This window comes from Setaria italica, chromosome III (genome assembly GCF_000263155.2).
Source record: "Setaria italica strain Yugu1 chromosome III, Setaria_italica_v2.0, whole genome shotgun sequence".
Classification (NCBI taxonomy): Eukaryota; Viridiplantae; Streptophyta; class Magnoliopsida; order Poales; family Poaceae; genus Setaria; species Setaria italica.
Window position 1 is genome coordinate 15,312,624 of NC_028452.1, and position 64,234 is coordinate 15,376,857.

A 64,234-nucleotide genomic window follows, 5' to 3' on the forward strand; every position below is an offset into this window, starting at 1 on the left:
AAGCTTTTCTTTAGCAACCGAACAAGGAGTGGGGTTGATCCTACACAAAGGATCCAAGTTTTTATCGCTATCGGACTCCCCGTCCGCCATAGCGCACGGCACGACTACCGGACCCTTCCAAAATTCAACCCACGCACACACACACACACACACACACACCATTCATGCCCAAGTGCTAGTTATGTGACCAAGCCGTAACTCGTCCAATGCCGTGGACACGGCTACCCGGATAGGTTTTAACTCTGCAGAGGTTGCACACTTTTCCCACAAGCAGGGTACCGCAGCACGATCACCTTAGTGCCGGTGCGGATCCTAACAAAGCCATTACCCACCCTAGCTAAAACTGGTTAGCCCTCACGGAAGCACCCAAGGGGTTCACAGCTCATTCACGAGGCCGTAACCAGGACCTAAGTCACCAAGATCTTATTCCTTTTCCATGGGCTCCCATTGCTCGCCAGCACCCCTAATGGCTAACAGTTCAGCTAGTGGGATTTATGCTAAGCCGTTGCCCATACAACGGTCGAGTGGTTGCACGATGGTAGAATTAGGCAAGATGACACATCAACTCGGTCCTTAACCACGACAAGATGGATATCTCCCGACATTGCTCAACCACCAAGGTACGAGCACAACACCCTGGCATCCCACACAAGGAATACCCATTCATCCTGTCTACACATCCTTTTCCCTTGAACCCAGAAAGTCATCTTCCTTATTTGCACGCACGCACACGTTTATTTCCCGAAAACATCATTGTAGTGGTGATTGTATTTGAGTAGTAATTTCCTAAGCATTCTAGCGGTGGCTATCGACCAAATAGAGCGAATCATATTTAGAGACAACCATAGGATAACAAGGAATGTTCATAACAATCAAGGGGTGGCTATCCAACCATGTCTTGCAGTGAAATAATATGCATTTTGTAAAACAGGCCAATAGGTTGTGTTTGAAAAACTAGGTATTAAATATGCATCAAAAGGGTGAGATTGGACTTGCCGTCTTCAAAGCCTTCCGGGAGTTCTGGCTCGTGCTGCTGGTCCTCGGGCTCGGGCTCGCGGTCAAACTCCTCCTCGGGATCCTCCTCGGGCAATCCGCGATCTACGGCACACACAAACGGACACACAAATAAATAAAAGAAAGATCGGTTTTTAACCGTGAGCTCCGAACAGAAAACGCGAACGGAAAATAGGTAGAAAGATTATTTCTGGGAAATTTGGATATGGATCGGCGAAAGTATTCCAGAGGATGACGTGGTGAAATTTGGGACTAATTGGAGGAAGTTTGGCACATGAAATGACGGGTTAAACATGAATTAGGGGCTTAAATGGAGGTTTAGGATTGATTTATAATAAACCAGGGACCTATTTGTGAATACTTTTGGAGGTGGAGGGGCTTATCCGCGAATAGCTTTATGAGAGTGGTGGGAGGACCTGTTCGTAATTTGGGAAAAAGTAGGGGTCAGATCGGAACTTTGGGGAATTTTCCCCTTCTCCTTCACTAGGCCGGCCAGGAGGTTTGGGAAGGTGGGGGGGCGGGGCGACGGCGGCCGGTCGGCGGCCTCATCGGCAGCGACCGTGGGGCGGAGGAGGTGGGGAAAGGGGAGAGGATCCCGTTTTGCCCCTTACCTCGGGCACTTGGGGTAGGAGAGAGGCGGTCGGCGGTGGTCTAGGCGGCGGCGGTGCTTGGGCGGCGCTCGGGTGGTGGCGGCGGCTTGGCTAGGGCGGCGGCGGCGCCGGAGGTGTTGGCGAGTGGAGGAGGTCGGGGTGTGGCGTGGTGTGGGGAGAGGGGCGGCCGGGCGGCCTCCTTTTATAGCCGGCGAGGAGAGCGCCGGCGGTAGGGGACCGGCAAGGTCCGGCGGCGGCCGGTGGCACGGCACCGGTGGCGTGCCGTGGCGGGAAGGTAGGGGCCGGCGGGTGGGCGGCGCAGGGACGTGCCAGCGGCGCCGGGAGGGCCGAGCGCGGGCGCCTGCGGGGTGGCGCGCGGCCCGATGGAGCCGGCGTGGCCGGCGGGGCCAAGGCGGGCGGCGCGGGCCCGGGCGTGGAAGGGGTCGGCGACGGAGGAGTATGGCGCCAGGAGGGTGGGGCGCCGGAGTAATGGCGTTGGGACCGGCCAGGAGTAGTGGTGCCAGGGGGAGGTGGCGCCGGGTGCCAGGAAGAAGAAAGAGGAGGAGAGAGAAGAGGGAAGGAGGAAGAAAAAGAAAGAGGAAGAAGGAAGGAAGAAGGAAAAAAAAGAAAAGGGGAGGGAAAAAGAGATAGAAAAAGAGAGGGACCGGCGACGATTGCGGCACGCGGTCGGAGCACGCGCGTGGCGTCTAGCGACGGCACGCGGCGGAAGGTACGGGCACGGATAAAAGAAAAAGGTACGGGTCGGCATGGGTGCCGGGACGGCGAAATCGCGGGGGAGATTTTCGATTTCCGGGAGCTCAGCGGTAAAAAGATTTTAATGACGATTTTTAACGGGTGATTTTAGTTGGTGATTTCCGCGGATGTTACAGCCGGATGTCACATACACCCCCCTCAAAGAACTTGGCGTTCTCGTCAGTCCAACTCACCCACACTTGGGCAAATGTCTAGGAACATTCCCTCTTAGCACATGACCGTACGTCTAGTGCCTGTGCCATATGCCATGCCGTGTGTCCCATCCAGAACCCCACACAATAGTCCATATACATACTAGCATCTACCACAAAGTCCGCAATAGTACCCTCACCGCCTCCTAGTCTTATCCTTACCTTTGTGACCAAGAGCATCGGTGCCTGGAGTGTAAGGAGAACGTGGGCAACGTAGTCTAGTACCTACAACCTGTGTAGGCTGAGTCAAGGGAGCGTCATGGAGCTGAGATGGGTCAAGCTCCTTGGGCCTCTAGTCGTCGTCGTCATCGTCATCGTCCTCATCCTCGGACGCAATTGCTCTGGACCCTGATAGGCCTTGCCTAGACAAACCAACGCCTCCTTCATGTTGGGATGGAACGTGCACGTCTAGCGTCGTGGCTGTCCTGCAACCACAACGAGCAGCCGCACGGCGAAGCTGACTTGACAGTCGTTGTTGTGAAAAAACAAGTTAAATGAAAGAATGTAACGTATTAACAAAATATTTGAAAGAATAATTTGATTCTTACGTCTAGAAAACTTCACGTCTCGTGGTCCGTAACTCTAGGACGGAAATACTCAATATCTCTAACCGAGCTTTGGAGGGTACGACCTTGCAACAAATTTTCAAAATAATTAAACCACAAAGTCACTACGTCAGTAAATAACTAAATGATCAAGTCACTTACTCACTAAGTCACTAAACCATTACATGATAAAGTCACTAAGTCATTAAACCACTAAATGATTAAGTCACTAAGTTACTAACTCACTAAGTCACTAAACCACTAAATGATTATGTCATTAACTTACTTACCCACTAAGTCACTAAACCACTAAATGATTAAGTCAGTAAGTCACTAAGCCACTTTAGATGTTACATCAATAAATGAAGAATGTCACTAAGTCATTAACTAACTAACTCACTAAATCACTAAGTAACTTAATATAGAAAAGTAAGGCAATTGTCTTACCATCCTATTTAGGATTGATCCTGTCTCCATCTGCCTTCCTGCACGAGTACTTTGATCATACACCGTGTCTTCATCTTCAGATGACTGGATGTCGGCGTAGTCATCTTGCGTCCATTGTACCCTCAGCCTGTTACGCGTCGCACGTTGGTACCAAGTCTGGTATCGCCTGTACTCACTGTTTGTGTGTGGGTCGTCGTTCTTGTCCACGTTGTCGTGGAACTGATCCCATTGCTCAATGTAAGCCTGGTGGAACGCGTGCCACTCAGAGACCTTCCGCTTCTTCTTACGATCCACTCTACACGTCACGTTAGATGTTATTAGTTGGCAAACTTTACTTAATGGTAATGGACCATCATGAGATAATTGAAATAGCAAAACACCTACTTGTGTAACTCCACTCTAGTCGAGATCGCATGTGTTGGCCAAATCTGCCTTATCCCAAACTGACGTGCTACTTGATCAGGCATGTGGAACTCGACAGCATAGAAACATACCAGAGGGCACTTCATCCTGTATAAATCATCATCGCTCGCACACATGACGCTCACAGCAAAAGGAAGTACCCCCTCTCCTTCGTACTGCTGCCAATCTACTTGCAACATGTCAAAATAAGATGTTAGTTGTTATACTAAAGCAATAGAAAGCAGTATTAGAAAAAACAATTACTTACACTATAAGCCATGAGCGCGTCTAGCTCGTTGATTTAATCTAGGTACACCCGCTCCAACCTCGTGCGGCCAACCTTAACCTGGTCCCAAAGGTACGCCCACGTCGGCTGCCGTCTCGGTGGCTGACCTGGGAACCACGGTCGACGACCCATAACCTTGGGATGACCAACTGGTAGATGGGGCCACATCCATATCTGCAATAGGTACATGCACCCACCAACTGACACCGAGGCCGAAGTCCGACGGCACGCCTCGCACAGCTGCTGGTAAAGGAAACACAGCACAGCTGAGCCCCAACTGTACTGACCCGCCTGCTGCCAGTCAGTGAGGCAGTGGATCCACATCCAAGACGCAGTATCACCCGTGGCGTCTGGGAAAAGAACGCAGGCAAACAGTGCAGGATCCATGCCCTGCAGTAGTGCCCAACTGTCTCTGCATCCACGTCCTGGGGGCAGTGTCCAAAGTGTTCCCGCAGCCAAGAGATTAGCACTCCAGATGTGCGAGCTCCTTGATCCTCAACCTCACGACCAAGGAAGGCCGCAACTCATGCTCTCCAACCCTCTGACACGCACGGCCCAGTCACTGCGTTGCCGCGAATCGATAGACCCAGCATCTTCTGACAGTCCTGTAGGGTCACTGTCATTTCTCCAAACGGCAGGTGAAAGCTGTGAGTCTCGGGCCGCCACCTACATTTTACACAAATATTACTTGTCAAATAGGTAAGGACACAAAAAATTGAACATGAACGGAGGCACTAGACGCAAGATAATACCTGTCAACCAACGCAGTTATGGCCGCTGAGTTGAACTTGGGCAACCCAAGATGAACCTGAAACGAGATGATATCTAGGCCCGCCATCTCTAGGAAAGGAGTGTAGCGGTCGTCGTACTGCAACACCAAGAACCCATCATGGGCTTCAGAGCGTAGGAATGGAAGGACTTGCATGCAAACAAATAGAGTCTGACGTTACTTAAGGAACAAGACCTGTACGCTTACAAAAATTAGATCAACAAGTGTAGATTATTACCCCCCCCCCACTACGAGACGTCCTCGGTGGGTCTGGTCGTACGCCTGGTCAAGTAGGTGGAATTCCGCCATCCTACAAAAAGTCAATGACAAATAAAATCAATACACAATGAAACATAAAGTTAGAGATGTACAAGCAAATGATACTATTACAATCATAAATTAAGACACATAATTAATTGAATGAAGAAGACACATATGAAGTAACGAAAAGAACCATTAGTCGCACCTCACTAATCTGCCAATGGCAAGTGCGTGAATTATGACCGAATCTACCACACTTGCCGCACTCGTGCTGTTCGGGGTCAGGAAGAAATGGTGTTGCTCTACCACGCCTCGTTCTTCCGGATACCTGATCCATAGTCATGTTGTGCCTCGTCCTCTTCCTTGATCCACGCTTGTTCCAATGGTAAACTGGATCCACAATGTATTTTGGCCCATCATATGGAGGCCACTCTCTAGAATCCCGAAAAGGCACGAAGCAGGGGCTCCATGTGTGCACAAGCGTGTCTACACTGAACTCATGAGGTATCATGCTCTCGATATCAAAGTTGCGATGCCTAGCTGCTATCACCAAATGAGAACATACGAAGTGGTACTGCCTTGGCTTACCACAGGTGCACTTGAAATCTCGGAGGACTACCACATGTATCCTCGACTCTCGGATCTCGCCGTCGGACGTTATCCTGCCCCTATGCTCCACCTGATAAGTCCCTGTGGCGAGGTCAAAATATTGAATCTCATATGTGGCAGCCCTTTCATTTGCAATGCTTAGGTGTCTCTTTGGTTTTCATCCCATCTCTCCCCAGCACTCTGCAACACTTCTGCTTTGGCCTGTCTTTCATTGAACCACGCAACAAGCCTGTAGAAGATGAATTGAACAATTGCGTTCACTAGCATACCACGTATCCCCAATAGCAACTTATTGAATGACTCCACCATGTTGTAGCACTGAAACTCATACCACCATCCACCGGCATCGTGAGATCTAGTCCACTTATCCAAATCTCTCATCAAACCAGCGAGCCATTGACTACCTTCTGCATTTGTTCGGACCTAACCTGCTCCAACTTGCGCTGAAAGTAATAGTCCTCAAGATGACAAGCAGCAACCTGAAATAGATCAAAATTATCCTTCACACCATCCTTCCGAAGTAGGTTCTCGGAGGTGCCAAGTACACCAACGATGATGCAAAGGTGGATACCCCTCTATCTGCTCTTGCATGGCATGAAGTATGCCCTGGTGCATATCACATATGACGCCAACCTCCCTGCCAGGCCCAACCACATGTATCCGGACTAGTCTCAAGAACCATCCCCAACTGTCATTGTTCTCCCTCTCAACCAATGCAAATGCTAAAGTAACCAACATGTTGTTCGCATCATAAGATATGACTATAAGAAGTGTGCCCCTATATTTGCCAATCAAAAACGTACCATCAATAGAGAAGACGGGATGATAGTGCCTAAAGGCCTCCATACACTGAGGGAAGCACCAGAACTCACGCCCGAATATCTGCCTCCCATCCTTCCAAGCATTTGGTTTGGGGATGTACTTATAATGCATATCTGGATTCACCGCTTTGATTGCATTGAAAAGCACTGGCAGCTGCTCATACCCAGACTCCCAGTCCCCATATATCATCTTCCACGCTCGTTGCTTAGCCCTCCAAGCTTTACCATAAGTTATCACATAACCTCCATAAATCTCCGCAACGGTTCTGATAATTGTCCTAACTTTCATGTTGGGTTGTTCCTTCAATATTCCCATCATCCATTTGGCAATTAGGGTAGATGTCAACTGCCGATGTCTCACTGTAAGCTCCTGGCCAGCACAATTGTGTGGACCGACAACTTTTGTGATCTTCCACTTCCCGATGATATTTTGCTTTCTTGCACAAACCCTCCATGGGCACCGTTCCTTGTCACACACAACTGTGTAACGACACTGCGCATATGAATGCAAGACCTTGTAAGGTCGCTTCCGTATCACCGCAAATGCCTGCAACCACCTCTTCAATGCGGGAAGGTACTTGAATACCCTACCCTCCTCAATCATCATACTAGGACCGACCTCCGGAGCTTCTAGGAGCTCATCATCACGTCCTTCTGCAAATGCCTGATCAGAATGAGTAAGATCGCTGAACTTGTGAACTCTCGGATCACGGTGTTCGGGGAAGATTCAACTAAACATCTCAACATCACTCTCTATCATCTCTGCAATAGGGTGATCATCATCAGAATCAAGATCCACTCCCATCTCATATGCATCTTCATCATTCATAATTTCAACACTATTGGAGCCATGCAATCCATCTCCACATTGCACTTGCGCAGCAACTGGAGGCACATCCACATTTTCAGGAATGTCTCGTGCAACGTAAGTACAAATATGAGTAAAGAACAAATTGATGGAACGAAGGGGGTTAGCTCCGAACAAGAGAAACTGATAAGACACTTACTCGGATCATTCTGTGTCAAAAGGAACTCATGAGGAGAATCTGCCACATCATCAACAGTCCGACAAATATCTCCAACTACTTCATTGGGGGCAGATTCAGCATCGGGAACCGTAGGTGCAACCTCCACGTCCATAACAGGTTCTGGGACGAGAGGGTTGAAGTGTGCCCGTTGACCCATTGGTCGGGAAAACCGACGAGGAATTGGATCAACTAACACTCGATGAACAACCACTTCCACACTTGGGGAATGACTGTTCATAACCATTCTCACATATTTCTCCCACTGGTCTGCACACTGAATCGGGACCATCTTCCTTTGAATGTTGAGAGGGGAACCTAAGTGAAGTACGCCTCGATTGCGATGCCATCATCTCCATGACAATGTAGCTCCTCCCGAGCCCTTGCAACCAACTCACTAAACGAGGGTTTCTCATCGAATATCACAACCTCGCACTGCATGGCAACAAACTTAACACATCCATAGTTATCCCTTTCCACGGTGCCTCCATGATATATGCTCATTACATTGTCCATCTAGTAGATAAACATAACGACGCACAATTCATTCAGTCCATAATAAATGAAGTAATCTAAGTACAAGGTCTCTAGTATGAAATGAGATACTATCAATTCACTACTAACTACTAAATACTACTAACTAACTATATCACCTAATATGTACCTATGCACCTAAGTATACAACTACTTAACTAAATATCATAATAACTATATTACTATGTAACTAACTATATATCTAGCTACGTAAGCAAAATTACATACGAAGAAAATTCTATCTAACTATCTATTTCTCTATCTAACAATTCTATCTTCTTATCTATTTATCTATCTATAAGCACATCCACCTAGTTAAATAGTATCATAAGTATTCTCTATTCCTTCTATCCTTGCAATTCATACACAAAACCTACCAAATTAAATTAGTTTTCATATATACAATTCTATCTAACTATCAATTTATCTAACCATTTTATCTACAATTCTACCTACCTATCTAAATTCTACCTAACTATTCTATCTTCTTATCTATCTATCTATCTAACTAATCAATCTACATAACTATTCTACTAACTACCTAACTCATCTTACCTACTCACACCGGCGGCCAGGGGCAGGGGCGGGACTCCAGGGGCTGGGGCGGGGGCGGCCAGCCACTGGCGGGGGGCGGGCGGCACCGGAGGCGGCGGGCACCCGGGCGGGGCCGGGTGGCACCGGCGGTGGCAGGCACCCAGGCGGGACGGGGGCGGGCGCCCAGGTAGGGGCGGGCGGCCACCGGCGGGCTGGCGGGGGCGGGCGGCACCGGTGCGGGCGAGCAGCATCGGCGGGGGCAGGCACCCAGGGCCGGTTTTGGGCGCTGCGCTCCGAGGGCGGCGGCGGCGCTGGAGATAAGCAACAAAAGTTTGAACGAAGAAAGAAAAGAAAGGGACGCCCCGTTGCTATGGTAATAGGCTTGACGCCAGGCATCCTGGTGCCAAGCCTCAACGCCACGTAGACGTAGGGCTACACCTTGGTGCCATGGAGGCTGACGCCAAGACGTGTTACCTTGGCTCCAAGCTAAGGGTTCATTTTTGTAATTAGTTCAGACAGGGGTGTATTTGTGAAATTTTTCGCAAAAATGGCTAAAATAAAAAAAAAATTCAGCGTGGCCCGACCTCTAGCGTGGGCACGGCTCCCTGGTTGGTAGTACCAACCGGGACTAAAGAAGGTCTTTCGTCCCGGGTAAAATACCCGAAACTAAAGAGGGGGGCCTCTAGTCTTGAAAGATTAATCCTGGTTGGATTTTTATGATCTATGCATCTCTCCAACTGGGACTGATGCTTACTTTTCCACGGTTGACTTGCCGTGGATTTTGGAACCTCGCAGTAGTGGCAAGTGCGCCTCACTGGGTAGCTCCGGAACTTGTGACTGGTTTCCTAATAGCTTGGCAAAGTGCCGTCCAGAGATAAAATAAAGGAACAATATGATTAGAAATGGTGTTTTGCATTTTTTGAAAATAATGAAGGTCACTAGATTAGAGAATTTTATACGGAAGGGTAGAACATGACCTTCGAGGCTTCGATAATATTTATTGCTTAATGCATAAGTCAAGTAAAAGGTGCATGCATGGTGATGATGAAAACGTGTATCAAAAAGAGATCGAGGGTGCCTTGTGGCCAGTTCCTGGTAATCTAGGTGGGTATTGGACCCTCGATTGGCTGTCAAGACTCCAAGCAATCAAACTCTCAACTTTAATTATTGGTTCTCAGCTTTGAATATTTGGTTCCAAGCAATCAGATTCTCAACTTTGAATATTTTGCATAGATAGTATACCCTCTATGATGTTTTGGCAAGCTGGGAAGCCTCGATTGGATCAGTAGCTTAATCTCATAATAAAATATTGGGCACTAAGCTTCACTTTTGTTTTCTCCTTGGGTGGTAATCGTGGGTTTTTACTACGTGCGAAAACCTGATGGGCGTCACTGTTGGGATTAGGAATCCCAAACAGATAATAGATAAAGAAAGAAGGGAGAAAGCAAGCCAAGTGAATAAGTGAACCAAATGAACAAGAGTGAATTCCCTCAATGCCATTGAAAATTATACCGCTTCCCTCATTGCCATCGAAATTCTTTAAATTCCTCCACTGCCACTACTTTAATTTTACAATTCCCTCACTGCCATTACTGTCCAATGGCTGTTAAGTTGCTGTTAACTTCAGTGGAAAAGACGGTTATACCCCTGCCAATAGAATGGAGTGAAATTTTCTTCAATTCCTTACATACCATTGCACATCTCAATCGCTACATGTATAAGTTGAGTAAGAAAAATGAGCAGTGTACCAACATGCCACTGTGAGCAAAATAAAATACCATGATAAAATAATATATATGATTTCAGCACACAAATCCAACGTACGAGCTCAACAAATAGATCCATTCAAGCACTCAGACATGCATAATATCTCCAAAGTTCTAAATAAGGATGGTCACAACATAGGTTCTTGTCGTTGTCAAGATTAGCGGATCAAGACTTAGACTAGTAAATTTCTTTTATGCGCGTAAGGCTTCGGATGGTGGCGTGGGAGACACGGGGTTTAGACTGGTTCGGGCAAGGAAGAGCCCTACGTCCAGTATCCGGAGCTACTCGTGTTGCCCACGTGGGGTCTGTAGTAGGGGTTACAGGAGGACGAGAGAAGGAGCTGGTCCCAAGTCTCTTGGGTGTGCACCGATGCTCTAAAGGGAAGTGTGAGAGTTCTAATGGCTTGAGAGAGTCTCCCCTGTCTCAGGGCCCCCGGTTCTCCTTTTATAGCGCAAGGAGGCCACCGGGGTTACAGGTGAGACCGGATGTAAGGAGAGGTAAAAGAGATAAGCTAGGTAAAGTAAAATACAACACAAGAGGAGGGACCAAGTCCCTGGGTCGCCGGCCTCCTCTCCCGCCTTCGGCTCCTGTCAGCGTGACCGTCGGAAGAGGGCGACTGCCTTCGAATCCTGTCGACGAACTCCCCGGTGGCCGTTGCCGCCAGGCATGATGATGGTGTTCGGCCGTGGCATCTGTGCCTGTCGAGGAAGGCGGCTGATCCTACCATCTTGCTGATGGCCTGCGGAACGCGGACGTCATGTCCCTGTCGCCAGATGCTGGGGGGGCGGGAACGGGCGGGGCTTCCTCCTATTCCGGGCGGCGCAGGCTATGAGTGCCCTGTAGCGAATCGGGGAGAGCGGCGATTACTGTTGCATGTGCTGTGCGGTCGTGCATGGGTACTTGTGGCGGGTCGCGTCAGGGGTGCGGGCGCCTTTCTGCGCGTCAGAGCCGCGGCACATTTATGGCGAGATTGACAGGGGGCCCCACGAGATCCCCGCCTGAGGCGGATACTTGTCTGGTGGGCTCGGGTGAGTCCGACCCCCCGCGCCCTGGGCAAGGCGGAGTCTTGCGATGAGGGGTCGGGCGCTCCCGACCCTAGGTTCGTTGGTCGGGCGAGGCGGAGTCCGGCCATCAAGGGGTCGGGAGTGTCCGACCCCTGGGCACTGGGTCGGGCGAGGCGGAGCGGGGCTCTCCCCTCCCATGTTGGGCCGACGGCAATCTTCATTACCTTGGGTGGGCCTGGGCCTTTATGATTGTTGCTTTAATGGGCTTTAGGGGGTCGTTAATATTTCCCCCCAACAGCTCTCAAAGAGCATACAGATCCATCACATGACATGCACAACTTGTCAATTACATGCCAGCAAAGTTAAATAGCAAAAGGACCATTACAGATGTGTTCTCCCAACCAAAATGAGTTGAGTTTCAGTTTCTCAGCACATAGACAGCAGCTTGGAGACACATCTTCTAGCATCCAAATCATGCAACTTTCATCTCACAAAATTAGCAAAATAGGCCAAGATAGCAGCGCATCCATTCGAGGATTTCCTTTTGCTTCTAGTGCCTATTGTTGGGCTGTCAGGAGTAGGAGTCTTGCTTTTGGTGCACATAGCAGGACTTTGAGGTGGCACCAATTTTTGCTTCTTTGACTCCATTGCAGCCTTTTGCTTCTTAGCATTCCCTTGTCCCTTCCTCTTCTTCTTTGTAGCTTTAGAGGTGTGGCGGATCCACTTTGGATTAGGTAGATTAAACATGGTTAAGTCGCCTAACATGCGACACCCATGCCTTAGCCAAGTTAACACAAAGTGCCGTCGGATTTCATCCAATTTAACCACTTGAACAGGACCGAGTTAGCAAACTCACACGAAGGTGAGTGGTTCCAGAGAATACAACAAGTCCACTGAGTTAAACAACTTAACCATTTAGTTCGGCCATAAAACCAACATCAGAGTTTTACAAGGTTCAAAAGAAAACCACAAAAGGTAAAATAGCAAGCGGAAGCTACTGCGTCGGGGTCGGACATCCCTGGTGAGACCAGCCAGAACATCAGTGATCCCTCTCCTCGCCGTCCGAGGAGGGATCCCACTCAACCGTCCAACCCGGAGGGAGTTGGGGCGGCCAAGTGCCAACAGAAGAAGACTCGGGAGCAGCAACTTCACCTGAAAAAGAAAAAGCCACAACAAGGCTGAGCTACTAAGCTCAACAAGACTTAACCGCTAGGGAGTACGCTACTCCACCACTTCTAGACATGCATGGCTTTTTTTTGGCTGAGGGGTTTGTTTGCTAAGAAGCACTAAGTAGATCCTTATTTTCGAAGTTTTAGCTCAGGTTCTAAGTTCATTATCCGGTCTAGGTTAGCAACTTACTCTAATCAACCATAGAACCAAACAGAGGGTATATAACATCATCGAGACCAAGTTATCATCAGATTCCAACATTACTCAGGGTAGCATAGCGATCAAGCAGTCTCAAACTGTGAGAGGCAGACGAATCGATTCGAGTTCTTTAACCATGCATGGTGAACCGAACCTCATGACATCCACGCACCACCGAGGGTCGCTTCCTGTGTCGGCCTTCCCCATCAATTCCCTAACCCGTGTCGGGCCCATTTCCTTTGGTGCAAGGTTCCACAGACCCGGCCTCTGCCGTTCTGTGACCACACTTGCCACCACGTGCGGCCGCAGGGGAAACTCCGTTCCAAGGACAATGGGGCGACCGCTCACGTCTAGGTTCAATCCGGTACTAGGTTTCCTCATCCCATAATAAGTATGAGGTTAGTACTTTCAAACACTTGACCACGAACACCACCACTGTCGGGCCTTAGCAAGTTTCATAGACAGACGGGGCGATCAGCCAACCACCAAAGAGTTACCCAAAACCCTGCCCCGTCCATCGTCCTTATAGTTGTAACAGAAGAGAACTCAACCAACTCCTATAAACTCGCGAGTGACAGGAAATCACTCGGCTTTTACCGCTTCCTATTTAAGCAAAGCATCTACTCGGTCCAACAGCTAGTGTTCAGATCAAGGGATCTAAGTTATATATCTAGGGTTGCAAACAACTCCTATACGTAAATGCACAAACAAGATGCAGAAGGCATGCGCAAGTTTGGAAAACATAGGGGTTTCATGCATCCGGGGCTTGCCTTCGAGCAAAGAGGAAGGAAACTGCTCGACTTCTGGGGTAGCTTCGGCTTCTGGGGGCAGGAGCTCAGCTACACCGTCGTCTTCTGGCGCCGGGTGCAGCTCGTAGTAGCCGTCGGCGAGACGCAGCTCTACACGAATGCAATGCATGGGTTAGCATAGATGGTTAATTCAACAGCAACACTTGCAAGTCTGAGCCCAGAAATTTGCGACAAGTTACAGGAGGGTGGGGAGGTTCAATGGAGTTGATGGAGATCAAGAGGTAAGGGTCGGAGGGAAGGAACTTATGAGCTGACCCTTAAACTAGAGGGTTTGATGTACTAGGGGTCCTCAGACTCAACGCTGAAAGGTCCCCAAGTTTTACACATACACCCTCGGTTTAAAGAAAAAGATACAGCCGAGCCCTCGGGCGAGGCGGAGAAGGGTCGGCGGAACAGACAGGGTCGGGCGAGACGGAACCGGGGTCGGCAGAACAGACAGGGTCGGGCGAGACAGAACCGGGGTCGGGCGGAGCGAACAAGGGTCGGCAGCCTACCTTCGTCTTACAGAGGAGGCTTGGGCGGAAGAACTAAGGGCTTGGGACGGCGGCGAGAATGTTCGGCGGTGACGGTGCTTCTTGTGGATCACAAGTAAGCTCTTGGGCAGTACTGAAAGCAGTGGCTGGTGGATTGGAGAAAGCGGTGGTGCTTGAGCAGAGAGGAGAGTTCCTCAGACTTAGGTGGTGGTACTGTGAGCTCGAACAGGGAGCAAGAGAGATGGCAGCTAGGGCAAGGGAAACTCCGGCGGGGCTTGCGCATCCCGTTTTATAGCTGCGCGGAAGAGGGAAGGGGGAGCGGCGCAAAGGCCGGGGAAGAAACAATGGAGTGCTCTGCCCGGGCGGCGATTGAGCGACGAGGGCAGTGGAGCAGGACTTCGGGGATGACGCCGGCGGTCATTGGGCACTGGCGTCAAGGCGGCGCCGGCGCAGGTTTGCCGGTGGTTGAGATTTGGCGGAGGCGGGCGTCGTCGTGCGGTGGAGCTGATGGAAGTGACCGGGAAAACGGCGCAAAAAACGAGGGTGCACGGGTGAGAAGACAGGCGGCTGCGGGCGCGCGGGCGAGCGCGGAGCAACAGATTGTCAGGGCGGCTTCTGACAGGACGGGAAAAGGAGCTGTCACTGCCGCGGTCTGGGTTGGCGGAGGAGGAATCGTCGTATGGCGAAGACCGGGGCGGCGCGACTGTGGCGAGGTGACGGAAAAGACGGGCGACATCGGGCTCTGTGGCCGGGATCTGGCGATGTGATGATGGGCGCGGGCGGCGAGGCGTTGTAGAAAGGGTTGCAGAGGGGCTTCCGCTGCGATTGGGGAAGAGGGCGCGGGATTCCATCCGGTTGCGGGCTGAAGACAAGGCGGAGCGGCGGACGTCGGAGGAGTTGAGCCACGCGGCGGGGGAAAACTGAAGCGGGCATGCAACTTGAGTGCGCCTGTCGCGGGAGATCTGGGGGAAAAGATCTCGTGGGCCCACCGGTCAGATTGAAGGGAGGTGTTGGGGGAAGACTTAGAAGGATCCGACGGGTGAGTTGGGGTCGGCGGGGTCGGAACTGGAGGCCAGTGGAGAGGGGTCGGGTCTCAGGGGTCGGGACCGGACTGGAGGTTGAGTACTTAAACTCGGTAAAGCTGAGACGTGATTAGGGACTTAGATTAAGATTAACTCGAGAGATTCGGGGTCGGTCGTCACAAGAGGTAGCAGGCGTTGGTGTACTAGCTTCACAAGGGTACTGAATGGACAACAACTCAGGTTGGCTCGAGTCACATCCGGACATGCACATTCATTTTTTTAATTTCAAAGCCTGGACAATGATCATGTGGAGAAACTATATGATACATCAAAACTGAACTTACTTCAGATTTGAGCTCATAGTATTTGAGCACCCTTGGCTGCATTACAGATTGAAATATAGGTTGTAGGTTCAATTGACTGGCTGGTTGTAGGTCCAGTGAGCAGGCAGGTTGTAGGCTGAGTGGATTGAGTTTCTACACACTTCTTTGATATAGCAGAACACTCAGGAATTTCTATGGGCAGGGTAAATGCAATATAAATGTTCATTACTTTAGTACCCACATGTCTAGCAAACATTGCAAGCATATCTTGGTCTGATTTGACTTCTAAGTAGTTTTCACTGGTATCATCATAATAGGTAACAGTCACAAAGTTCCTTGTAACCCAGAGGATACTTCTACAATTTCATCAATGAAATCCTTGAAATTGCACATGTCTGAGTCAACAACCATGGTGATAACAAAGCAACCAATATCCTTTCTACTTCTAGCATTGCCAACAAGTCTTATTTCCAACAAATAACTTGATTTAGGGTCCATCCTGTGCATTAAGATGCAATCAAAGCTACAAAAATTACTAGTGCTGCTCCTTATACTATACTCCACTAAGCAATCAACATGGTTATCAGACAAATGACAATAACAATACATACCCTGGAAGGGGTCAAGTAGGTTGTCTTGGACTCAAAGGAGCCATGACTACTGCCGTCCTCCTCCCCTAGCGCTCTGGCCTGCTGCTGACTCTCTGCTCCGCGCCTAGGCCGCGCCCGCCAGCGTGCGTGCCTATTGCTCTCCGCAAGGTGCCAGGGCCGTGCCCCCTCCCCCCCGCGCGAGCGCCCAGGCCGCGCCTGCCCGCACGTGAGAGCCACTGTCCAGCGTCGTCCCGGTCCCCCTCCACCCGTCTGCAAAGCCATGCCACTCGCCCAGTTTTCGACCCTCTCTGCCCGCCGCACCACTCGCTAAGGTTTGGGGCCGACGGCTGTGGCTGCTTGGCCTCGAGTCCCTTTGTCGGGTGGATGAGGGGAATGGATGGGAGGAATCAACAACAGGAGATAGACCACTCCAGAAGATAAGGCTCCTTACATGTGGGCCCATGCTATCATTGGAAGAGGGATAATGTAAGGAGTGAAAATAATGGTAAATAACCCTTCAGATTGTGGGCCCATCCAGTCAGTGAAAGGGTACTTAACGGTCATTGATGGTAATGGCAGTGAGGAAATTGTAAAATTGAAGTAGTAGTAGTGGATGAACTTGCAGAATTTGGATGGCAATGAGGGAAGCGGTATAATTTTCAATAGCATTGAGGGAATTCACTCAATGAACAAATGGCTAAAAGTCTTCTCCTCTAAGCCCTAGGACTCTATTTATAGGGAGGAGAAGGTGGCTGTTTATATTACTTCCATTGGTGGGGTCGAATATTATAGATAGGTCCCTAGATATTACAAAGAGATCCTTGGATATTACAACTAAGTTCCTAAGCCTCACAAACCAGCCCTTAGATCCCTATTTTAAGCCTCTTTTATACAAAGGGGGTCCCTAACCTTAGGCATGGCCGCACCCCCAACAGAATCAATCCTGAAGGTGTTAGTGTCCTAGTAGTGGAACGAGATCCAAGTTTACATCAACAAATTTGGGATTATCCTCCTGATGAACAAGACCAAGTTTTCAAAGCGTACATGAAGCATGGTCCATGCCAAATTCTTAAGGATGAGTACCCTTCTTCCGGTTCAAAGAAACACCCACGCAGATTTTAGGCTCATTGCTTCAAATCTTTCCCTTGGTTAGAGTACTCACCTACAAAAGATGCAGCCTTTTGATTTCCATGTTTGCTATTTTCTAAAAAGCCGATTGGAAAAGTAGGACTGGATGCTTTCAAAATGAAAGGGTTTAGAAACTGGAAAAAAGTTTGTAACGGAAAAGAATGTGCCTTCTTGACTCACATGGGAAAGTACTATGGTTCAACTCATAAATACAATGTCCAGTGTTACGAGAATTTGAAGAATCAGCCATGTCATATTAAGCATGCCGTTGAGAAGCAAACCAATGAAGAGATCAAGAATAATAGACTCTGTCTTAGAGCATCAATTCATGTAATCCAATGGTTATCTTTCCAGGCTTGTCCCTTCAGAGGACATGACGAATCTGCTGACTCAAAGAACCAAGGTAACTTTCTTGAAATGGTAAAACTTCTAGCTTCATATGATGATGAGGTCAAGGCAGTGGTTCTTGGGTAATGCTCCACAGAATGTTAAATACACTTCAGCACAAATTCAGAAAGAAATATTGGATCTTATGGCTTGTAGTGTGCAAAAATCAATTCGTAATGAAATAGGAGATGCTAAGTTTTGCTTGGTTGTTGATGAATCAATAGATGAGTCAAGAAAGAACAAATGGTAGTTGTTGTTCATTTTGTAGATAAAGAAGGCTTTATTTGAGAACAGTTTATTGACCTTATTCATGTTCATGATACATGCTTTGCAACTCTTAAACAAGAATTGTGCTCTATTTTAACTTACCATAAATTGGATGTTCAAAATATTCATGGACAAGGATATGATGGTGCTAGTAACATGCGAGGAGAGTGGAATGGACTCCAAGTAAATTTATGGAAGAGTGTCCTTACGCATATTATGTTCATTGTTTTTCTTAACAATTACAGTTTGCTCTTGTTGGTGCATCCAAAGAAGTAACTAAGATTTTTTTTTGAACATCTAGCTTTTATTATCAATATTGTTTTGTCTTCCAACAAGAGAAACGATGACCCAAATGACAATCAAGTTGCAGAAATGGAGCATCTAATTGAGCTTAACGGGCTTGAAATCGAAAGTGGTGCTAACCAAATTGGAACCTTGCATCATCGTGGTGATACTAGGTGGAGCTCACACTGTGATTCAGTTTGAGCAAAGGTTGTTGGTGCTGTTACAGTAATGGTGTCATTTGACTTTGTTTTTATTTTGCATGTTGTGAAAGAATCATATTGTCAATGCTATGGATGATGTTGCCACTACCAAAAAGTTGCTCTAGAATTTAAGAGATAATGATTTGAGTGGCCTTCTTAGTGATGTGAATACAAGTTTTAGATATGGATGCCTTTTATGCAGACTATATTCGATCTCGTGCAGCATAATAGTTATGACATTTTCATGGTTGTTGTTGATAAACTAATACATGAGTTGAATTCCAGGTTTAGTGAAAGAGCTACAGAGCTTCTTGTTCTGTGTACCTCTTTAGATCCTAGGGATTCATTCAGATTGTTTAAAACTGATGATGTTTGTTTGCTGGCTTCAAAGTTCCATCCTATTGGTTTTACTGAAAAGGAAAGAAATTAAAACATTACGAGCTCAATGTGCCCATAAATCCAAAATTTCAGAATTTGTCAACTATTTTCGAGCTATGTGCTCGGCTAACTGAAACTGGAAAATCGGATTACTATCATTCGATCGACAGGTTATATAACATGTTATCCCATTTTATTTATTCTCTTATTGTTATTACTTTTGTATCTGATAAGTACTAACTATTTTCCTTTACAAGTTGATTCGTCTTATTTTAACCCTGCTAGAGCGCGCATTGTCAGCAATGAAACTTATTAAGACAAGGCTTTGAAATAAATGGGTGATAAATTTCTAAGAGATTGCTTGATAATCTACATTGAGAAGGAGATTGCAATGGATTTCACAACTGATACACTTGTTGACGACTTCTATAATATAAGGACTCGTAGAGTAAGACTATAATGAAAAAGGTAATCGGATCTGCATATTTAGTGGAATCATTAGTTAGTTTAGTTAGTTAGAGACTTCTATGATATTGTTCTTATGTATTGGAATCATTAATTTTTATATTATTCACATATTACTTGGTGGAGTATATAGTCAATCTACATATTTCTTGACATTTCAGTCGTAACAATCTATCGATCGTATTTGATCGGCTCCCCCTATGTTGAATTCCTGGCTACGCTACTGCATATGATGTTGAGGAGCTTCACCCCATGATAACTAAGTTGGAACATACTTGTGTTTGTAGATTTTTTTTTTACGGCTCTGAGCTAACTAATTTTGACCTTTAATTACCTGATCTTTTTCTGATTTTTTATGGACCATGGAACACACATCTCATCAATACATAGATAGACAAATGTTTAACGGAATGCAATTCTTAGACTACATATAATTCATAAAAAAAAGAGTGTGGACGTCCACGGGGGACACAGTGATACAAGTATACAACCAATTATTCTTCCAAGAATTTCACAATACATGTACAAGTTCGCATACTGTACGTGCACACCACACAGCACGCACGATCGCCGAGATCAAAGCCTCCTCACAGCTTGGCCTCGTTGTGGCACTCCTGACGCCGAACTTTGACGTCGGCGACGCCGATGACGACGCGGCACACCGACCTGGCCTCGACGCCGCGCTTCACGAACCCGAGGAGCACGACCGTGCCCGGCACCTCGGTCCTCGCCTCGAACTCCATCTCGCCAGCGAGCACGTCCGCGACGAGGCCCCCGATCCCGGCTGCCGCGACGACCCGGTCGGCCTGCACCGTCATGTTCATCCGCACGGTGGCCGCGCCCCGGCTCGGCACGGTCCCCGCGGGGACCTCGCCGTAGCCCACGGCCGCGCCGCGGTAGTAGAGCGACGTGGTGGCGGGGCCGTGGCGGAACGCGGCCGGGTTCGGGTTCCGCACGCGGACCACGAGGAGGAAGGTGACGTTGAGCTGCACGGAGACGGTGGGGAGCGGGACGACGCCGGGGAGGACGCCCGTGGCGTTGACCGAGAGGAGCTCCGTGACGGGGTCCCGCGGGCGGAGGACCGCGAGCAGGACGATGGCGACCGCCGCGGCGAGGAGGAGCAGGACGAGGACTGCGAAGGCGAGGCAGAGGAGGACGCGGCGGCGGCGGACTTTCTGGGGGCCGTGGTGCAGGCAGTGGCGCTGGGGCGGCATGCCGCCGGACTCAGACATGGTTGGCCGGCTTGCTCGCGCGCCCGGCGTTGGCGAGCTGTGGCGCCTCAGAGAAGCGCGATCTTGCTTATGTATTGTGGACGCCAAGACCACCTGCTCCCAACATTTCGAACCAATCAAGAGTTCAAGACCACATACGCTCAACGTGTATATCACAATTCACAACATATCTGTTCTGTTGCAGGATAATACACTCAACAGTCAACTCGGAGCTACTAGAACTTGCAAGAGCACGCCTTTTCAGAATACAGGAGAATTGCCCGGATTCAGTTATGAATTGAACATTTCCGTATGAAGCTATACATTTTTTGTGTGTGGTAATTTTACGCTCTGAACTGGTAGTTCACAGTAGTACAAAACCTGTGTTTCTATCAACTTGTGGCAATACCTGCACTGCAGAGTCCCCATTTTTCAGTCATACCGATGCGCTGAACTCTGATTTCGTCGCAATCTCTGCTCCGCTTTCGTGATTTCAACCAAGCAACCAACGGGATTTTATTAGTGCTGCAGAGTAGAAATCAGCGGACACCAGTCAGCGGCGTCCTTGTCGTACGTTTGATCACTCAACCAAACGCCTATAGCATAAGAGCAACAATCCAGGAGACATAATGTTTTCGCCACGGTGATGCTCAGTTGTTCATGTGTCAAGAAACCGTCCCTTTCCTTGATGTGATTTCCGAAACTTTTCACCTTGCTTTTTTTTTTGGGTGTGTTCTCATGATGTTGGAGCAGGAGGTCATGCAATGCGATGGTGATCAGGGGACTCGCCATCTGAGAGTGAATCAGCCGTCAATCCAAGTCATTCACTGTTTGCTCGTGAAATTTCTGTGTTACAAACCAGTACTGATGTCAATTAAACAGCTGAAACAAGAAGGTATATGTACACTGAAACTCAGGTAGTCAGGCGCCTTGTAGTACTGACAGGTTCATCGGTTTTACTACTGCATATCCTTCATGTACGTATAACCTTGTTATTGCCTGTGTGTTCATTGTGTCACGGTAATCCTTCTCCTTTTTTTTTCACGTGTTAGCTAGTGTACGTCTTTACAAAACGCAACTCCAAACACTTCAACATCTACCCGTGGCGTATCATCAGACATGAGACATCAGTGGCCGTCGTCCTCATGGCCGAGGCGGCGGACGAGGAGGCGCAGCCCGAACTCCGGCTCGATGATGAACCGGAACGCGGGGGCGTGCCTGTAGTCCGGCGACAGCGCCACCGCGAACCGCGACAGGACGAGCGCCACGAGCGCCTTGACCTCGACGAGCGCGAGGTTCTGTCCGAGGCAGGTGCGCGCGCCAAGCCCGAACGGCATGAACGCCTGCGGGTGCTTGCACGCCGCCGCGACGCCGTCCCGGAACCGTCCCGGGTCGAAGCGGCGCGCCGTGGGGCCCCAGATGGCGGCGTCGTGGTGCATGGTGGAGACGGGCACGAAGAGGTAGGTGCCCCTGGGGGCGCGCAGCTTCCCCAGCTGCATGTCGCGGAACGCCTCCCGCACCACGAACGAGGAGGGGGGGAACAGGCGCAGCGTCTCCAGCACCACCGCGTGCACCGTCCGCATCCTGGCGACCGCGTCGAAGTCCGGTGCGGCGGCACCAGCGGCACCGCCGCAGACCTCGAGCACCTCGGCGCGCGCGCGGTCCTGCCACTCCGGGTGCGCGGCGAGGAGCATGAGGCACCACGTCGCGGTGACCGCGCTCGTCTCGTGGCCCGCGAAGTAGATGTTCTTGCAGTTGTCCACCACGAAGTCGTCCGCGCGCGGCTGCCCCCGGCTGTTCTCGATGATGGAGCCCAGGAAGTCGGGCGCCGCCGCCCCCGCCCCCGCCCGGCGGCGCTCGCTGGCGAGCTGGAGGATGAGGGAGCGGATCTCCTGCGTGAGCCTCCAGATCCTCCGGTTCTTCTCCGTGGGCAGGTGGCGGAGCGAGGGGATGGTGAAGATGACGCTGGTCTCGGACATGAGGCCCGACAGCGCCCTGAGGCGGAGGAAGATCTCCCGCCCCCTGGAGTAGTCGCCGCCGAAGCAGGCCCTGGAGATGACGTCGAAGGAGAAGCTCCGGATGTCGTCGTCGACGTCGACCTCCGCGACGCCGCCAGGCGCCGCGGCCACCTTGCCCTCCCACGACCGCAGCAGCGGCTGCGCCGCGTCCACCATCAGCTCCACCATGCCCTGCATGCGCGCACCAGCGAGTGAATCAAGCACACGCACGTTCCCAAACGTGTAGGAGGAGCAGCGGCGGCGGCGGCTTTTCAGTTTACCTTGACCTTGGCCATGTAGAACTCGGGCGCGATGAGCTTGCGCTGGCGGTGCCACTCGGCGCCGTTGGCCTTGAGGACGCCGCGGCCGAAGAGGGGCTCCTGGCCCTTCTGCAGGTAGGTGGGCTTGCCCAGGTCCAGCGACACGCACCGCCCGATCTCGCGGATCAGCTCCGGGTCCGACACGTACAGCGCCGGGCGCCGGCGCAGCCAGTACAGGTACGTCTCGCCTGCGCGGAGACAAAGCGCGCGCCGCGCGCGGGTCAGTCCAAAAAACAAAAAAAAAATGGAAAAAAAGAAAAGGAACGGAAAAAATCCAAATTACTATAACCAAAGTCCAAAGTTTACCCTAAGCTATGTCATTTGATTCAATTTACCTTTAACATAATTTATCTTTTTTTCTCCATGTACAAATTTTGCAAGATGACAGCAGATATCTTAATGCACGTTCATAATTTTTATCATTATTTTGATAGGTAGGATATTTAATAATAAAATTTATCCATGAGATACAAAATTATTTTTAAAAAATAATGATGAAAAATTTATAAAATATTTTTTAATATAGATTATGATTTCCATTACCACCTTGCAAAGTCTGAAATCAAAAATTAACTTGTGTATAGAGAAAAAAATTACATTATGGGGTAATTTGAACTAAATAGTATAGTTTAGAGGGTAAATTGAACTAAACAGGGAGTAATTTGGAGTTTTTTCAAAAAGAAACCAGGGAATGAATGCTTTTCTTGGGCTCTAAGAGCTAGTCGTATGTTTTATTTCGGTCCGTGAAAGTTTGGGCTGAGACATTGCTTTACTGTGGGCCAAGAGTAACGGACCAAATGGGCCTTCGCTGGGCGCTTGTCTGTCTTGTTGGGAAAAAGGCTTTTTGTTTCCTTTAGTTTGTGTTAGCTAAAAGCTTCGTGTTCTACTGCGCGCACATGCAGTATCTCCACAGGAGCACTGCAGCAGTATCTCCAGGATCTTGGGCAACCCGATTGACCAGCCTTAATAACAACACTTGGTCAAAGCTGCTACACGTCACTGCTGAGGAAAGTGCAGTATCGGTTGGGAACCTCCTTGATACCGGTTGCGCAACCGATATTGCTAGTTCGGTGCTAAAAGTGAGACCTTTAGTACCGGTTAAAATAACCGGTACTCTACTCCCGCCCACCCGCCCTCCTGCCGCCGCTCTTTCTCGCCCGCCCTCCCGCCACCCGCCGTCGCCTCACCTCGCCCCACTGCTGCTCCTCCCTGGCAGGTGACGGGCGAGCGGAAGGGGGAGGGGAGAGGAGGCAAAGAAGGTGCCGGCGGCAAGAGAGGAACTAGTGCTGAGAGAGAAGAGGAAGATAGTCCTGCCGAGCGGAAGGGGGAGGGGAGAGGAGGCAAAGAAGGTGCCGGCGGCAAGAGAGGAACTGGTGCTGAGAGAGAAGAGGAAGATAGGGGGAGCTAGAGGAAGATAGGAAGGTAGCGGGGGCCCAGCGTGGGCCCGGCCAACCGGCCACGCACCAACTGTTTCCTTGGTATCTTGGCAAAGGAGATGAAGATCCTCTCTCACGCGCACCCTCCAAGGACGGAGATTCCTGAGCAGCTGAATCTTTGACTGACCAGCAGTGAAGAGCGCCCCTGAAATTTGACCGGGATTCTCTCGTGGCCCAGATCGATCGATTGACGAGGACGCAACCAAGAACCAACGGCTGCAAGCGTCCTCGAGCCAACAGCTGATGACCTCGCGCGCAGCGCACGCATGGCATGGTGGTCCTCGCCTCCCCTCGCCGCTTGCTTTGCTTCACATGGATGCGTGATGGATCCCCGCTAGCTGAGACTTGAGACGCTGGCATGGCGATCGATCGTAAGCCATGCTCACGTACGTACAACGTACTCGACGCCACCAGTGGCCGTTAGCTGGCCCTGTCGTGTGGTCACAGCCGTTCGTGCGCGCGCATCGTCATCAGCTAGGGCATGTACGTCGTACGTACGCGCAGCCAGGCACTCCAGCAGTGCAATCGATGGATGCATGCACGTGCACGAGCAGCGGCGGTTTACATCAGCAGGTATCGGTTGTTGCTTTGCTTGGCAGAGAAGTGATCCACCGATCGTCGTCTCAGTCTCTCAGATCGCTCTGGCCGGCCCGTGGCATGGATTCGATGTAGCTTTGTACAAATATCTCCGGCCCAGTTCTTACAGGAACGAGACCACCAAATCCACGGATCTCGATCGTCAGCTACGTCGCTGTCTCCTCCACGACGTTGAGACATCACCGTACACAGCGCAGACAGGGCACGCACGTACAGCACACCCTGGCCGACTAGGCAGCCGCATGTTCAGCCTATTGCGCGAACGAAAAGGAAAGGTGTAATCGATCGGGTCGATTAGAAAAAGGATGCATTGATCGATCTGCGGACCGTGCTCCATGCCCACGGTACAGACTAGAGAGATCTCGGCGGGCACCGGGCAGAAGGGGAGCCACGACGCGGGCATCAGATCCATGTGGAGTCCTTGTAGGAGAGAGAGGTCGGTCGGTCGTCAGTCGATGATGCAGCTGGGAAATGTTCAGCAGCTCAAAGCTTTCAGTCCCACGCACATCGTCCTTAAAGAGTTAAAGGTGCGCCAGAGAGAAAGATGCAATCAGCTAGCTAGGTTGGTGCAGTACCACAGCAGCAGTGTGCAAGCACTGCCCTGCCTGCAGCAGTGTGAGCATGAGCATACGATCCTACAGCGAGCCGTAAAAAAATGAGAGCCCCACGCTCCCCACCACCAACCCCCCTTCCCCCTCCCCCGCTCCCACGCTACCCGCCGCCACCGCCGCCGCCACCGGCAGCCCAGCTCAGCCCCCTCCCCACCTGCAGAACCCCAGTGACTCCTCCGCCTCACCCGACCCCTCGCCCGCCATCCCCACCGACCCCGCTCACGAGGAGAGCCTGGGCGCATTTCATCGCCCCCTCCCCGCTGCCGCCGCCTCCACGGATCCACCATTCTCCGGCTCCCGAGGTCGATTGGGTGCCGGCATCGCCGGATCCGCCTATCCTCTCACCGGATCTGAGGATCCCGCTGCAAGATCTACACCCTGGAAGCTGCAATCCCCACCCCGCCCCAGCGGACCAGCCGCGGTCCTATGCAGCAGTGGTCAGAGAAGGCCGCTTCACTAACCCAGCGACCCGGCGACGTCACGACGATGTGCGCGCTCCAGCCCAAGGACGCCGGCATTACTCCGATGATAGGATGGCTACGCGGCGCATTGAAGACCCGACGTCAGCGGCACTTCCCAGGCCCCGGTACGGCGAAGTAAAGAGGATATCTCAGCACAATCTGGTATGCCACGACTGGCAGCCAGTGACGAGCCGCAAGACGCGGCGGCAGGCGCGGCCCGAGGCGCGGCGAAGCAATGGCGGAAGTGACCGGAGCGCCAGAAGCCATTCAAGACGAGCGCCAACCAAGGCGCTGCTCACCTTCAAACGGGAGACCAAAGGTCGGTGCTTCAGATGCCTCACTCCTGGACACTCTGCCTCTGCGTGCCGCGACCCAGTGCGCTGCTTCCGGTGCCGGCGATTTGGGCACCGGGAACGCGACTGCCGGGCGGCGCGCCGTGAGGCGCAAACCCGCACCACGCCACCAGCTGCTGCTCCACCGCAAAGATCACAAGCTCCAGCCCACCTCCCGCCCAGAAATCCCCAAAGATCCCAAGCTCCAGCCCCCGCCAGACACCTTCCGCCCAAAAGTCCTCAAGCCTGCGTCCGCCGCCAACATCCCACAGCCGCCACCCTCCGCAATCAGCCTGCACCTGCGCCAAGCACCACCAAATCCAAAATGGCCATCGGAGATCCGCACACACGGCCAGATGTCGAGACTGTCTTTGTCTCCAGCTCCTTTCACCTTGAACACGACGCGAGAGATTGGGAAGCCTGTGCACTCGTGCCCTGGGCTATGCACCTACCGCCCGACGCCGGAGCCAGAGACATCGCCGCCCTTCTCACCAGAGAACTCCGTCTGCGCCCGGGCGACGTCACCGTCACACTTCATCAACCGGAGCCGTACCTCATCAAGTTCGAGCAAGCGGAGCACGCGGCGGAGGCACGTCGTCGAGGGCGCTTCACCGGCGCCGGCATCGACATCTGTCTGCGCACCTGGAGGAGCCTCACGCACGCCCTCGGCTTCCGCATCTTCTTCAGGGTACGCCTCTGCCTCGACGGCATCCCGCTGCATGCCTGGACGCCGGAGATAGTCGAGCGGATCATCGGCCACAAATGTGCCCTGCAGCACATCGTAACAGACCTGCTGCAGCCGGCGGACTCCAGGCACGTCGAGCTATGGGCCTGGACGGTGGATCCGAGCGAAATCCCGAAAAAGGTATGGCTGGCTTTCACCCACAATCCAACAATGCAATCCTCTGCTTTTGCAGTTTCGGCCGAACCCCTGCAGTCGCCATGGCAGCAAGGGGCTCGACACGAGGTCTTCATCCACATGCCAGTAATTGAGGACTACTCGGCGGCGGCGAGAGATCTCCAGCAAGCCATCGACAACCCGCAAGGCGTCGTCCCCGTTCGCCGCCGCTACGACTGGCGCTACGGCCTCGCCGACGGTGCGCCTTCTGATGCACGATCCCGCTTCCCGGCGCGCCTACCTCGGCCACCGCGGGAGCCACGCGCCGACGCCGGACCAAGCCGAGGACGACAGGAGCCAAGGGGCGCCCCCAGAGCAGAGCACTACGGAAGGGCTGCGGGCGGCGCTGAAGCAAATGGAGCTCGACGCGGCGCGGGCGCCCATCGCGAACCTGCCAGCACGGAGGACCGCGCAAGGCGCCGCCCGGCGAGGCAACATTGCGACGACCGGCCATTTATGTGGCCGGCCCGCCGCGATGATGACGCCGACGACGACGACTACGATCATCCAGGACAAGGGCGTCCGCTCGGCGACGACTACTGGAGCTCCGCCAGGATGACGCGCCGCGAACGTACACGCTCACCACCAAGACGGAACTACGCACCGGCGTACGGCCGGCACCATGACGCTGGCGTCCCAGAGCTGCGCCACCTACCGCCGCTACAACTCCAAGCCCTCTTCGCGGCGCAAGCTGCGACGCTCAAGAGCCACGCCCAACAACAGGTACTCACCGCACCCACCACAACTGATACCTCAACTCTGGATGCCAGGAAACAATTTTGGCACATCGGCGCCGACGAATACATCCGGAAAGCATGCCTCCTTGCCGACCGCCTCGGGATCGAAGACGCGGTGGCCGGGGAACAAGCCTGGTCCGATCCGGTGCCACTGCCGCGTGTCTTCACTAGACTACGAGCGGCGCTACAACCGGCACAAGCAGCGGCGACGGCAGCGCCGGCGATGCAGGGAGTCGACCGGGCGCTGGACCTCCTCTGCATCGCCGAGGAAGACGGAGCCCCAGGCCATGGGCCGACGTCAGCCCAGGCAAACAACGCCCTGGCCCTCATACCAGTAAGTGGGCCCCCTCAGAAGGAGGCCGGCCCACCTGATGCTCCCGACGGACAGCAGCACAACCAGCTGGCTGTTGGACCGCAACCGGCTTTCCTGACTGCAGCCCCTACGCCCGCACCTGGGCCAGCCAGCCCACCCTCAACCAAGCCCACGAACGCCAATAAGCCACCACAGCCACTGCATACAACCCAACAACAACCAGACACATTTTCAACCAGGCCCACAGCTCCACACGCCTGCCCAAACCATCCCAATCCAGATGATCTCCCGCCACAAAACAACACTGCAGCGACAGGCACGCAAATAAAAGACCTCTTCGCGCCACCGCCGCCGCCCCTGGTGCAACCTGCACCGCAGCGCCAACGCCGAGGTCGCACCTTTGACATGAGCAAGGTGCGGCGGAGCGCACGCCTCGCAAAAAAGCCAGCAATACCCGCAGTAGAACGTGCACAGAGGAACCTCTGGAGAAAGCTAGGAATAGGAAATGATGAAATGGTGCCAATAGAACAGATCTTGCAGGATTTCCTTAACATGTTCCAGGGGCCACTACCGGACTACATCATCGCTGCTATGACCACACTCTTCAACCTCGACGATGAAGCTGCTGATCAGGTAAATGGCGCACTACTCCAGATGGCTGGTGACGGGGTGGGCGAACTTCAGCAGCTGGACCACGAAGCGGCATGATGATGCAGTCCCCGCACCGTACCACGAGGCTTACTACTACTCCATGCATCGCCACCTTTATATACTACCTACCACTATGCCTCACCCTGCTGGCTGCGACCTTCGGGGAGGTCTTTATTTTAGCCCTGCTGGCTGTGACCTTCGGGCGAAACCTACGAACTATGCTTTCCGCTACTGGCGCTACAACCTTCGGATGATGACTGCTAAGCCACCCGCATCCGACAAGAGAACTTATCCACCTGGAACAACCCCTCGAGACACGCAATACGCTCGGGGGACACTACTACTCGCCATGACGACGATGACAACAGCAACGACAACGCATGGCACGACCACACGGATAACGCGGCCATGGTCATCGCACTCGCTTCCCAACTGCAACACACCAACTGCAAGCCATACAGCACCCAGGCCGTTAGCAAGAGCAACAGCGATCACATAAATGAATAGCAACTTCGAAATAATGAGCTGGAATGTCAGAGGCCTAAACGCACCTGCCAGGTGCCTCACAGTACGCGAAACAATGCTGGCAACACCGTGCCACATTGCATGCCTGCAAGAAACGAAGCTGCAAAATATTGATGCCACCCTAGCCAATCTCCTAGGAGGCCCTCGACTAAATAACTATGCATACAAACCGGCCGCCGGCACCAAAGGCGGAATCCTAATTCTCTGGGATGACAGAATCTTCGAACTGCAGAACTTCCAAATAGGACGTTTTTCTATCTCAGCAACAGCAATGCTCAAACATAATAACATGCATTTCCGACTAACGGCGGTGTACGGCCCATCTCACCAATCAGCAAAGACCGCTTTCCTACGCCACCTACGCGCCATACGGCCTGATGACGACACCAAATGGTTACTACTAGGCGATTTCAACCTCATTTATAGAGCAAGAGATAAGAACAACGCAAACTTAAACAGACGACTAATGAGCAGGTTTAGAGCAACGCTAAACCACTGCGGTCTCAAAGAAATACATCTACAGAACAGAAGATTCACCTGGAGTAATGCAAGACAACAACCGACACTATCGCGAATTGACCGAGTATTCTGCAACGAGCAATGGGATCTGCAATTTGACGACCATGTCCTACACGCCCTCTCCTCCTCGCACTCAGACCATTGTCCTCTACTATTGGCGCAACAATCTGGCCCTCGCAAACCAGCATCTTTCAAATTTGAAAATTTTTGGCCGAAACTACCAGGATTCCACGAGGTCGTCACCCAGGCCTGGACAAAGGCGACGAGACATACCGAACCATTTCACAGGCTCAACGACAAGCTACAAACAACAGCTCGCGCTTTGCGATCATGGAGCCGCAAGCACGTCTCCGACGCCCGCCTAAAATTGCACATGGCCCAAGAAGTTATCCTGCGCCTGGACATCGCAGAAGAAACAAGAGCACTCAGCGAACCAGAACGCGAACTGCGACGCAAACTCAAGCCAAGACTCCTAGGTTGGGCGGTCATCGAAAAAGCCAGGAAGAAGCAATGTTCCAGGATAACCTACCTACGAGAAGGAGATGCCAATACGAGATTCTTTCACCTCAAGGCAAATGGAAGAAAAAGGAAAAACTTCATCCAACGACTAAGGACAGAAACTGGATGGGCAGTTAATCACGTAGATAAACAGCAAATAATCCAAGCCCACTTCGACAATGTTATGTCTGCACCAGCCACCCGCGTCGAAACGCTCAATTGGGAACACTTGACGCTCCAACAGGTGGACCTATCAGGACTTGATAGCCCCTTCTCGGAAGACGAAATACTACACGCCATAGCTGACCTCCCTAGAAACAAAGCACCAGGACCTGACGGCTATACTGGTTTGTTCTTCAAATCGTGCTGGAATATAATCAAAGCCGACATAATCCTAGCAATACAAGCTTTCTACAATGCCCGATGCAATGACCTCAACCTAGTAAACACGGCCAACATCGTCCTAATACCCAAAAAAGACGGAGCTGAAAGAATTCAAGAGTTTAGACCAATAAGCCTCATACATGCCATCGCCAAAATCATTAGCAAAGTTCTGGCAACACGACTACAACCACACCTAGAAGAATTGATATCGCCAAGCCAAAGCGCCTTCATCAAAGGCAGAAGCATTCACGACAACTTTCTTTACGTACGGAATATGGCCAGGAGGTTTCACAGGCACAGCACGCCGACACTACTAATGAAACTGGACATCTCTAAGGCATTTGACTCAGTCCGCTGGGACTATCTACTAGAACTGATGCGGAATAGAGGATTTCCCCCACGATGGCGGGACTGGATAACGGCTCTATTAGCCACATCAACCTCAACAGTCCTCATAAACGGGACACCCTCAGATCCAATACTACACGGACGGGGACTACGACAAGGAGACCCACTATCCCCCCTGCTCTTCATCCTCGCGATAGACCCATTGTATCAACTAATACATAAAGCGACGGAAATGGGGTTACTAACAAAGTTAGGCGGGCGCACGCCACGCACCAGCATCTCCATGTATGCGGACGACGCGGTCATCTTCATCAAACCGACACAACGAGATGTCATGCACCTAACACAACTTCTGGATCTCTTCGGGGAGGCAACTGGACTCAAAACCAACTTACAAAAAACAACTGTGACCCCTATCAGCTGTGCCACCATTGACCTAGAAGAAATACTTTCACAATGGCCAATTGCCCAAACACGCTTCCCAATCCGATACCTGGGTCTCCCTCTCACGATCAGACGCCTCAGAAAAATGGACTTCCAGCCAATATTGGACAAAGCAGCACAGAAGCTATCCGGATGGCATAGTCGCAACCTCTCCCAAGCAGGACGGGTCTGTCTCACAAAGACAGTCCTCTCGGCGCAGCCACTATACCTGCTAACCGTCCTTAAAGCATCGACGGAAGTTCTAGACGAACTCGACAAAATAAGGAAACGATTCCTCTGGGCAGGAGACGCAACGCTAACAGGCGGCAAATGCAAAGTTAACTGGACCAAAACCTGCTTACCGAAAGAAAACGGAGGATTAGGCATCCTAAATCTACAAAAATTCGCCAGAGCTTTGAGGCTACGATGGATATGGCACGAATGGGACTCCCCGCAGAAAACATGGATTGGCACGGAGGTGCCATGTGACGAAACCGACAGACGACTATTCGCGGCCTGCACAACGATTGTGGTGGGTAACGGATGCAAAACGAGCTTCTGGCATTCTGCATGGGGCCAAGGTATTAGACCAAAGGACATTGCACCAAACCTGTATATGCTATCCAGAGGGAAGCATAAAAAGCTAGCAGAAGCACTACATGACAACACCTGGGTGACGGACATCAACCTCCAGGAGGGACTGACCATACAACACCTCCAAGAATTTGTATTGGTATGGCGCCTAACAGCCCTGATAAGGCCACAAATGCAAGTACAACAGGAAGACACAATCCAATGGAAATTCACATCGACTGGCAAATACACAGCGGCATCGGCATATAAAGCACAGTACCTGGGATCTACGTCTGCGCAGCACGACAAAACCCTATGGCGCTGCTGGGCGCCACCGAAATGCAAATTCTTCGCATGGCTTATTCTCCAAAACCGTATATGGACGGCCGACCGCCTCGCGCGACGAGGATGGCCTCACTCCCCTACATGTCCTTTATGCCGTGCACAACAGGAAACCGCACACCACCTGGTAGCTCAATGCAGATACACCAAACGCATATGGAGCCTCGTAGCCACCTGGGCATCTCAACCAAGCATACACCCCTCGGAATGGGCCCCAACGGAAACCGCTCTACAATGGTGGATGAATATGACTACCAGGACAGAAGCGCCCAGAAAAGGCACATGCTCTATGACGCTACTAATACTATGGGAGATCTGGAACGAGCGAAATAGGCGAATCTTCAATCATCACGAGATGACAACAACCTCTTTGACCGCAAAAGTAAAAGAGGAAGCAACCACGTGGATCCTAGCAGGGGCCAAAGCTTTAGCGTTTTTTCTCTCTCGCGAGTAATCATGTAACAAACCGTAATCCGAAACTTCTCTGTATCACTCTGCTCTATCAATGAAATAGGCACTGTCTCGTGCCCATTCGTTCAAAAAAAAAAATGAGCATACGATCCTTTCCTCTGCTGCTGTGTGCTAGCCTCTACGACTACGAGCCCTGCCCTACAGGGTTAGGGCTGATAACCTAGTCAGTGTTACTGCAGGGGGAGGCAGCATGCATGTACTGGGAACTGATCGATATGCATGGACTGGTTTAGTAGGCTAGCTGGGAGGGCCCGGTAGGGGTACCTAGTCTAGCTAGCTGCTGGATTATATTAGTGGTTGAATTATTTGAAGCCGTTGGAAAAATCATGGCATCTGGTGTGCTGTTAGATGAGGAGTACTACTAATTATGATTTGCTGTTATTTTAGTTGGTCATGCATGGCTTCAATTGGGTGATTGACAGGGAATCGTCGATGTTAAACTAGCTTCATTATATATTTGGTGTCTTAGCTTGAGAAAGAAGGAATACGGTGTGTGTTGTCTGATGGTCAGTTGTTTTTGCGGCAGGTTATTAGTTTAAGACTGACTTCAAGGATAGTTTAGACACCTACTACTGTGTATGTTTGTGTTGGTCAATGGAGTATGTGCCTTTACTTGAAATCAGGAAGAAGCAAGCACAAGTTAAACAAACAGTACTACTACCTCCGTTGACAAAGGAGCGATGTTTAAAACATCGATGCAACCTCTAAAAAATACAACTTTGACCACTAACTTTTGTTAATATAATGGAAACACATAACAAAAGTATATTGTTATGGTTTCGATGTAGATATATCATTTTCCAATTCCCAAACACAACACATAAAAAGCAGAATGAAAATTATTTTTTAAAACTGGTCAGCTTTAGACAACCCAGAACATTGTGATGTCCTGAAAAGAGTAGTATTCAATTAAATCTGGCCAAAAAATACTATTGCTGTCACATCCTAAGTACGCACGCCACCTCATAAAATTAATGTTTCTAGTCCACATCGACCGTGTTATGATGGGGAATAACGCTAATCTTCCACAATTCAAATGGGGTCCGGAGAAGAAATCAAGAGTCCTAGATAACAAGCTAGCTAGCACCATATGCATGTATCTAAGATGTAAGCAAGTCTTCAGATACACGCGTATACATGGAGAAGAAATATCATACGACGCATTTCTCGCACGCTGACGCCCGGGACAGCGCTATATTTAACTTAATAAGCCAGCTTCGTTGACAAAAGATCAATTATACGCTCATCACGCTCCATAACTATTCTAGGTTGAATTATGTACACATGAGGGGCCATTGTTGTCTTTATCATCACACAACAAGCTAGCTAGTCATCAGCTACCTATCATGAATATAATGCACCGAATTTCCAACTGCACATGAGCTATTCTGGTTTGAACTCTTCAAACTGCGAATGGAAACTGATACGTCCATGCGCCGGAACTGGAGGAATCCTAGCCTATATATATCCTTATATATTTATTTATATATATGTATATGTATATATCAATGATTGCCGGATAGTTACATCAGATGCAATGATGCATGCATCTCGATCGTACTGAGACTCTCAGGTATATACACAGGCAGGTGCGGTTGCCGTATGGTGTGCACACCTATCGCTATGCGGCTATATGCGGTCAGTTCAGATTCAGATAGCACCTGGCGGCCACATCACGTTTCTATCAAGCTGAGAGCAAGCACCGGATCTCTTGGGCAGGCAATGGATAAGCATGGGCGCGAGGGCGACGTCAGGCACGATGGATCGATCGATGAGCTCTGATCCGTGTATGTGCTTGGACAGCTAATGGCAACATGCATAACACCCGTTTACGGAAAGAATCCTACCTGATTAGCCGACTATAATACTATAATTAGGTCAGATGACTCTGCATGCTGCTGCAGTTACTTAATCAGTAGTCCTTGACAGTCAGTGGCTAGCTAGCTGAGATGCATGCAAATGGTACGGTGGTTGGGATCGGTCTCACCCCATCAAGTATTCTAGTTTTGTTGGCTACTATAAAAAAAAACGAAGAATGTGAAGTGGATTCAATTATTTAATTCATTTTTTGACAGCATGATACTCACTGCTGGACCCCAAATCAAGCAAATTTTTGCTCCCAATCAATATTTAAATTACTCTGTGAACAGGATCTAACCAGCTGAGGTGAGCTAGTCCGGCCGGCCAGGCAGCCCATGAACAATGGACCAGCGAGTCCATGCTAGCCATGCATCATGGCGGCAGCCCCCCATAGGTCAAAACGGGACGGTCCCAGAAAACCGAGGCATGCCAATTCATTCACCCCCGGCAATTAATACGTGCATGCATATGCACAGGTCGGCCGAGCGCATGCCCAGGACAGTTTGACCACATGGCCACCCTTCTCCTTATATTATCCGCAGCTACCTTTGCTTAGCCTAGCTAGCTAGCTAGCTAGGCGGTTGTGTGTTGTCTGCAATTACTTGGTAGTCAGACCTGGGCTAATTTTTTTTGCGTATTTTTATATGGGATTGTTTATTTAATTATTTGTTTAACAATTAGACTTGCTGGCCCAGGAACCTGGACACCCGGTAGTTGACTGCGCCGGCTTCTGCTATCTTGCATCTGGTCTCTCTCTCCCTCCCTCTTTTCTGAATGAATGAACTTGCTTGCTTTCTGATGTTGACCTCATTGACAACTCGAACCCCTCTCTCGGTAGGGGTATAGTGTTATTTTTGACCACTTGTTTCTTTAAGCAGTGACTTTGCAACATTTTTGGTACGAGCGGTATCTTTTAAACTACAACTAGCTAGTGGTTAGTCAACTTGCTTGGGTAATAGGCAAGTACTTACAGTGCAACTTCCATGGATCCATGGTGCTCAGCTCATGTAAAATCGAGGAGAAAGAGAGAAAGGCCGGGGATATGGCACCATTTCTATTTTATGAGTTGGATTTACAACACGCAAGTTCTTATAAAAACCTACATAATTTCTACCAAACGGGCAAGGCCCAAGTTCCTTTGGTAGTATATATAGGCTAGTAGTAGGCTAGGAGCCATGCTGGCTTTGCTGTTCCTGTTATTGACAACTCATTCGCAAAGCAAAGGTGGCGACAAGATCCTTTTTTGCTTGAGAGCAACAGCTAGCCATGGTAATCTAAGGGCTCAAGAACACAAATCACAAACAGAACAGCGAGTATCAAGCAGAGAAAGTATACGAATATGAACGAGGCGCGCGAACGATTTGAGGGAGAGGACGTACCGTAGGCTTTCCTCCACTTGTCGAAGTAGGGGAAGATCCTCTTGCAGTAGTCGTCGAAGCCTTCCTTCTCGAAGTCCCGGCCGCCGGTCTCCGCCACCGCCGCGGCGGCCGCCCTCGCCTGCATCTCCGGGAGGTTCCCCGACAGGAACGACGACGGCGGGGGCCCGTCGATGCCCTGCCGCCGGAAGGCCCCCGCCACGCGGCGCGGCCGCTGCAGCCACGCGGAAATGGCGAGGAGCAGCGCCGCAGCCGCGGCCGCGGCCGCGAGGAGGGCGCACGACCCTGCCAGCAGCGACGCCAGAGGCAGGAGGCTGCTGTGCTCCATGGCTGCCGTGCGCGAGGGATAGCACACTCCTAGCCTAGTAGCCTATCACCCTCTCTAGTCTCTAGCAAGAGAGTTCGCCTGTGTCCTTCCTTCCCCTTCCCTTCCCGGGTCCTCCCGCGGGTGAGCTTATATAGTAGAAGCCGTGGTAAAGTATGAGTGAGGCACGCGTTAATTAATTAAGGTGATTATAAGTACGTCTAGGCCTGCTTGGGTGGGATCGTGGAAATTTCTTCACGGCAATTTCCCAAGAGTTTCTACGGAGAAAAAAAATCAACTTCGGTAGAAATGAACAGAAGTTTACGCGTTAGGAGTTAGGACCCAAAGAGTATGCTAGAGCAATTAGTTATTAGTTCAGCCAGTCTTACTCAGTAATCACTACACTTATACTCTACTGATGAACACATGATACTATACTATGTTTTGGAAATGGTGCTTTGAATTTCAGTTGCAGTAGTTATGAAATTTGGAGTACATACCGACATATTTCAAAATATCAATTTTCTATTGATCAATATTACCATATTGTCATTATATTTACAAGATAATTTTCAACGCAAATATGCAAAGATACACTGTTGAAATATTGTTGCAGTTATCCCATAAAACGTAACTACTTGTGACCATTTGAAGTACTACCTAGAATTTCGGAGGATTGACCATTTTAATCAGGTGGTGGGTGTGTTATTTTCTTTTACAAAATTCATTATGTTTGTTCATGGCCTCGGTAGAGAACGTCTCACAGTTTTTTGTCCATTGAGAACCTTGATTGCAATATTGTCACTCACTACCTCTATTAAATGTTTTACAATAACATATGTAAAGTTGTTGTGTCATATTATTTAACAGGAGCATGAATGACAATTGCACATAAACTTTTCCTTGAAACTTGCACTTCCTTGAGTAGCGCGCATGGTATACTATGAACAAATATTGTGGAATGGAGGGAGCAGTAAGCATATGCACACTACACTCACATATGTGTAGTATTTCTGAACGTCAGCGGAGGCGAAATGCCTAGCAGAGTTAGTAAGATGTGAGTAGTCGTTTTTTTAATGCTGGCTAGCCAGAATAGTCACACTCTTATGCCTGTTCGTTAAAAAAATTCTGAACGTAAGTGACAAGAGCTCTACCTTTCAGTTAGGATAGAAATGAGAGGTTTTCCATCTCAAATGAGCTCACCTTAGGTCATATAGCATTTTTTTCCTGTGACGTCATTTGGAACAAAGGGTTGAATTCCTACTGATTCTATGAGCTCCCTATGGATTATGGAATGGCTTGTTCTATATTAATTTTGGAGGAATTCTACCAAGAGGTTGGGTATTATATATGAAAAGTTTCATTTAATTTGTGTCACTATCTTTCATCAAATTCCTGTATTTTTTCCTGTACACCATCTAAATGGTCATTCCTGTAGTTTTCATGTGTTTCTTCATTCCATAAGATTGAAGTTGCAATGACATCAAATTTCTAGATTTTTCCTATTCCTTTGTTTTAAGATCCCTGCGCGCAAAAAAGACCTTAGTATTGAATCTCCTACCCTAACAGAGCAAAGCTCGCTTGGGAAACAACTTGGCCCCACATGTCCATACATGGACACAAGAAATGGCTTTTCCGTTTGGTCCTAGGCAATAACTATAGCCGGCCTGGTAGGCCCAGAGCGCGGCGCAAGCAAGCATATCACAACGACTTTGTTTTCGTTAATGCTTCCTTGTAGGTGTGTCAAACAAGTAGGTTTTGCAGTTTCCTGCATTAAATTTGATTCCTTATGTACAGTATTGTATTGGTCCGGGCCGGGTGTCAAAGAAATGTGCATGATTGGACAAGGGCCACCACAGTAAACAATACGTACTAGTGCAGTATTAGTGAGATGATGGGCTTATTAATTGTTTAATTATGGTGGTGATGGAGCCAATCAACCTAGCAATCAGTGAGTATAGAACACATTAGTTTATAATCTTATTTATAGTTATCGTTGGATATTGAGAACAATACGGAGTAGTATTTGGTTTTTGAAAAGTGTTTTGCGTGTCTAAGCTGCAACCATAGATGGGTACATATGTATGATGGAGTATATAAGTACATTCGATCAGAGTCATATGTACGAGTCATCATCGAGCATACGAGTTAGTAAAAAGTAAGATTAAGCTGCAGGGAGACACCTACAATAGGAGTACTTGTCTGCTACATTTAGCCAGGTCAATTTTGAAAACGTTGTAATACACGCGCACGTCTTAAATATTTAATTCATTGTCGTATGACCGCTGTCGTCGAGGGAATTTGCAGCGTGTTTAAGTTACAAGGATAGTCTGGATAGATGTCTACATATATGCTTTAATAATTCAGGACATGTATGAATTTGTTAAACCAACCTAAACATTTGTTAAATTCTGTAATTTCTCCATCACCATTTTTCATAGTGGATAGGAATAACTGAGCTGTGCCATCTCCCTAGCTACCTGAGAAAGCGATCGAGAAGCCTAGCTATCCGAGAGTGCAACGTGCTTAGGCCCTATTTGTTTGAGCTTTCAGTCAGCTTTTAGCCTCCAGAAGCTAAAAGCCCAAACAAACAGCTAGCTTTCGAGCCTAACTTTTCGTGGGAAAGAAGCTGTGGAAAGCCACGTTACAATGGAAAGCTGGAAAGTAGCAAAAAACGAGCTTCTCGTGAACTTTCGACAACAATTACTTGCATGCCATCGGTAAAGTGCCGAAACGGTATGTTCTTTTCCCCCCGTATGCCTCCTCCTCCCCATCTCGCGGCATCGTCCGCATCCCGCGCCACCCTCCCCATCCCGTCGTGCTGCCCTCCCATCCCCACACACCCATCGCGCCGCCCTCGCCCCTGCGCGCGCCGCCCGCCTCCCTCGCCCCTGCACGCGCCGCCCATCCTCTATAGATTTCCATTTGGCACTAACACTACGGGTCGGCCCGAGCACGACACGAAGAAGCACGGCCCAAAAACGGCCCGGCCCGTGAGCCATCGTGCTAGTGCCAGGCACGGCACGACGTTAGTGCCGTGTCTAGGCCGCCAATTCGGCCCGTAGTGCCGGCACGGGCACAGCATGCTTAATGGGCCGGCCCGCATAAGGCATGGCTCAAACGGCTATCAGCCGTCGGATCCTCCTCCCCCGCTCCATCCGACCGTTGAATCCGACCGTTGGCGGGGGCGCATATATAAGGGAGGCCGAAGGCACGCGCACCCCCCGTCCGTAACCCTAGCTCATTTGCACCGCTCCTCTCTCTCTCTTCGCTCGCTCTCCTGAGTCTCCTCTCTCTCTCTCTCTGGCTCTCTGCCTCCCTCCCCGGATCCCCCTCCCTTCTGTCCTTCTCCTCCCCCTCCGGTGGCCTCCGACCTCTGCCGGCACTTGCACACGGCACGACCATGTATACTCCTATCACCTATGGCTATTCTTGATCTCGCATTCTCGCTTCGCGTCGTCCTTCTCGTCATCTCCGTGTCGACCTCGCCAGGTCTCGGCCCCGCGTCGATCTCGCCGGATCCGCATTAAAATTCGCCGGATCCGTAGTCGATCTCGCTGGATCTGTGCTTCGTTAACGTCGCTGGCGACTCCGGTGCTCCGGCTATCAAGGTAGGAAACCCTAACCCTAACCTTTGCTCAATCGACCCCTTATCCCTAACCGGCTAACCCTAACTCTTGTTTTTGTGTAGCCGTTGAGGAACCGGGGCGCGGGCGTGTGACGATGGCCGGATCCGACGACGACGAGACAGTTCAGGGTGGGTCGAACCAAGAGAGACGGCTTTGCGGGTTGGCCGGAGATGATGACGAGGATGACATGCGCGAGGATGCCGCCGAGCTCTTCGGCCGTGTATCTCAACCTCCCATCGTCCTCGAGCCATGCGATGACCAAGCAGTGGACAGGGATAGGGAAGAGAACAACGGTAAGCGCTCACGCCCCTCTACCTCGGCCGTGTGGCTTGATTTCAAGAAGATATTCAAAATGGTGAACGGTAAGAAGGTAAGGTATGGAGCTAAATGCATCCATTGCTCTAAGGAGTACTCTGGGCGCTCTAGTGGTGGCACTGGTCACCTCACCCGCCATAGGGATAGATGCCCTAGAAGGCGTGAGAAAACTCACATGTCTCAGTCACAAATCTCTTTTAATCCTGATGGTAGTATTCGTAATTGGGAGTACTGTCCTATAGTTGCCCGTACTCAACTTGTTAGACTACTTGCTAGGCGTGATGTTCCTATCTCTTTGGGTTAATCTTATGCATTTGAAGATTACATTAGAACTGCTCATAATCCTAAATTTGTTGCAGTATCTAGGCAAACCACCACTAGAGACCTGCTAAAATACTTCAATGATTGCAAGGCTAAGCTTGTTGAGATTGTGAAATCTGCTGGTGTTAATTGTGTGTGTCTAACCTCTGATATTTGGTCTGGTAATGCCAAAGAGGACTACCTTAGTGTTGTTGCTCACTACATAAACTCTGATTGGCAACTAGAGAAGAGAGTGCTTGGTCTTAGGCTGAATGATTGTTCACACAATGGTCAAAATATTGCTGATCGTGTTGCATCTGTGCTTGATCACTATTGTTTGACTGAAAAAGTTTTTGCTGTTACTTTGGACAATGCATCATCTAATGTTTCAGCCATGCAAAAGCTTAGACCTGTTCTTTCTAAATATCTTGGTATTGAAGTTGTGGATGATGATAGGGATGACAATGCACATTCAGTTAATTCTTTGTTCTTGCATCAGCGTTGTGCATGCCATATTATCAATCTGATTGTTAAGGAGGCTCTAACTGCTCTTAAGCCATTGATTGAGAAGTTTAGAATTGCAATATCTTTCTTAAACTCATCTAATCAGAGAATTGCTGCATATAAAAGTTATTGCATTGCCACTGGTGTTAGGCCTAGAAAGTTTTAGCTAGACATGGAAGTTAGGTGGAATTCTACATATCTAATGCTTAAGCATTTGTTTCCTCATAAGGTCCCATTCACAACTTTCATCGTTGCTCAATATCCTAGGGTTGAAGGTGATCAATTGCTTTTATCTGATGATAATTGGGCTATGGCAAAAAAAGTGCTAAGATTTCTTGAATTGTTTTATGATGCTACAGTTGCATTGTCTGGTGTGTACTATCCTACATCTCCACTTATGATTCATTATCTTGTTAAGATTGCTATGCACTTAAAGAATTATGCTAATGATACTCACATCAGACATGTGGTTCAACCTATGATAGACAAGTATAACAAATACTGGAGGGACATACCTTTGCTTTATTCTTTTGCATTCATCCTGGACCCTAGAGCTAAAATGAAATGTTTCAATAGAGTGATCAGGAGGTTGGGTACCCTTACCAGTGCTTACCAGGTTAGCACTAGAGCTCGACTTACTAATATCTACAACAAGTATGAGGAGAAATATGGAGGTGTTAGGTTGAGGAGGATTGTACCTCCTAACCTATCTGGTAAGAAAAGGTCTGCTTGGGATGAAATTTATGATGATGATGATGTTGGTTCTGCTGGTGGCATGTATTCTCTAGCTGCTACTCTAAGCATGGCTAGAGATACATCTGCAACTGCCCTTCTGCAGGCTGCCAGTTCTTCAGGTGGTAATGTTTCTGAACTTGTTTCTTACTTGGACTGTGACACAGTGAACCATTTAGATGATGATTTTAACATCTTGAACTGGTGGCATCAACACAAACTCACATATCCAGTGTTGTCAACCATGGCTAAGGATATATTAACTGTTCCTGTGTCAACCATATCTTCAGAATCCACTTTTAGTATGACTGGCAGGATCATCGAGGAGCGGCGGAGGAAGCTAAAGCCTGACATGGTGGAGATGCTCACCTACATCAAAGACTGGGAGGCTGCAGAAGCAAGGCTGCAACACATGGTGGAGGACAAGGAACTTGAAGAAGCTTTTGAAGAACTTTATCTTGATTAGTTATCATTTATGTAATGGGACTGTAATATTAAGTACTGGACTCATGGACTGTGATGAACTTTATAATTGGAGCTGGGCTGCACTCTTTTTTCCTGTCTAGGGTTTCTCACAAGGGTGAGTTTTACCTAGATAGGTTTTTAATGAGGCAGCCATTGCACTAAAGCTCCCAATAAAATATTATTTTGTTATCTTTATGACTCTGTGTGACTGTGTTGTGACTTTGTTATAAGTTTGTGAATACAACAAGATAAGTTCTAAATTGCTTGTGAATCTCATTATTTTTGAATTGTGCTTGTAATTCTATGTAAAACTAGTGCTAGGGCCGGCACGGGCACTGCAGTGCCGCCGTGCCCTGTGGCACAGCACGGCACGCTAACTGGCTGTTAGTGCCGTGCCTGTGCCGACAGTTAGGCACGGCGTCACTACACGGCACGACATGGCTAAGTAATCGTGCCATATAGTGCCGTGCCAGATAGTGCCCGTGCTAGTGCCGTGCCGGGCGGCCCGTCTGGCCAACTTTACCGTCCTCCGCCTCTACACGCCCCGGCCGAAACAGAGCAGACGACGTAGCTCCCCTCGCCGACCAAATTTGCCAGTTACACCCCCACCTCCAGCCTATTCCTTTCACCCCAGTACCACAACCTCCCCATCTCCATTCAAGACCAAGCCCTAGGTGCAGCCGAGCTCCACCTCGACTGGAATCGCGGATCTCACGGCCTCCATTGCCGCCGGCCGCCCGAGCACGACCCCGCTGTCGATTTCCTACCTCCGACCACCATCTGCGCCAACCAACAACTCAAATTGTTCACTGGTGAGCTCCTGTTTCCCGTGCTCTTGCTAACTTTCCGCGCTCACCAACTTTTCACGGGGGTTGTCGACCTCCACTCAAATTGGACGCTGACGCCATGGCCTGGCTCTCCTCAGAGGTCCAGATGCTCCGCAGCAGCTTGTTCGAACATGGAGCCAAAGTCCTTGCCGAGCCACCTGCCCATCCCGCACGTGCTATGGAACTCGTCGAACGTGAGTGAGTAGATCGACCCCTGCCCTCGCCAGCGACAGATGGCGATGGCGTCGACAACCTTGCTGAGCGCAGCGGCGGGGGTGCGAAGGCAGGCGAGGAGCGCCTGCAACATCCTCATGAGCACGGCCTCCTCGGCAGCGAGCTCGGCCCTAGCCTCGAGGGACATGACCTCGTGGAGGTGATGGTGGCGCCGGCGTCCTTGGAGGAGACGGCGTCGAGGAAGGGCCCTTGCTCGTCCTCCTCCGCTTTCAGAAAGCTAGGTTGCCAAACGGACCCTAGCTTTCCGAAAGTCAGCTTTTCGAAAGTCAGCATTCCAGAACGGAAAGCCAAAAGTTAGTTTTTGGAAAGCAAAAGCTCGAACAAACAGGATCTTAATTTGGTTGGTAAGACTTATGGGAAAGTTCGATAACTTTCTTGCGAGATGGAAATAAAGACGTATGATGATGGACCTTATCACTTGCGAGATATGATGAAGATAAAAACGTGCGGAAATTAAACATCCTGAGGCTAGCTCCTCCTACTGATCTTAAAACACATATATAGTACATCTCAATCCCCCACTCACTATGCTATGCACATCGAGTAAAAGATTCAACGCGTGCTGCGTGTTTTACACCCACAGTCAATCCTAACCGTCGCACCATCATACGCTATTGCTAATTTGCTATCCATCTCTTCGACAAGTTTCATGCAAGCAAACACGCGTCGTTCTCAGTGGTGAATTAGGAGGAATCATCCGTAATTCCGTATATTCCCATTGACAGGCACGTGCAACCAATTCAAAAGATTTTTTTTTTGAGGGGGACCAATTCAAAAGATGATCGAGGTGGTGAGCGTGGACGAGGTCAACAGTGACCTGTCCGGGATGCATGGGCCGTCCACGCCATACAGTACAGGCCCACGGCTCCAATCGTGCATACGGGGTCCAAAAACCTTAACCCCTCTCCCTCGTCCCTGGGCGCAAACCGGATTGGAACCTGCCTGGCCCGACCTACTACTACGGTATGCTGCTGGTAGCCTAGTAGCCTACTATGGCACATTTACTAGCACCGAGAAAAATATAGCAGTACTCTATCCGTTTCAAATTAGCTGTCATTTTAGTTCTATTCTAGATCAATCATTTCTATCTTTAACCATCAATTCATTACAGGAATTCGTATAGTTAAACAATATATGCAAACCATATAGTATAAAGTAATTTCTAATGTTAAATCTAGAAACATACAAATCTTATGAAGTTAAACCATACGAAGTTCTATAAATTGACGGCCAATCGTACAAAATGTTTGACTGAAGATAAATCTAGAAGTCCGGGATGTTCTACCTCTACTAAAACTCGCATGGCTTCTTCTCTTATTCTTTTTTGGAGGGGAATATGCGTTTCATTAACTTAAGGACTTGGTGATGTCACTGGTCACTAGGGCCTCGCTGTCCGACGGCGTACCTTCCCAATTGCAAGTCGGTGCCATGAGGACACTTACAACCGAGCACAAACCGTAGTATTCTCCAGGACAATAACCCATAAAGCATGATGTTCATAAAACACTTGATGATGTCATACACGATTCTTCCTGTTGGTGCTAATGCAAAAGTACCCGACATTGGGGGGGTGTTTGGATACGAGGTGTTAAATTTTAACAGTGTCACATCGGATGTTCGGATGCTAATTAGGAGAACTAAACATGAGCTAATTATAAAACTAATTGCAGAACCCTGTGTTAATTCGCGAGATAAATCTATTAAGCCTAATTAATCCATCATTAGCAAATGGTTACTGTAGCACCACATTGTCAAATCATGGCTAATGATGGATTAATTAGGCTTAATAGATTCATCTCATGAATTAGCACAAGGTTCTGCAATTAGTTTTATAATTAGTTCTCCGAATTAACATCCGAACATCCGATGTGACACTGTTAAAGTTTAACACCTCGTATCCAAACACCCCCTTAATGTGGCAACTCGCCTTCGGAACTAAAGTTATATTACTCTGGTATTGTTTGCAGAGTGAGGCATATATGTACGGAACTGCTTGTACGTGTTTCCGTCGTCGTCGTGCACCAGTGTTTCTCCGTCGTGCACCAGTGTTTCTTCAGTTTCACCAGTGCATCAGTACTACTCACCATCCACCAGTGCTGTACGGAACTGCTCGTACGTGTTTCCGTCGTTGTCGTGCACCAGTGTTTCCGGTTTCACCAGTGCATCAGTACTATTCACCATTCACCAGTGTTTCCTTGGTCATGCACGACACGATATGATTGTTGGTGTTTAGACCCAGCAACCTACCACGGGGGTGCTCGAAGTAGTGTTTTGGTTGGTGGGACTCACTGAGATTAGGAACTCGAAGGTAGGACCTCGATCGATGGTTGTTGATGTTGCCGAATCCGTTATGGATGGCATGTGTAGCTCATGGATGAAAATCTTTGCTGGAACTTGAGCACGAGTAGATCCAAGCTTGGATAGGACGTCCGCGGCAACGTTGTTCTCGCAAACTACATGGTGGAACTCCAAACCAGAGAATTTGTTCTCTAGCTTGCGTACTTCTAGACAGTACGCATCCTTGTTCTCTTATGGTGGTCCTACTCGTCGTTCACTTGATTGAACACCATCAGTGAGTCACAATAGACCAACGATCATTTTATTCCGAGACTGCCAGGCGGAGCTCGTGCAGAAGCGCCTCATATTCAGCTTCATTGTTGGACACTTCCTAGAAGATTTGCCGGGCATACTTAACTTGTTCGCCTTTGGGAGATATCAAGAGTACTCCTGCGCCGGCGCCCTCGAGATTGAGTGATCCATCGAAACACATGACCCAATGCTCTGAACACTCCGCTGGCGTTGGTTGTTGATTTTCCTGCCATTCTGCCATGAAATCGACTAGGGTTCTGGACTTGATTGCAGTCCTTAACTTGAATTTCAAGGACAATGCTTCGAGTTCTACTGCCCACTTATATATTCTTCCTGTTGCATCCCGATTGTGAAGAATTTCTCCCAGGGGGAAGTTGGTGACAACAGAGACCTGGTGCTCCTAGAAGTAATGTCGTAACTTGCGCGATGTGAGCAGTATCGCATACAACAGCTTCTGGATCGGTGCATATCTGGCCTTGAAATCTGACAACATCTCACTGATGAAGTAAACATGCTTCTGTAATTTGTATACATGGCCTGGTTCTGTTCTTTCAACCACGATCGTCGTGCTAACGACATGAGTAGTTGCAGTGATGTAAAGGAGCAAGTCCTCGTTTGTGTTTGGCATCGTGAGGACTAGTGGCTTTAATAGGAAGTCTACTTAAACTTGTGTTGCCGCTTGAGTAGTTTGAAGAAGGGTAGGTCCCGTTCTCCAAGACTTAAGATGAATCTGTTGAGGACCATCATGCATCGAGTCAGCTTCTGCACGTCCTTGATGCTTGATGGGGCATGCATATCGGTGATTGCGGAGATCTTATCGGGGTTAGCTTCAATGCCTCGGTGACTAATGATGAACCCGAGTAGTTTCCCAGAGGGCACGCCAAAGACGCACTTTGTCGAGTTAAACTTCCATCGGAACTCTCGCAAACTTGCAAAAGTTTCTTCTAGATCCGCAATCAGGTCGTCGGGATTTCTGGTCTTTACGACCATGTCGGTTCCACGTTGTGGTGTAGCTGCTTCTTGAAGAACTCTTGCATGCCTCGTTGATATGTGGCACCGGCGTTCTTCAGCCCGAAAGACATTGTTGTGTAGCAGAAAGCTCCGTATGGGGTGATGAATGCGGTCTTGATCTAGTCTTCCTCTTTGAGAGCTATCTGGTGATACCTCAAATAGCAATCGAGAAAACAGAGTAGGGCACATCCAGCTGTGGAGTTGATGACTTGATCAATTCTAGGGAGCTTGAAGGGATCCTTTGAACAATGCTTGTTGAGGTCTATGTAGTCGACACACATCCTCCACTCATTGTTGTTTTTCTTTCGCACCAGGACGGGATTGGCGAGCCACTCTGGATGATAGACTTCTTTTATGAAACCCGCCGTGAGTAGTTTGGCCAGCTCTTTTTTTATGGCTTCTCTTCTATCTTGGGAAAATCATCGTAGGCGTTGCCTTTTTTGTGTAGCTTTTGGATTCATGTTTAGTGAGTGCTCGTTCAACTCCTTGGGCACCCTTGGCATGTTTGCTGGTTTCCACGTGAAGATGTCTCTGTTGGACTGGAGGAAGTTGACGAGCGCGCTTTCGTATTTAGGATCCAGCCCTGTGCCAATCAGAGCTATCTTGGAGCTATCACCAGTCTCAAGGTCAATGGCTTTGATGTCTACTTCACTTGCCGACTTAACCTTGGTTGCCCCTGACTTGTTTTCTGGAATCTCGAGTTCTGATGGGGGCAGCTTCTTTAATGCGGCAAAGACTTGCATCATCGAGTTTGACACTTGGGTAGTTGTTGCTAGCTCCACGACTTCTGTGTCGCAATCAAACGACCTCTTCAAGTCTCCGCACAGGGAGAGTACTCCCTTGGGTCCCGGCATCTTGAGTACTAATTACATGGAGTGCAGGATGGCCATGAATTTGGCTAATGTTGTTCTTCCGAGGATGGTGTGGTACGATGTTTCGAAATCTGCTACCTCAAACCAGATGTATTTTGTCCGGTAGTGTTCTTTGGTCCCAAAGATAACTGGCAAAACCACCAGTCCGAGGGGTACAACCGCGTTTCTCGGGATGATGCCATAGAATGGAGAGTTTGTTGGGGTGAGCATATTGGTGATGTCGAGGCCCATCTTCTTCAGTGTCTTGACGAACAGGACATTGAGACCACTGCTGCTGTCGATGAGTACTTTAGTGAGTCTGGAGCCAGCGACAAATGGGTCCAGGACGAGGGGATACCGTCATGGGTCTGAGAAACTAGTCCATTAGTCCTTCCTGGAGAAGGTAATTGGCATCTCGGAACATTTGAGGAATGTTGGTGTCGCAGGTTCAATGAACATTATCTCTCGAAGAGTAAGCTTCTGGGACCGCTTAGTAGCAGTACCCAGGGTTCCACCGAAGATGACGTTGATGGTGTCGGATGGGTTCTGGAACTTGCCATTGTCACCATCATCTTCGTCTTCCTTGGCTTTGCCCTTGTTTTTGGTGCCAGGGCTTCATGACTCTACGTAGACTAAAACAATCTATCGCAGAGTGCTTGTGGTATGGATTCCATGGGCACTGTTTCTTCAGGAGCTCATTGAACGACTGTGAAATTACTGTGACAGTATTGTCTGGCTTTCGCTTGTAGTTGTGACCTCCCGAGTAGTAATTTCGGTTGTCATTATTGGGGCGATCGTTGCGGTTCATGTCATTGCGTTGGTCATTGTTCTGATTGTTGATGTTCTGGCCCTTATGGCAATTGAACATGAACCTTTCGATCTCCCTATCTTCTTAATCTACCCATACCTATACCATGATCTTGAGAGATTTGACATCAACGAGGCGTCTTCTACCGAAGTGTTGGAACATCCGGCGATCGTGGAGGCCGTTCTGGAAGCAATCAATAACGTCGCGCTCTGTGATATCCATGATTGTGACCTTCTTGTCGGAAAAACACCATAAGTAGCTCCACAGGGTCTCACCTTCTTATTGTTTAACTTGAGACAAGTCGATCTTATTGCTAGGATGCTGCATTGCCCCTACGTAGTTGTTGGTGAATGCTACCTTGAGGTCCTTCCATGAGTCGATGAAGTTCTTATCCAATGATTCAAGCCATGTGAGTGGTGCTGCTTCCATGTAGATGGGAAAGTAGATGACTTTGGTGTCGTCGTTTCTCCCAGCTACTTGTATTGACAGCGAATACCACCGTAGCCATTGTATCGGGTCCTGCTTGCCATCATACTTGGTGATACCCGGAGGTTTGAACTTTTCGGGTAGAATTATCCTCCTCACACGTTTGAAGAAGGTGGGGAACCCATCAGTATCATCTCCTAGGTGTTCGACTTCTTGCTCACGGCGCCATCCATCAATGATGGTACGGGCGTCGCAGTTGGTGTTGATCTTGTTGCGGAGGTCTTCTATTGGGTGTTCAGGCTCTGGGTTAGCCCCACGGTGGCCACGGCCTTTCGAGGGTCCTGCCCAACTACCTTGAGCTCTAGCTTGGCTTGATCTGGCACCTCCGAGTTAACTTGGTTTGGATGGAGGGCCTCTATAGCTGCTGCCATGTTGACTACGCTGGGATGGGGAACATTGGACTGACTGTATCAAGTTCTATTGATCGAGTTGTTCGTACACAAGTTCTGCCAATTGAGCCAACTGCCCTGTGCACTTATTCTTAGGCATCGCGCGGGTGATGAGATCAATAGACGTGACGGTGGCTAGAGGAGTACGATGATGATGCATTTCAACTGCTTCAAAGGCGTTATCCAGGTTCTAAATTGGTAGGTCCGCTGCAAGGCGGCGACGACGCTCTGCTCTTACGACGTTTCTTGTTCGTGGTCGAGTTCTTTGAGCTTCAGTCTCTTCTCCGACAACATTGGCGGTGATCTCATTCTGCGAGACGCCATCTGGGTGACGCTCATGTCGTGGGTTTCTCTTGTCCAGTAATGAGAGCGAAGAGTTCTCTTTCTGGGGAATAGCTTCCCGAGCTTGAAGTGATGACCTCCGTGGTGTCGCCTTCCTCGTAGATGGGCGATAGAGGAGTTCCCTCCTAATACGGGAGAGTGTCGAGGTAGGCGATGAGTCGTGAATCGTCGTCTTTGGCAAGAACGGATGGCTTCATGTTGAGCCAGTAGACAAATCTGCCTTGGGGAGTTGATGTGATTACCAGACCCTGCTGTGTACCTGATAAAGGAGTTTCCTCGTCCGGGTCCGAGTAGTAGTCAAAGTCCTCGATCGTATCCGTATCGGATTGTGATCTGGACATAGCAGTGTGATAACTAGTGGTCGTGTTGCGGAGCCCGAACGGGAATCGACTCTGGCGGTAATCCGAATTGTTCGATGGCTTATGCGCTGGCTCGTGCAGGTCAATCCGACCGGCGAAAGAAGTCAACTTGTACTCGAACTCGTCCCCCAGCCTCTGACTAGGTTAGAAATTGAAAATTCGCTGAAATTCTCGACGTGATCCTCCAGAGCTTGGCGCTGGAGCTTCATGGTTTGCTGCTTCTTCTCCGGAGCCAACGCAATGTGGCGGTGGGAATTTCCAGCATCGTCTGCGATGCAAACCTAGGAGCTGAAGACAAACGTCGCACCTGTTTCGAACGCGACGATTGGCTTGATGATGACTTGTGCCATCGAGTTCGCCAGTGGATTCTCAGCTAGAGCCCCTACCTAGTGCGCCAGCTGTCGGTGTTTAGACCTGACAATCTACCGAGAGGGGTACCCAAGGTAGTGTTTTGGTTGGTGGGGCTCGCTGAGGTCAGGAACTCGAAGGTAAACGCAGACACACGATTTAGACAGGTTCGGGCCACTAAATAATGTAATACCCTACGTCCTTTGTGTTGGTTGGATTGAATTGCTTTGAAGGGGGTCCTTGCCTCACCTTATATTGCCGGGGGGTAAGGTTACAGGTCATTTGGTTACAAGAATAATAGTCGGATTCAACTAGACGAGTTCTACTCGTATTATTACGAGTACTTTTCCTAATCCTTGACTGGTTCCTATCTTTTCATGTAGACTATGCCGTCCTACATCATAGTCTCCATGTATAGTCTCCATGTCAGGTACGTCTCAGTATCCAGCCCTATATTTAAGACAATCTAAATCTTCTAGTGGATCCATAGATGTATATACGAATACCACTTCCGTCTAGTATACATCTTCCGTGACTCGTGGTACCGGTACTGAACTACTGATCGTCTGATCGGTCGATCGAGCTGGGAATGGCGTCGAAAGGAGCTAATCTAGCTGGCATGCAGGAGGCGATGGATGGATGGATGCAGCTAGCAACGGCAGCGCAAGCGGAGTACAAGCAAGGTGGACGACCTGTCCCGGCTGTACGTCTGTCGTCTCGATTCCATTCCATGCTGTCTCTATTATGCGACCGAGCCACCGAGGAATCCGCACTTCCGCAGGCAAGGCAATTGGACGATCTGGCGTGGTGGTGTGGTGCCACACCGCTAGCGCTAGCTACCTGCACGCCCCTGCCCACATCGGTCGATCGGGACCAGCCTAAAGCCCAGCCGCCTCCACCTGCCGCTGTCTCCCCTAGCCCATGCAGCTGTGTGGTGCCGCCTCGCCGACGAGTCGGCCGCGCCGCCCGCGACCCTGCCGCGTTCGCACCGCCCCGCCCGTGGGCGCGCCCGTGCACGCCGAGGCGCCCGCGGCGCGCGCATTGGCATTGGCGGAGGCTGGAGAAAGGCGGGACGGACGCCTCCGGGGGTCCGATGCGTCTAGACACGCTGGGCACGCAGATAACGGTTGCCTTGTGTGCTCTGGTCATAGAGTGTGCTTGGCTCGGCATGGTACGGAGACGCATGCTACGTGGGTGGCCAAGAGTGATGTAGGAGCAGCTATCCGGTCGTCACCGTCGCCGGACAAGAGCAACTAACGCGGGAATCGAACTCTGACTCTCCAACCGTCTCTCTGTGGACCACGGCGGCGTCGAAACAGCGATTGGTCTCGGACTCTCGCCCGGTCACACTCGCTCTCGACCCCAAGACCAAGTCGTTGCCAGCAGCTTCGTTCTTCCTCTCCGGCAGCTTTCCGGAAGATTGACTTGGCGTCACAACTCGCACGTACGTACGTCTCTCCTTGCTCCCAGCAGTCTCCCACCCGGGATCCATCCATGGAGCTCATCCGATGGCCCGCTGCTCCGCGTACGGTGACGACTAGCTTCCCACGACGTGGAAAGTTTGGGCCGCTACGGCATTGCCATTCCGTTCCGGCGAGATATACACAGCCATATCTCTCCGTGCACGCGTCATCGCTTGGCGCCGGTAGCGTCTTCTGCATCTATTTCCATCGCTCGCCGTCATCGTCGAGTCCTTTTCTTCCTGTACGTGGCCATTGATGACGTTTGTGTTGACGTCTCCGATCCAGACCATCCTGATGTGACTGTCCGGCCGGCCCCTCTGGTCCCTGGATCCATCGATTTCACGTCGCAGTTTGAAGCGACGATGGCTGCTATAAAAGTCTCCCCGTAATCTGATGATGATCTCTTCAAAGGAAACTTGCATTGTGTTGACGACCAATGATGTGGTGCTATCACAGGAAGTGACCGGAGGATTTCTTGGTTCGATGCACTTCCGGGATGCAGTGGCCGTTTTTCTTCCCCCAATTGGAAATGAAATGGACCCACCAAATATTGGAAAATTTCCGTAGCAATGTTTTTGTAACACACTGCTGGCTTGCACTTGAGAGCTGTGAGTTGTGGGCCTATCTCCACTGCCCCCAAAACAGCCCAGCTGTGCCCCCGATGGCGTTGAAGAAGCAGTTCCCAAAGCCCAACTCGCTGGACCAGAAAACAGTTTGCAGTAGTTTTCCACTGGCGTGTCAAAGAAGTAGTACATCATCACTGTACAAGTGCCACCAATATTAATCCACAAAACAAATCGATGTGAAGTGATCGAATTATTAATATTAGTTGCCTGACCTAGTGGACTACTTCACCCCTCAAACTATAAAATCAGATTTAACACACCTTAAACTTTACAATACCATTCAAATAACTTCTTGGGTGGTTTTGCGGGATGGTTTTACCACCCTGACGTGCCATGCTGGTATGGGTCCACTTATCATATTATTCTTTGTTTCTTCTACCTCCCCTCCTTCCTGTTGCGCTCGACTCGCACTCGCCCGCAGCGCCCGTGTCGCGCCGCCCATCCGCGCCCCCGGTCACTCGGCTCCCGCGCCGCCCGTTCGCGCAGGTCATGGAGCGGAGCGAGGCGCGTGGCGGGGCAAGACAAGCGGCGGAGCTGGAGCTCGAGGCCGCGGTAGGGAGAGCGCTGCGCTAGCTAGCGGCTTCCATCGGGTAAAATCAAAGCAGCGCGCAGGCACACCAGGCCGCTGTCTTCCACTTTTCGTCCTTGCTTTCACTCACTGCTTGCTCACGCAACAATGACATCGGCCAAATCAATCACCATTGGTCAACAGTTTGCACAAAGCACGAGTAGAATCGGTGCCCCATGGCCTCATCTTCTCTCATCTCTCATGTGTGCTCCGAATTTTGTTGGAGGTGGCTCAATCCGCCCTTTGTTTATGCTGCTGTAGAGTCGCGTGGTAAAGTCCGCCAATGGGGCCCAGGCAGGGGAGGGGCTGGGTGATGCACGGCGGCGTGAGCGGGGGAGGCGACGGGTGACGCGCGGTGGCCCAAGCACGGGAGGTTGGGCGATGCGCGACAACCCAGGCAAGGGAGGGGAGGATGACGGGCGGCAGCGCAGGTAGTACATGTTGAAAGAATGGCCTAGCCCATAGTAATTTTAAAATTCCAAATAAATCTCAAAGGTCTATGTGGGCGAAAGATGGAGTGGTGCAAGTCTTTAGTCCCACATTGCTAGTGAAGGGGAGGGATGACCAATTTAAATATGAAAGTTGTCTCTACTCCTCCAAGTTATATGTGCTTGCTGGGCTGAGTGAAGAGCATAGGCATGTGGCACTTGTGTGGATGGTCCACTGAAATCCAACCCCTTGCCCTGCGGGGGTGCAGCTTCCTTTTGCCGTTTTATTTTTTGGTTACTTGGTCCTTAAGTCAGTGAGATATATGGAATCCTAATCGGTTTAGATCACGATCGCGATGTGAGAATCGTGGGATCTCCTATATATGCGATCTACCGGCCTCTACAAAAAATAGATCTATTCAAGCTAGGTTTTTGCCTCCTCTCGCTGATGCGCCGCCACCGTAGTCTACTCCATCCCGATTGTCGGCGTGCACCGGCGATTGGGAGAGCAGGTCTCCGGAACCGTCGTCTTCCGCGATCATGCACCAGGAGAGGGCGAATAAGGTTTTTGGGAAGCGCTCTGCGCGACTGCTCGATCGCTTCCTCCGCTTCGTCAAGTTCTTCGTCGACGCCTTCACCACGGCTCGTCTACTTCTTCGTCACTCGGGCGTCACTCGGTGAACAACGTCAGGCTGCTGATCGTCGTCGCCGGCTGTACCCGGTAGTCGTCCAGGAGCCGATCTTCATCAAGAAAGAAACGTACGATCTCTTATCTCAAACTATATCTTCCACACTAGCTATTATGATCTGTTGTAATCTGATAGCACTGGATAGTATGGTAGAATATGTGATTCTATTTGCAATGATAGACTTGTCTAGATCTTGCGTAGACATGTCTGGTTTAATCTGCTATCTGTTCATCGTATTCATGATTTATTTCTGAATTAAATTAAAACTAAAAGTGCTTATATATCCAACAGTACAGAGGTGGACCAGGCCACGAGGGCGGCATCGCAGGCGGGACAGAGGCGGGCGATGGGAGGCGGTAAGGGTGAGGAGGTAGCGGACGACGTGAGGCAGCCCACGCAGGCAAGGGACGGACAACAGGCGGCAGCGCAGGCTGGGGAGTGGGCGGAGTCGGCGGACTACGAGCGGTGGCTCTGGCCTAGGAGGAGCAAATGCCGGGAGGCGGCGCAGGCTCGAGAAGGGCGGCAGCTGGTTTTTTGGGAAAAACCTGATAGGTGGGGTCTAAATGCCACGTTATCATCCTTGTCCAGCATGGCATGTCAACTCAACAAAACCGGCCTCCAAAACCATCTAAGGGGCTACATAAAATGATTTTATCTAGTTTGAGGTGTAAAAAAGATAATTTTAAAGGTTAAGAGGTAAAATAAACCATCATGTATACATTAAGGGGTTATATAAACTTTTTCCATATTAGTTGTTCGCAGTGATGGAGTCAATCAACGTAACCAAAGAATCAGTGAGGAGTATATATACACATGAAGCTACTACTTTAAATAAGCTGATGTAATACTCCTCACTGATTGCTTATTTGAGGTCAATAATTGATTTTTGAAAAGTCCATTCAAAATTTCAAATCATTCAAAATTCAAATAGAGTGTTTAAGCTGCAAGGAAAGACGACGGGGAGGTGGTGTGTATCAGTCATATACATCATCGACCAGACGACCACCATACGAGTCATTAAAAAGTATTTTCTCTGTCCCAAATTACTATTCGTTTTGACTTTTCTAGATATATAATTTTCACTATGTATCTAGACATAGTATATATCCAGGTGCAAAAGCTGCATAGCTAGAAAACGTAAAACGTATAGTAATTTTATGTATCTAGATATAGTATATATCCAGGTGCAAAAGTTGCGTAGCTAGAAAATATAAAATGAATAGTAATTTGGGACGGAAAGAGTAAAACGAGCCGGAAGAAAACACCTATCGTTGGGGACGGTTCTGCATCAACCTTGTCAACTTTGAAATGGTGTGGCACGTGCCCTAAATATTAATTCTCATATCACCGTTGTCCGTGCCCCATGCTCTCGATCGATGATCGATTCCGCGCTGTCTCGATGAAATCCCCCACTGCTGGCTGGTGATCTGGATGCACGCGGTGTGGTGCCACCGGCCGGCGCCCCACCCGCTAGCTAGCTGCTGCGCCCCTGACCGATGCGGCCGGCCGGAACGGGTGTGCCAGGACACAGGACCAGCCCCGTAAAGGGAAAGCCGTCGCCGCCTGCCTGCCCGCCTGCCGCCGCTGCATCGATCGCGCTCGCTCGCCCACGCGGGTGTGTGGTGCCGCCCCCCGCCGACGTGTCGAACGCCGCTCGCGCCGCGCCTGCACGGCACATGCGCGCGCCGGCCGAGCGTCCCCAACTAACGCCAACCGGGAAAGAGATCGAAGGCCTGCACACGACGTTGCCACTCCGGCCGGCGAGGTCCAGCCATCCGTGCATGGGCCGGCCACCCGTTGGGCGTGTGCACGAGCTAGCATCTCTCTCACCGTTGCCCGTTGGCCGGATCTATGGTTCGCAGCCATTATTGACGTTCGGTTCACGGCTAAACCATTCCGAACAGCTGCTCGTCTCCCCGTTTGATCTCTTGCTACTGACGCTTGGCGATCAGGGTCAACCGGGAGTGCCATCTCACGGATGATTCCTCTTGGTTCAAAGCACTTCAGAATGCAGCAGCCGTTTTTTTCAGTCGAAAACGAAGTAAGGAAACCACTAAAAAAATCCTGAAAATTTCCAAAATAATGTTTTTGTGCTCACTTCCACCAGAGATTTGAGCATTGGGCCTATCCTTCGATCTCTCCCCGAAACCAGCACAGCCATCATACTGTCCTTCTCAGTTGGCACAAGACGTCTAGACAGTTTCAGAGTTTAACTGAACAAATTAACAGCTGCAATTAAAATGGAAGTAATGAATTAATGATGTTTAATTTGGACATACATATGGGGAAGTTCATTTTACAGCTCTCGGAAAGCCTACAGGATTATGAAGGGCCATACGCAAATACACATCTCTTGTAAATGGTTGTGGAAAAGCTCCTGCCAGTGTCAGCTGAAGCATAAGGATTTTTTTTTGCGCTCAAAGACAGACTAAGGCACTAAGCACAATAGAAGAATGAACAGTAAACATCTTGCAAACTACACTCGTGTCTTCTGCACGGTCCCATATGCTGAGATAGTGGAGCACCTCCTTTTGCGATGTCCTTTAGCACTCCAATGTTTGCAGGAGATAAACCTATGAGAAAATTTCTCATCTGACATTCAATTCCTTTCTTGACCCAGGATTTTTTTCCTAGAACAACTCAAAAAACTCCTTAAAGTTACCCCAAAACATTATTTAGGGAAAAACAAATAAAACTTTCCTCAGCTCCCAATGCGCGGACGCTAAAAATACCTCCGTCACCCCGCATGTATGCGGGGTCCGGTCCTTCCCCAATCGCCCCCGAACACCATCGGAGCACGCACTCCCCCCGCCCGACGTCGCACCCTGCCGGCGCCGCGCCCACCGCGAACGGCAGCGGCCCGGCCTGTCGCCACCCTGCACACCCACCACAATGGTGTCATCAGAGATGAAGCGCAGCGTATCCCAGACCTTCGCGCGCCAATCCTAAACTGCCCCACGTACCTAGCCGGCGACGCGGAGGAACGGCGCGGCGGCGGCAACGAGCGCCAGCACGGCCAAGAGCTTCACCATGGCTGCACGTCCGCACGCGACCCTCCGGGCGTCTCGGTGACACCAGCACAACTTCTCAGCCTAGAGCGACGCGGCCTGCTCCCCGGCCGGGCGTCAAGTCATACACCCTAGGTGAGTCCAGCGGCCTGCCGGAGGCGCGGCTGTCGGAGCCTTGCTACGTCAAGTACAACAACAACGACCTCACCTACTTCAACAACGTGGTGCGCGGTCAAGAGATGGCAGAGGAGGGAGCTAAAGAGGTGGGGAAGGCGCATGCGCGGGTGATTTGTGCAAGATGGCCGGAAGGTGCTGTCATCGGGGAGAGAGTAGGGAGGTGCCGGGCTGGATCCAATTACGATGATATGATCTGTTTTGAAATATTGGGGGCTAGTTATTAACGATCTGCTGCGGGTTGATATGTTTTTGGGGGAAAAAATTCTGGAAGAACCCCCAATACATAATTTTGGAAAGAACTTTTTGGGAACTCATAGAGTTGATCTTATCTCTTTCTTCGAAACTTGAGCCAAGCTCGAGCATGTTATTGGGCCACGCGCCTGTTTTTTTCCACCGTCAGATGTTGAACGGGCTGTCCAAAAGCAGCTCTCCAGACTCTTCATCCTGAGCGGACTCCTCGCCGCCGCCACCGCCACCTCCCTCTGCGCGTCGCCCCTGCCCCCATCGCCCCGACTTTTATTTATTTTTTGGTCCTTTTTTGAAAGATTTTCATAAATAGGCTCCTGGAGGAAATATTTCGGAAAATGGACCCTGAGCTTAGCGCTAGCATCGGTGGCGCCAAGCATACACACCTCGGCGCCAGAGCCGCTGGCGCCTAGATCCTTGCGCAGGTGCTGACCTGGATGCTGACATTGCGCCAAGCTTAGCGCCATGCTCCCTGGCGCCAAGCTTGGTTACATAGGACCAGCACAAGTTTCGTCTTTGCCATTCCGCAAGCACAGCTCTAGCTACATGCCTGCCGCTCTTCCACGCGTCTGCCGCGCCAACCTGCCGCTCCTCCGCGCTGGCCCGCCACTCCTCCGCGCCGGCCCACCACTCCTCCGTGCCGGCCCGCCGCCCTTTCTCCTCCGCGCGCCCGGCTGCTGCCCTGCCATGGCCACCCGCTGCTCCTCCACCCGGCCGCTCCTCCACCCGGCCACCCGCCACTCCTCCACCCGCCGCTTCTGAACCCGCCCTTTCTCCTATTATAGATAGGTAAAATAGTTAGATAGAATAGATAGTTAGATAGAATAGTTAGATAGATAGATAGAAATGGACAAATAGATAGTTAGATAGAATTTTTTTCACATATAATTTTCTTTACAAAGTTATTTAGTTTAATAGTTTGTTAAATAGTTATATACTTAGTTACTTAGTTATATACTTAGATAAATAGTTAGTGAATTGATAGTTGCAAAGTTATGTTGGACTAAATAAATTTTGCGTTGTTACGTGTATGGACTAGATGGACAATCTAGTTAGTATTTATCATGGAGGCACCATGGAAAGAGATCATTATGGATATGTTGTAATATGTTGAGCTTGTTGAGATGCAAAGTGTGGCCGTGTTATTCGATGAGAAGCCTTCATTCAGTGAGTTGATTAGAAGGGCTCGGGAGGAGGTACATTACCATGGAGATGATGGCATTGTAGTTGAGGGTGTACTTCACCTAGGTACCCCTCCCAACCTCCTGGAAGATGATCCCAATTCGGTGTGTGGATAAGTGGGAGCAGTACGTGAGATCGGTTATGAAGTGCCAGTTCTAAAGTTTGGACATGGTTGTGCGTCGGGTGTCAGTTGATCCCATCCCTTGTCAGTTTCCCCACCAATGGTTCAGCATGCACACTTCGATCCTCCCGTCCTGGAACCTGTTATTGACATAGAGGTTGCACCTACAGTTCTCGATGCTGAATCTGCCCCCAATGAGGTAGTTGGACATGCTTGTCGGACTCTTGATGTTGTAGCAGATCCTCATCATGAGATCCCGTTGATAAAGAATCATCCGAGTAAGTGTCTTATCCGCACGCTTGTTGGGAGCTAACCCCCTTCATTACATCCATTTTTTTCCTTCTTTCCTCAAATTTCTACTTATGTTGCAGGAGACATTCCTAACAATGTGGATGTGCCCCCAGTTGCTACGCAAGTGCACTGTGAAGATGGATTCCGTAGCTCCAATAGTGTTGAAATTATGAATGATTCGGATGCATATGAGATGGGAATGGATCTTGAATCTGATGATGATCGCCCTGTTGGAGAGATGACAGAGAGTGATGTTGAGATGTTCAAGCGTATTTTTCCCAACCGTCGTGATCCAAGAATTCACGAGTTCAGCGATCTAGCCCATTCCGATTAGGCGTGTGCAGAAGGACGTGATGATGAGCTCCTAGAAGCTCCTAAGGCTGGCCCTAGCATGGTAATTGAGAAAGGTAGGGTTTTCAAGGACCTCCCTGCATTGAAGAGGTGGTTGCAGGCGTTTGCAGTGATACGAAAGAGACCTTACAAGGTGTTGCATTCATATGCTGAGCGCCGTTACACAGTTGTGTGTGAGAAGGAAATCTGCCCATGGAGGGTTTGTGCAAGGAAGCAAAAGGTAACGGTGAAGTGGAATATCACAAAAGCTATTGGGCCACACAATTGTGCTGACCATGAGCTTAGAATGAAGCATCCCCAGTTGACATCAACCCTCGTTGCTAAGTGGTTGATGGTGATATTGCAGTTATAACCCAACATGAAGGTTAGGACAATTATCAGGACCATTGAGGAGTTGTATGGAGGTTATGTGATAAGTTATGGTAAAGCTTGGAGGGCTAAGCAGCGAGCGTAGAAGATGATATATGGAGGTTGGGAGGCTGGGTACGAGCAGCTCCTCGTACTTTTCAATGCAATCATAGCGGTGAATCCAGGCATGCGTTATGAGTACATCCCAAAACCAAATGAATGGAAGGATGGGAGACATCTATTCTTTCGTGCTTTCTGGTGCTTCCCTCAGTGTGTCGAGGCCTTTAGGCACTATCGTCCCATCTTCTCCATTGATGGTACGTTCTTGAGTGGCAAATACAGGGGCACACTTCTTATAGCCATATCCTGTGACGCGAACAACAACTTGGTTCCTTTGGCATTTGCATTGGTTGAGAGGGAGAACAATGACAGTTGGGGATGGTTCTTGAGGCTAGTACGGTTATATGTGGTTGGGCCTGGCAGAGAGGTTGGCGTCATATCTGATAGGCATCAGGGCATACTTAATGCTGTGCGAGAGCAGATAAAGGGGTATGCGCCTTTGCACCATCGTTGGTGTACTCGGCACCTTGCCGAGAATCTACTCTGGAAGGATGGTGTGAAGGATAACTTTGAGCTATTCTAGGATGCTGCTCGTCAGCTTGAGGACAGGTATTTTTAGCGGAAGTTGGAGCAGATCAGGACCACAACAAATGCAAAAGGTAGACAATGGCTCAAAGGTTTGATGAGGGATCTGGACAAATGGACAAGAGCTCACGATGTCGGTGGATGGAGGTACGAGTTTCAGTGCAGCAACATGCCGGAGTCATTCAATAAGTTGTTATTAGGGATATGTGGAATGCCCGTGAACGCAATCGTTCAATTCACCTTCTACAAGCTTGTTGCTTGGTTCAATGATAGACATGCCTATGCATTGAAATTACGGAGTGATGGAGAGAAATGGCCTCCCAAACCAAAGGAACACCTAGAGAAGGCAAAAGAAAGGGCAGCCACACATGAGGTTATATGTTTTGACCTCGACACAGGGACTTATCAGGTGGAGCAAAGGGGCGGCACAACGTCCAACGGCGAGGTCCAAGAGTCGAGGATCCATGTGGTAGTCCTTCGAGATTTCACATGCACTTGTGGTAAACCAAGGCAATACCACTTTATATGTTCTCATTTGGTGGCAGCAGCTATGCATCGCAACTTTGATATCGAGAACATGATACCTCACGAGTTCACTGTAGACACGCTTGTGCACACATGGAACCCCCGCTTCGTGCCTTTCCAGGATCCTAGAGAGTGGCCTCCATATGATGGGCCTAAGTACATTGCGGATCCAGCTTACTGTTGGAACAAGCGTGGATCAAGGAAGAGGATGAGGAATTGGATGGTTATGGATCAGATACCCGGAAGAACAAGGCGTGGTAGAGCAACCCCATTTCTTACTGACCCTAAGCAGAACGAGTACGGCAAGTACGGTAGACTGGGTCACAATTCACGCACTTGCCATTGGCAGATTAGTGAGGTGCGAGTAGTGGTTGTTTTCATTATTTCAAAAATGTCGTACTCATTCAATTAATTATGCATGTCTCAATTTATGCTTGCAATTGTGTCAATTATTTGTACATTTATAAGTTTATGTTTCATTGCATATTAAATTTACATTTCATTGAATTTTTGTAGGATGGCGCAATTCCACCTGCTTGACCTGGTGTACGACCACGCACACCGAGGATATCTCATAGCGGGGGGGAGGGGGGGCGGGGGCAGGTAATAATGTGTATGTGTTGATCGAATTTTTGTGAGCGTGCATGTGTTGTTTGTGAAATAACTGAAGACCGTGTTTAAATGCATGTAGGACCTTCCGCTCCTTTGTTCTAGAACCCACGATGGGTTCTTGGACATGCGGTACGATGACCGCTACACTCCTATGCTGCAGGCTGCTGGCCTAGATGTCATCTCGTTTCAGGTTCATCGTGGGTTGCCCAAGTTCAACTCAGCGGCCATAACAGTGTTGGTTGACAGGTACTATCTTCAATCGTTGCGTCCATTCATAGCCTATTGTTCATGCCCTTGCATATTTAACATGTAACCTTCCTTTGTCTAAAATGTAGGTGGCGGCCTGAGACTCATACCTTCCACTTGACGTTCAGAGATATGATAGTTACGCTCGAGGACTATCAGAAGATGCTCGATCTGACGATTCGTGGTGACACAGTGACTGGGCCATGCAGGTCAGATGGTTGGAGAGAATGAGTAGCGGCCTTCCTTGGCCATGAGGTTGACGAGCAAGGTGCTCGCACTTCTGGTGTTCTAATCTCCTGGCTGCGGCAACAATTTGCACAGTGCCACGAGGATGCAGACGAGCACACTATTGGGAACTACTGCAGGGCCTGGATCCTACACCTCTTCGCCTACGTTCTCTTCCCCGACGCCACGAGTGACACTATGTCGTGGATGTGGATCCACTGCCTCACCAACTAGAACCAAGCGAGTTAGTACAGCTGGGGCTCTGCAGTGTTGGGTTTTCTGTACCGGCAGCTGTGCGAGGCTTTTCGTTGGTCTACGTCCTCAGCGTCACTTGGTGGATGTGTGTACTTGCTGCAGTTGTGGATGTGGGCGCATCTACCAGTTGGCCATCCGGAGGTTCTGTCTCACCGTGAGTGGTTCCCAGATCAACCTCCTAGATGGCAGCCTACCTGAGCGTACCTTTGGGATCAGGTTAGGGTTCTGCATACGAGGTTGGAGCGGGCGTACCATGATTTCACGAACGAGCTAGACACGCTCACGGTGTCTAGTGTAAGTAAATTATAATTCCAATGCTGATTTCAATTGGTTTAGTATATCAACTAACATCTTGGTTGGACATGTTGCAGGTGTCGTGGGAGTCGTACGTAGGAGAGGGGGCACTTACTTTTCCTCTTAGCACCATGTGTTCGAGCGACGACGACTTATACAGGATGAGGTGCCCCCTTATATGTTTTTACGCCGTCGAGTTCCACCTGCCTGATCGAGTTGCAAGCCAATTTGCAGGTATTCTTGGCGGACAGTCAGCTTGGAGCGGACGGTCCGGCCCTAGGTGGAAAACGGTCACCTAAACCTAGATAGAAACATGTTCTCAGGCCGAGAAATTATATCTCAAAGGCGGACGGTCCGCAGGTGAGTTTGGCGGACAGTCCACTTGGAGCGGACGGTCGGCCCTAGCCACATTTGTTTTATTCGGACAGTCCGCTTGGGCCGGAGGGTCCAGTCCTACAACGCCCCTCTAGTCGGTAATTATTTTTGTCATCGACCCTACTTAAAGTGCATTACATGACAACATAATGAAAAGTCCATCAGTAATGGAGACTACTATGTGCAACGAGACCACTTTCCCTTCCTTAGGGCATCGGGATTCTCCTCAATCGCTGGTTTCGCTCAGCTTGCACGCTCAAGCTTGTTCTCCCTCTCCTCCCTGTTCGCAGCAACACACCTCCTTTCCTCCTCTTCCTTCTGCTCCTTTTCTGCAGCCTCCTCTCTGCGTCTCTTCTCCATTGTCTCCTTCTCTGCCTCCCAACACAACATTTCCTGCATCTCCTCCTTGTCTTCAAGCTTGATCTCAGTGTCGATCCACTGCTCAAAATCATAGAGCAGTGGAGGGGTCCGCAACAAATGCAATTGTTACAAAATAAAAAAATATATGGAATATGTCATACGACACAAATTAATTAGACAACATCAATTTCTCACCATCTTGTTAATGCGCCGCTGACGAAGTGTAGACTCAAACGCAAAATTGGAACACATCCAATACCTCTGCCTATACATGTCCTCTGCATCGGACTTGGCTACCTTGCAAGGATTGCCGCAAAAGCACATGGGCATTGGAACACCACTAGGCAGAGGCAATGATTCGAAGTCATTTCCGGTCATCCGGCCATAACTACAATTTAGTCATTTTCGTTGTAAGAACCGAAAGCAATTAACATTAAACCTACACCTAGGGTTTCCCATTCGATCTACAACAATGAACCCATAACATAACAACGTGCGCTACTGAGGTTACCTTGGTTTCCTAACTTTTCCACACCTTGACATCCTACGGTTGCA

General features: G+C 49.8%; 2 protein-coding genes across 2 annotated transcripts; both read right to left on the reverse strand.

Moving 5' to 3' along the window:
* Window positions 1–19,855: 19,855 nt before the first annotated feature.
* Window positions 19,856–20,500, reverse strand: LOC101753786. The gene has a single exon (XM_004963635.1). The coding sequence runs from the start codon at window positions 20,498–20,500 to the stop codon at window positions 19,856–19,858; it is 645 nt and encodes a 214-aa protein (XP_004963692.1).
* A 785-nt stretch (window positions 20,501–21,285) lies between these two features.
* LOC101763890 (cytochrome P450 714D1) lies at window positions 21,286–36,567 on the reverse strand. The gene is made up of 3 exons (XM_004961661.2): window positions 36,155–36,567; window positions 22,758–22,984; window positions 21,286–22,668 (listed from the first exon to the last, which is right to left on the reverse strand). Exons 1-3 carry the CDS (start codon window positions 36,477–36,479, stop codon window positions 21,607–21,609), a joined length of 1,614 nt encoding a protein of 537 aa, XP_004961718.1. The 5' UTR covers window positions 36,480–36,567; the 3' UTR covers window positions 21,286–21,606.
* Between the last annotated feature and the right edge of the window lie 27,667 nt (window positions 36,568–64,234).

Coding starts and splice junctions, on each gene's coding strand:
- LOC101763890 (XM_004961661.2), bottom strand. CDS start 36,479: ATGGAGCACAGCAGCCTCCTGCCTCTGGCGTCGCTGCTGGCAGGGTCG. Junction 22,985..36,154: donor CAAGTGGAGGAAAGCCTACG/GTACGTCCTCTC, acceptor GTCTCCGCGCAG/GCGAGACGTACCTGTACTGG. Junction 22,669..22,757: donor TCTACATGGCCAAGGTCAAG/GTAAACTGAAAA, acceptor GCGCGCATGCAG/GGCATGGTGGAGCTGATGGT.
- LOC101753786 (XM_004963635.1), bottom strand. CDS start 20,500: ATGTCTGAGTCCGGCGGCATGCCGCCCCAGCGCCACTGCCTGCACCAC.